Below are 72,089 nucleotides of genomic sequence, written 5' to 3' on the forward strand. Positions count from 1 at the left end.
TGTTGTTCTTCTGCATACGAATTGACAATGATATGCTGATTTCTGAGCACAACCGAAACCTGCTGGAAAGAAGTGTTGAGGAAAATATAGAATGCTTTTGTTGGTATTTAAGGCAAAGCCCCAAAGATAGCTGATGTTACAGAGCTTGGAGATGGGAATTTGGTCCCCCGAGAGGTAATGAGGGATATCAACCTAGATGACTTTAGCACACACTTAGACACATTCATGGAGAATAAGGTTGCCAATGGGAAGTAGCCTGTAGCCATGATGACTATGATCTGCCTCCACTGTGGGAAGCAGTAAGCCTCTGACTACCAGATGCTGGGAATCACAAGTGGGGAAAGTGTTGTTGCACTCATGTCCTGTTTGCAGGCTTCTCATGGGTGTCTAGTTGGCCACTGTGAGTATACGGTGTTGGACTAGTTGGGGCTTTGACTCTTTATGTTCCTATGAGATGCCACCCAGGGGCGCCTGAAGGTTCATGAGTCAATCACTTTGCTTAAGGTAAAACATATCTGTGTCTTGTCAATGCCTGGATGGGTGACCACCCATGAACCATAGGTTCCTTGGGTTCCATGATGGAAGACAGATGGACTATAAATATAAGAATTCCCTGTATGTTACCACAATTGTCAGGTGAATAATGTCAAAAGAATGTGGCAGGGGCGACTCAGCATTGAACCCATGAATTACCAAAAACAAGTGTTTACAAGTTAGAGTGGGGAGGAGCCATAGGAAAAGAGTGAGTCTTCACCAAAATTGAAACACAACTAAGAGCTGTCCACCTTCTCAAGCAACTGAGGACCAATGCAGGTTCTTTCCAGAGACTGGAGCTCTCGTCTGAAAAGTTCCTTCCTCAGATTAGTTTATGTGATGGATTATGGCCAATCTCAGCAGAGACATCACCTTGCCAACAAAGGTCCGTATAGTTAAAGCCATGGTTTTCCCAGTATGGAAGTGAGAGCTGGACCATAAAGAAGGCTGATCGCCGAAGAATTGATGCTTTTGAATTATGGTGCTGGAGGAGACTCTTGAGAGTCCCATGGACTGCAAGAAGATCAAACACATCCATTCTTAAGGAAATCAGCCCTGAGTGCTCACTGGAAGGACAGATCGTGAAGCTGAGGCTCCAATACTTTGGCCACCTCATGAGAAGAGAAGACTCCCTGGAAAAGACCCTGATGTTAGGAAAGATGGAGGGCACAAGGAGAAGGGGACGACAGAGGACGAGATGGTTGGACAGTGTTCTCGAAGCTACAAACATGAGTCTGACCAAACTGCGGGAGGCAGTGGAAGACAGGAGTGCCTGGCATGCTCTGGTCCATGGGGTCACGAAGAGTCGGACATGACTAAATGACTAAACAACAACATGGCCAATCTACTACATATGCTGGAAAGTAGTCTGTTCACTATGCACCTATTAAAGACACCTATTAAAATATCATAACCAAATTTTACATGATGGTTCCTGAGATCAAGGAGCAGGATTTCCTCTATGTTTGGATACAATTGGTTGCCATTTTGAATCATGGGGGTAGACCAAACCTTTAAAAACTGCCCTGATTTTCACAACTGTACTGATTGGGGGGAGGGGGCTTCTCATAATTCCAGGATATGAGGCCGTAAGTGTAAAAATAAAACTGAACTAAATATATGTTTTGTGCTCATTCGTACTTTGAAAATAAACTTCCCTCTAAAATTATTGATGCCCCATCTTTTGAGTACCAGGAGAATACTTGTTGCAATACTTAGCAAAAAAAATACATTGTATAATAAAACTTCATATAGAATAAAAATGTGTGTGATCTGGTGGACAGGCCGTAGTTATGAAGATATCATACACATCACTTGCAGCGATTGCACAGGCTGTAGCCTAGGCTGTGAGAGGAAATGGCTACAAGCAACCCAAACCAACCTCTGCTGTTTCACTACTGCCACCAAGTGCATAGCTTTGTTTTTCCCCTCTCTGGCTGCCTCCATGTATTAACCCTTTTGGTTTACGGACTTTACTTGGCCCAGCCTACTCCCTATAGTAGATAGAGTGACATGGTACAGCAACGGGTTGAATCACAAGGCTTCAAGCCATTGCCCCTCCCAAACAAACAATACTTTCACCAACAAGTTAAACAGTCTTTGAGAAAATGAATTCAGAAAAGCAAACTAATTTTAGTCTGAGTAGTTGCTCAGAAAAGCAGATCAAAAATATTCAGAGTTCGATAAGGACAATTGAGGTTTTAAGAAAGATTGGGACCTGTTTATGTTGTATTTAAAGAACTACAGTGGTACCTTGGGTTACATACACTTCAGGTTACATACGCTTCAGGTTACAGACTCCGCTAACCCAGAAATAGTGCTTCAGGTTAAGAACTTTCCTTCAGGATAAGAACAGAAATCAGGCTCCGGCGGCATGGCAGCAGCAGGAGGCCCCATGAGCTAAAGTGGTGCTTCAGGTTAAGAACAGTTTCAGGTTAAGTATGGACCTCTGGAACGAATTAAGTACTTAACCTGAGGTACCATTGTATTGTAAAGAAGTGGACTTACTAGTAGGGTTTGAGTAAACACTTACAATTAAGAAAGCAGGGGGAAAAACTTAAGATGTAATAATGGGAAGATAACGAAGGGTATGATGCAATATGGGAAAGATGAATTGAATCAAAATTGAAATGATTATAACAATATTTAATTGAAAGATTATAAAAGGAAACTAGAAGAAAATGGGCAGGAGAAGTAAATACTTAATGAACCAGAAGGGGAAGTTGGGGGGGGGCGGTTAGGGATTTATATACTATTTTGTTGATAACATTGATTGTGATGAATATAAAATTTGTAAAATTCGATTAAAACTATTTAAAAATAAATAAATAATAATAATAATCAGAGTTAAATACAAAATGTGCTCTTTAACACTTTCCAGTGTTGTAGCCCTTCCTCTCTCTTGCTGCTCTTCCATTCCAGCTCTTTAAATATCCAACTTCACAGCTGACTAACTCAGCTATTTTCTAGCTTACCGTAACTTACACAATATTTCCTCTCCTAGCAGCCTTTTAGCCAATCAGGTAGAGAGCAGAGTGTAAGTGGAGTTAATGTTTCCCCTTAATCACCAGGTTCCTTGGAAGAACTTTAACCCTCCTAAGCAAAATTTCCCCTTGTACTTTTAACCTTCCTGTGAAGCTTTGACCCTTCTATGTGGGAGAGCCTTTAAAGCCAAAAGGCAACCACTTTACAAGCCAAACCCCAATACAAAATAACTGTAAGTTCACACTTGTTTCTCTAACCCTTGGTAACTATCCTTACAAGGCTAGTAAGGATCTTTCTGTGCTGGTCCAGGGGGGAGGTTACCGTGGGGCGAAGTCCAGGACCTGAGTTGAGGGTCAGCAGACAGTCCTCCATGGGCGAAGCAGGGTCCACAGCGAGAAGCCGGGCAAGGACAGGAACTCTGGGGGAACAGGACTGGATGCTGGCCAAAACAGCTCTTCGACGATGTTGCTCCTGCAACCTGGGACTGAGCTGACTGGACTTTATCTTCTCTGAAGCCAGGGGCGGTCCTGGCCCCCAGGAGACCCGCCTCTCCTGGCCTTAAGGTGAGCACTCCTCCTGGGAGAAACCAGTTCCCTTCGCCTCTCTGCCCTGAGCCTCTGCAGTTCAGGAGAGGCTGAAGGGTTACTGGACCCAGGGGGAGACTCACCTGTAGGCACTGAGTCCTCAACCACCTCCGGAGCCAGAGTGGATTCACCTGGTGCCTGCTCCTGAGGATCCGGCACAGGTGTAGGCGCTTCAGAATCAAGGCCCTGCCCCAGCTCAGCTGGCCCTGGAGGCAGGGACTCCTGTGCAGGCTGGGATTCCTCTGGTTCAGCCTCTGAATCGGATTCCCAGGCCATCACACTTTCAATGCTTATTCTTATGTTTATTATATCCCCACCAATCCTGGCTCCTGCCCCCAAACATGCAAGCAGAAGCTCTTACTAGTAAATAAGAAAGAGACCTATATTCAGGCAAATAATGGTACAGGCTCTGCCACAGGCACAAGGTTCAAGAGTTATGGTTCAGTTCAAAGCCGATCAAGAAGTCCAGAACTAGACAGAAGCAATGAAGATGTCCCAATAAGTGCCCATGCCCTAGTCTCCAAGTTTTAAATATGAGATGTAGTGCAGACTTGCTTGTCTTGCTGGAATATTGCGATTGCAAACAAACACTCTTCCTGGGTAGGTGGGTCTGTCCCATCTGTGAAGGTGGCTACTGGTTCCAGTCAGGGCTCCTGTACAGTTGCTCCTGCCTCTGGTTTCACCTCCCCACTCAGCTGCTTTAAGCCCTCTGCAGCCTCCACTAGGCTCTTCGCTCCACAAGAAAGTCAGGAGGGAGAGCTGGCATCCCTCCTCCTCTTCCTGAAGTATCTGGTGTTGGGGTGGAAAGAGGAGATCCTCTTCCTCCAACCCAGGTTCCCACCGTTTAGGCCCTGCTCTGTTTCTTCCACCACTTTCAGCAGAGCCTGCTGATTCTGGCCCCAACCCAACAACCCTGCCAGACTCATGACCCCAACTCCTACACTCTATCCACCTCAACTGACCATAGGTCTTCTGCCCTCTTAACCAACCCTCCTCCTTTTCTGCATGATCTGTTGGTAACATGCCATGCACACTGATTGCACAGTGGTGATGATGTTGATGGTGACTGGGAACTGAATGCAAAATTTACTGAACTGAAAAGGTACTGCATCTGATGATATTTGGTGCTGGCGGATTTCTGATAGCATGCCATCACTGTATGCTTGTAAGCCATCACTTCACATGGTGGTCATTGTGTGATGTGATATGTGAAATAGACTAGCTCTAAGAGTGGCTTCTCACAGTACATTTCGTATTTGGGGCAAGGTTCCAAATACTTGAGGACAGCATTCGTCACAATAGATACACATATTGATGCAGGTAGCAGTGGGGAAAAGTCAGGTATCGATTTCCACGTATTTTACTACACTTGATCTTAGCCAAAAGGCCGAGAAGCGATTTTCACGTATTTTAAAGGGGATCATAGGGATGTGCACATGCATGTCCTGATCAAAACAGATACAATACTATATATATTTTACACTTGGGCGCCTAAGGTCTGTGAAGCCAAAAGGTGGTGTAAGACACAACCTCGGGAAACGCTGGGATTTGTACTCCACTGTACTTCCATTGACATGGAAAAAATGATTGAGCTCTCTATGCCTTTCTCTCTGGCTTGGGAACGTGGGGAAAATGAGAGCTATCCATCTTCAGACATTGCTTTTGAGATTTATAGATGAAAAGCACTAAATATTAACATGCATATCTGTTGTTTACTCTTCTCCTTATGGCCTGCTGTCCCCCTAAGGCTGGTCTCCTTCCCCTGTGCTTTCAACAGAAATAAATTAATTGTTCTTGGTCTTGGTTTTCAGGCTTTCCCCCTCCCTCGTGTGAACCACAAGGTGGCTGCATATACACCATACATTTAAAGCACATGGCTTCCCTCAAAGAATCCTGGGGACTGTAGTTTGTCAATGGTGCAGGGAATTGTAGCTCTGTGATGGATAACCTACAGTTTCCAGGATTCTTTGGGATGGAAGTCATGTGCTTTAAATGTGCTTTAAATATATGCAGCGGCGTAGCTAGCCGCTCGGGTGCCAGGTGCCGGGTGTGGCACGCACGTCCTGCAGCTGGGGGTGGGGGTGTGCTGCATGGAGCCTCTCTGCTGCCTCTCCCTCAGCTTTAGGGCAGCTGAGGGAGAGGCAGAGGGCAGACGCAAGTCCCACGCTGCTGTTTCAGGCAGTGCAGAGCCTGCAGGCGCCCAAGCCACCACATCACTCCCAGGAGAGATGCGTGGCTCAAGCACACTGCAGGACCCTTGGTAAGTGCCAGCCCTCATGGTGTGTTGTCTGTCAGGAGTTCAGCCTACACTCAAGTAGGACCTTAGCAGAGACACATGCCCGACTGGCATGTTCCCTCCCTCCTGATTGATCGTTTGGGAGCTTCAAAAGCTTTCTTCAGCCCGAACATCACAGCAACCGATTCCAACCGACACTGGCACACTTAGGGATCCACAGAGTTTGCGCACCCTGTGTGACAGACCTCAGCAACTCAGCATTTTGGTTAATCTACTTTATTTACATATAAACACACATGGAGCACTGCAACATGGCTCCCTCTCTCTCTAGTATCAGACAGCAAAGAGGAAAAAGAACAAAGGACAATAGTCCCACTTCATGGAACACAGTAACACAAACATCCTGTCTCCGTCACTTCCCACTCTGTGGAGTCAAAACATATACCGTCATGTGAAAGACAACAATCCCATGACTGCAGTCATGGAGCAGGAATTCTAACAGTGCCCAGTGCCAGCCATGTTTCATTACATTTGTTGACTGAACTAAAAAGTTTCATGAACCCATTTTTATATATAAAAAACCTCATATATAGATATTTATTTTGTCACCCCCCTCAGTGATGATACCCCGGGCAGCCAACAAAACCCCACACTCCCCTTCCTCCGCCACTGCCTTTATCATAATGAACATCCCTACATTATCAAAAATAATAACAATTAATTGATAAGCCTTGCTAGCATTAAACAAGTATCAGCAGCTTACATGACGGTGCCAGCCCTCAGCCCAGATCTGAAATCAGTATGAAGAAAAAGAGGATTAATCAAACATTAATGTGCATGAGGGAAGGGCAGAAGGAAGTGAAATCCAGTCAAAAACCTTGAGGTGTCTCATTGGACCACAGCACCATCAGTCAGCTTGGTGACAATAAGAGCCACACAGAGCCCAGACTAATCCACATATAAAAAGGATTAAATTAGAAGGGTCAGGGAGGAATCCATGCTTCCTATATCCTAACAACTATTTGAGATCTCCTCAAGGAATGACTACAAGGGACGCAGGTGGCGCTGTGGGTTAAACCACAAAGCCTAGGACTTGCCGATCAGAAGGTCGGCGGTTCAAATCCCCGTGACGGGGTGAGCTCCTGTTGCTCAGTCCCTGCTCCTGCCAACCTAGCAGTTCGAAAGCACGTCAAAGTGCAAGTAGATAAATAGGTACTGCTCTGGCGGGAAGGTAAATGGCGTTTCCGTGTGCTGCTCTGGTTCACCAGAAGAAGCTTAGTCATGCTGGCCACATGACCCAGAAGCTGTACCCGGAAGCACCCTCGGCCAATAGAGCGAGATGAGCACCGCAACCCACAACTGGACCTAATGGTCAGGGGTCCCCTTACCTTTACCAATGAATGACTACTGTAATGAACTCTACAATAGGGCATTGTAGGGCATTGGAGACCATTCAAAAGCTGTAATCAGTGTGCCCCCCCCCTAGAAAAATAAGTACCAGTACTCACCAAGAAGTTGTTACAGTAAGTGTCACACTTTCTAACAACAGCAGCAAAAGAGGTGCCGGTACTGTGTACCCTTGAGTACCCACCCCCCGGAAGAAAAAGAAGCACTGGCTGTAATCAAACTCACCTTTGGACACTATGTCTCCTCTTGTGTAGATGCTGCAGAATATTTGTTGCACACTTTGGGAAGTACCTACATAAACCACACATCCATCCTGGTTTCCATTGAGCAGAGACCACTTCCACAAGTCTGGTTTTTCAGAAATTTCTATGTATGTTGAACCCAAAACAGCATGCTGTCCAGCTACCTATTGCAGGGGTCATCAAACTTTTTCAGCAGGGAGCTGGTCCACTGTCTCTCAGACATTGTGGGGGGCCAGACTATTTTTTTTTAGGGGGTGAACAATTCCTATGCCCCACAAATAACCCAGAGATGTATTTTAAATAAAAGCACACATTCTACACTCTGATTCCCGGACCATCTGCGGGCCGGATTTAGAAGGTGATTGGGCCATTTCCAACCCATGGGCCTTAGTTTGCCTACCCATGGTCTATTGTGTATAAAAGTGGTGTGATGGGTCAGTGTGTCTGGCTGTTAACCAGAATGTTGGCAGTTCGAGCCCACCCAGGGATGGCTGCGGGCAGGATCCCACACAACTCTTTCCAACTCTACAATTCTATGATTCTATGATAATAAATAGTTAAAATAGCTTCATGTTGGGATAGTTTATCTGAACCACTCCTTTCCAGGAGAGCAGTAAATAATACATTGGGCGCATTTGTGCTGGTCTAATTTGAAGCCATGCCAGTTTTTTCTCATCCGAACATTATTTTTCTCTCTGAGGCAGGTGTAGCAAAATGTCAACTGGTTGTTAAAAATTGCTACACTTCATGGTCTCATAAGTGTACCATTTGTTCATCCCCCATTCCAAAGAACTAGATAAGGTATACTTTTGCCAGGAGGGCTGGTAGATGAAATTAGTTCCATATCAGTATCTTTTACCTGGAACGCTACCTCCCTCTGAAGACTACATTTAGCAAATATGTCCACAGCTTGCGAACAACAGATATGTTCTGCTATCTCCTAACTGAACCACTAGTTCCTTCTCCATTCGTGCAAAACTAGATACCATGTGTAAATCTGCCGGTCAGAATGAATGCTTCGTGTTATGATCAGCAGCCCTGGGGTATTAGCTCTCTTTCTGGTCCAGGTATAGCAAACCATGTTGACTGGTCATCAAAAGTTGCTATGCTTCAGCATCTCTTAACTCATGGGTAGGCAAACTAAGGCCCGGGTGCCAGATCTGGCCCAATCTCCTTCTAAATCTGGCCCGCGGACAGTCCTGGAATCAGCATGTTTTTACATGAGTAGAATGTGTGCTTTTATTTAAAATGCATCTCTGGATTATTTGTGGGGCATAGGAATTCGTTCATTCCCCCCCCCCCGAAAATATAGTCCAGCCCCCCACAAGGTCTGAGGGACAGTGGACTGGCCCCCTGCTGAAAATGTTTGCTGACCCCTGTCTTAACTCCTACCCTACTCTAGGGAGAACACCAAAACGTGGTGTGCATTTACATCAGACTTACTAGTTGCCAAAAATCACTGAATGCCTGACTCTCCTGCCTAAAACATTATTTTATTTTTATTTCATGTACGTAGGACCCTTGGTGTTCTTACTGGTGTGCTAATGGTATTTCTGATCCAGGTACAGTTGAAACTCTATGTGTTGTCCTGTGATGACTCACTCTGTCACGAGGGGGTGGACTCCTCTCTCTCATCAGCTTACTGAAGGTTAAGAGACGACACTAAAAAAAACACCAAAACCTTAGTCACTGATTGCTTTTTTTCTGCCATGGGAGATTACTCAGTGTGGGTGCCTTGAGTTATCGGAACCCAGCCAAGGAAAATTAAATGAGTCTGGCATTAATTCACCTGTGTAGAGTCAAGTGACAATAGGGCAGAAAGGAGATGTCCTTTTTGCCGTATGATTGAAATTCAAATTAGTTCTGAGAACATCCCATTTACAATGTGGCAAAACATCATCAGCAACCAGTGCCTGACATATCCCAGGCAGATAACCTTTAGTTTAGAGGCAAGACTAGGGAGTCAGGATAAGTGCTGAACAAAAGCAACTTGCTGAGCTAATATAAAGAGTTAATTACTGGTGTCAGGAAATAGATCACACAGCATGAAAAGTGTCTAATTTGAAGAAATTGACAAATTTTGATTTTTCTGGAAAACTTGCACATTTATACAGCTGTGCAGAATCTGATCAGGCTGAGGGCAGAACTGTCCCTACAGTTTTCAGTGAAATGAATTTTGTTAGACCCTGTACAATCCTGCAATTTTATTTTTATTTTTCAACTCCTTGTGTTTGAAATGTGCTCAGCAGACATAGCCAGGAGTATTCATAGACAGTGGTCCCCCCCCCCAGTTATTGTTAGCAAGATTCAATATAAGATCCAGCCTCTGTGCCTCTAATAGCAATATAAAAGGGGGAAATGTTCCCATCGCACTGCTGTTACACCAATCAGATTACTTTTTCCTGTATAACTGTTGAAACAAAAAATTTACTGTGCTATATAGTCATGGTTGTAAGATAGTGTTTTTTTTTAACTCCTTATTTTGTACGTGTACCAAACAGTCCTAGATTTCCGCAGACTTATATACATGCATCTGTTGCCCAGTTGAAATCTTAAGTGAACCAGCAAGGATAGTCATGTGTGGAAAAGCCATACCAATGAATATCATGTGCAACACTGGAAGACCATACAGAGGCTCTCCAACACACATTCAAAGCAAGCTTTACCATTAGACTTTGTGTATCATCAGCCAAAAACATTTGGTTGATGGGAATATGGGACAAACTTTCTGACCACATCCTGTGTACTTCTCTGATGGATTTGAGGAGGGAAGTAAAATAATATCTATTGAATGCCCCTTTTCATCTTAGTTTTAAGTCTTTGGATTTTTAACAGCAATCCTCCACCACCCTCACACCGAGTTGGAATGAGGGAAGGTGTCCCACCACCCAGCTTTCTAGCTAAAACAGCCTCCTGCTGGCCATCAGATGTGTGGAGTGAAGGAAGGCCACTGGTGGAATCCCTGCCCAATGGGAAGACCCAAAATTGGATGTTCCAAAGGCAGAGAAGGGGCACAAGCCAGTCTCATTTCTGTCAAGTGACAGCATCAGGTCCAGACCAGGCACAAACATCCTGTCCCCCATCTTCCTGCAACAACACCATGATTAGCACATCTGTAGATGCTGCAGTGGCCCTGTCGCTAAGGAAAGCCCACAGTGGGTGGCTGCAAGGTATTGGACAACAGAGCTGTGTGTGGATGCCTCCTGCCCCACATGCAATCCAGGATGCTGTCCTGTCACCATTGCTAGAGTGAGATTCACCTGAATGGGAGGGGAGGACCGCCCATCATTTCAAGCGGCAAAATATCTTGGGCCAACCGTAGTGATCTGCATTTTTTATCTGAGTGAGAAGAATTGAAAGTCATGAGAATCAGAGATCTGAGCAGTTGAGTGCCCACAAGAAGACCCATTGCCACACTTGACATCACTTGTATGACTCCATATGAGACAGAGTTTGCCACCTGCATACCAACCATACAAACACACCATGCAAATACTATAGAGAAGGACAAAATCCACCAGTTTCGCTTTCTCTTGCTTTCTCATTTTTTCTAGTATTAAGTTCAGTTTGGGGGGGGGGGGGGAAATAAAATAAAATAAAAATCTGCATGAGAATTCATATGCATTTTGAAGGACTTCCGGGTTGGCGCCATCGCCGAATGGCGGACTCCCTCCGAGCTCCGGAGGGAGCCTGCTCGGCAGGGGCTGGGTTCCACCGCGCCGGCGACGCGGGGACCCTCAAAAACCATGGGCGCTGAAACCCATGGGCATGGTGACTCGGCTGGCACCGTTTGCGCCCCCCGACCCGCGAAGGAGCCTTTTTAAAGGCTGCGGAGCGGGTGACGGGGGGGGTGCTGTGAGTCCTCCGCTTCCCCTGCCGAGCGAAGCCGCATGCCATTCGACGGAGAGTGCTGACTTCTTCCATTGAAAATTTGGACTTAAAAGAATAACCCGTGAGTAATTGGAACTTGGATTAAAAAGGGAGAATTTTTTTTAAAAAAAAAATTCGGAGCGAGCGGGGGAGGTGCAAAAAAGGAAGTCAGCCTCCCCCCTGTTGTAGAGGAGTTAAAGCAAAGGATTTGACAACTAAGATCGAGTGCAACCTTATTTTGATAAAGTTATTAAATTTCGCGATGGAAAATTATAAGACTGGGCTGGAGGAGAAAAGTGGAATGTGAACTAAAATGCAACCCCCCCCCCCCGGGAACCCCGGGAGCGATCCGTGAGAGCGTCGGGAGAGGAGAAAGAGAGGTTTTGACAGCTGTCAAAGGAGATGTTAAAGTGGAAGAACAAAAGAGAACTTTGTTACGAGGACTTTGCCGGTTACATTTGTTATAAATTGGATATAAATTGTTTAAAACAAGGAACAACAAGTTATTTTGACTGTTGGGTGTGATCTGGAAGGAAACAGTTACTATAATCCCTCTAGAGGAGCTGTGGGACACTACAAGTATTGTTGGCATGGAATTGGAATAGGACTTTTTATCTCCTGGGAAACTGCAGAAGTGGAACACTATTTTGTCTACAGAGGTCTATACACTAAAGGAGACAATAGATTTATCTATTGAAGAATGTTTTGTACCTGAATAACAAAGCCTCTGCAGAGGAATTAGAAGCTTTTGGAATTAGAACATTTGTGCAGGAGAGCAGGGGGGGGGGAAGGAGGAGAGAGATCAACAAGAACAACAAGAATAACAAGAATTGGACAAAGTTGAAAGCGGGAACATTTGGGACATCCAGATTTGAAAGGTCTAAAGAAATAAAAATGGAGTTTTTACTCTTAAATACAAAGATCTGGATGGAAAAAATGGACCTTTTTGAATCAGACTCCTTCCAAGATTGGACATTTGATATTAAAGATGACTTAAAAGACGGCAAAGACTATTAAAAAGACGGCAAAGTGGACTGGTGAAGAACTATGGTTTAGATGTGGGAGCTCCAGGACGACAGTAGACATTGATGGACATTGGGAACGCAACCGGGAAAGGGGGGGAGGGAAATTTGGAATCCAAAGGGTGTTAAATTACATTTTATTCTTTTTTCTATCTTTTTTGATTCTAATCTGTACTGTATATTAAAGAGGGGAACTCGTGGAAGGGATTAGGTCGATTTTAGGGGATGGGAATTTTTTTAAAAAAAAAATTGGGTCAATGATAATAATTTTAAAACTTGGGGTAAGAATTTGTTGAATTTATGTGAAAGAAGTGGAATACAAGAGGGGGAGGGGAGGGGAAGTCCTGGAAAGATGCTTATGAAAATAAGGTCTTAATTTTGGATGCTTTTCTTTTTCTTTTTCTGTTATATTTGAAAATCTTTAATAAATACTATAAAAAAAAGGATGAGCTCTTTGGATAGACATCAGTATTGCAGTGTAGCTATCGGGGACTGGGCAGAGGAGGAATAATGGAGATCGCCTCCCCTTCCTGACCCTTCCAGGGAGGAGGAAGAGAAGACAGTATAGATTTACAACAGGGGTTTGAGGGAGGTTGCAGCTCAGAGGCAGATGTGGGGGAAAGTTGGGAAATCATGGGAGAGCCAGAACAACACCTAGCTGACACGTTGTTATTAGAAAGCATTCCAGACCCTCCATCTCCCAGAACCCGGTGAGCCTTAGAAGTAGGAGAGCAAAGAGCTCAAGGACAGAGGGCACCTAGCACTCGTAGAAGAGATGATGAGAATGATGAATGAGGAAGTGGGAGAGACATTGGGTGGAGATTCACTTAGGACAACGCCATTATCCAAGAGGCAGGGTTCTATAGCCTCTCTCTGTAAATATTGAAATAAAAAAGGACTGTAAGAGACTGCATGCATTTCTCCTGACATACACATTTTCTCAAGCAATCTACCCCAGCATAATACATCTTTGCATGCTGTTATCGCTGATATGCACATTTGCCAGATATATGCTTTTCAATGCATTTTTGGGGTGGAGCACCGCATCACAGTGTTCGGTTTGGTTCACGTATTGGTCTGAGGAGAAGTGCTCTGTGAGCTGAATTAATTTCTCCCCATTTATTGGCCCATCCAATAAATGCCTTAACCAAATCCCAGTCTTTCTGAAATCCACTGCCATCCTGTTGCTATTTCTTTTCCCCTCTTGGCACTCAAGAAAAAAAAATTAACATATTCAGAGTATATATGACAGCAGCATTAATGGGGAGGGGGGAATGTTGTGGATAATTTTTGAGATGTTTTCATGTGTCCTGTGATCCTACACTAGGCAGGCTTGATGTATGGTAAACTGCAATAGAAAGGAGCCCTCAGAGGCTGTTGGCAAGTCCAGTCACTTCTAGAGGCACCCCTGCTCCGAAGATTATTTTTAAATGTCAATATATACATTTCCCTGCGTCAGTCCAGAACATTTGACTCTGTATATCTTTGAAGTTAGCCCAGTCGTGATCAAGAATATCCAGATGTCCCAAAACAGAGAGAAATATATATACTTTGGAGTCATAGGCTCTGGGGCTTAGAGTCTTTCTGCTTCAGCTGATATATTGTTTAAATCTAAAACTTATTTAAAAACCTGTCTGAATGCGACGGCTTTTAATTAATCTTCTCTTAGTTTTTATACCATATAGTACCTTGAAGACGCAAGATCAATCACAGCTGTATTGTAACATGGAGTTGGGAGACAGAAAGATAAATGAGCTATCAGGTTTAGCATTTTGATAGCTAAGTTTAATTTTAACTAGCTCATGAACATACTGTAGATCTGAGGATAAAGTCATGAAGCGGAACATTCATCTCTGCAGTCCATTCATAAAAATAAGGAAATGGCTTAGCCAGCCCCTACGTTAGGGACTCCAGTGAGCTGGGGGGAGAAATGTGGGGGTCTAGAAGCAAGGCTATGCCCTCCATCCATAGAAATGAATTTGGGGAAGGGCAAAAAGGTGCGAGAGCCACATGCCTACAGGGAGTAAAGCAGCTTGGGTAAGGCAATTTTGAACAGGCAAAAAGCAGCAGGAAGAACGGCCAACCAACCGCTCTCTCCTTGGGATAGATATATCAGTCTATTTTTGGTCTCTGTTTGTTCTGACTACGCTTCCCTTGAAGTATTACCTTATAAAGCATGCGTTCCTAAACACATACGTTACAAAATGAAGTACCGTATTTTTCGCTCTACAAGACGCACCAGACCACAAGACGCACCTAGTTTTTGGAGGAGGAAAACAAGGGGAAAAAATATTCTGAGTCTCAGAAGCCAGAACAGCAAGAGGGATCGCTGTGCAGTGAAAGCAGCAATCCCTCTTGCTGTTCCGGCTTCTGGGATAGCTGCGCAGCCTGCATTCGCTCCATAAGATGCACACACATTTCCCTTACTTTTTAGGAGGGAAAAAGTGAGTTTTATAGAGCAAAAAATACGGTACATCAGAGAATAGACATGGAAAACTGGAATGATAAAAATGCATATTCTAATCACACTTACATCCAGAATATGCAGATCTGGACAGTTCATTCTAGATTTGCAAAGAACTAATTCCTCAAGCATTGTGAGCCTTTGCTGATATTCCTTCACAGCATCTGGAAGTCATTGCTGCTTTTGGGCTTTTTAAGTGTTGGAGTACTATCTATACATCTCTTGCATTGCTGCCTAATGTAATCCTCAGCCTCATCTCTCCCCATATAAGATGAGGATAATAATACTATCCTACCTTGCAAGGATAATTGAACTGATGTAAACCAAATGCTTTGGGAGAGAGGGGAACACACTATGAACTAAGTATTGTTGCTATTAGGATTACATTACTGATTAGATTAGGGAATCAAATGTTCGTGGTAATTCTTCCTGATGCTCTATTACTGCAAATGTGTGCAGGCTTTGGAGTTATGCTGAACTCTTCATCACAGCATGAAAAGCTACTGAATTACAGCTAAGCAAAGAGCAAGGTTATATGCCGATGTAAATAGTTTAGTCACTTCCAATATATAGTGGCCTAAATAGAAAAAAAAAGTTTTAGCACTTCAAACACTTGCAATACAAACAAAGTTAATGGAAAGTAAATTTCAGGCCAACAGCTGAGAACCATTTATTATGAAACTAAATTAGTGCCTGGCAGAAGTAATTAACAAAGGCTTACTCATTCAGGCAGCAGTTTGAACATGGAGCCACTTTGGTGACCAATTTTACAGCAGGAACTTTGAATAGCCAATAATCATGATTCAAAGGAGCATTTAGCATCCAGGCATTTTCAAATTTGGCATGGTAAGCCCAAGTCAAGAAAGAGAAAGCAGATTTTTAAATAACGAACTGGAGAGAGAGAGAGAGTGAGATAGAGATAGAGAGAGATAGAGAGAGAGATAGAGAGAGAGAGAGAGAGAGAGAGAGAGAGAGAGAGAGAGAGAGAGAGAGAGAGAGAGAGAGAGAGAGAGAGAGAACCAAGTATATATCCGACATTTGTCGGAGCTGATTCGCACATGCATATATCACTCAATGTCTCATCAACTTAAAACTGTCACTTGATGATTTACAACTGGGTGTGTGAATTACCTCCACTGGAAAGGACTGTGTTTGAACTGATGAGAAGCCATTTGATACCTCTGTTTGTAGTGTCTCTCCAGTAATGGCTTTTTGACTCTGGCAAGTCATCATAGGATACTGCAGCTGTGATCTGATGAACAAGCATGTGTGAATCGCCCTGAGACACCTGATGAATCAATCTTAGGCAGCCGAGGAGGGGTGAGAGGCCAGAGGATTGCCTTCTATTGAGTCATCATATTGCTCCTTCTAGCTCAGGATTGTCAACGCCAGAGGTGTAATATATGCATCATCAACTAACTATCTGGCATACAGCCCCTATAAGAGAAACAGCTGTGACCCAGGAGGCCAGCTCCTGGAGACCTGATTCAGATGGGTGGCTTGGTTGGAGTAGTGAATATGCTGTACCTAATCCAGGCCTAATCCATACCCTCCAATAGGGGCATTTCTCACTCCCCCACCACCCAACTGACCCTCCTTGAGCCCCACCGAGCCACCACCTCTGCACCAATGAGACACAGCACACATGCCCTCCACTGTTTTGAGAAAACCCTTTAATCCTTATTTTATTTTATTTCATTCTTTGGTAGATATACAAAAAAGAAAAACATACACAAATAAATAAATTTCAGAAAGGGGCAAGAAAGGTGAACAAAGCATTATTATTATTATTATTATTATTATTATTATTATTATTATTTTAAGAAGACTCTTTGCGCTCCTCTCCCCCTTTCTTCCCATCCATGGGAGCCCTGCCTTCTCCCTGCCTCTCAGAGCCAGCACATCATGTGGGTTTGGACCTCGGCGGCAGCAGCCTCTCTTCCTCCTCACCAGAAGAAGAAGTGTTTGGATTTGATATCCCGCTTTATCACTACCCTAAGGAGTCTCAAAGCGGCTCACAATCTCCTTTCCATTCCTCCTCCACAACAAGCACTCTGTGAGGTGAGTGGGGCTGAAAGACTTCAGAGAAGTGTGACTAGCCCAAGGTCACTCAGCAGCTGCATGTGGAGGAGCGGAGATGCGAATCCGGTTCCCCAGATTACAAGTCTACCGCTCTTAACCACTACACCACAAGCTGTCCAAGGGTGAGGAGGCCGGCAGCAGCAGCCATGGAAAGGTCATGGGATGCTCCCTCACTTCCACCTCTCGGGCCAAGCACTGGCTTATCCTCCTCCCCAGGCTTGGTGGCGGAAATAGAGATCAAATCACAGAAGCTGGGGCAGCTTTTGTCATTCCAGGACCATCCCTGGAAAATCAGGACACTTGGAGGATATGCTAATCAAGAATAAAAGCTTTGTTTACCATTGTCTCATCCAAGTAATAAGGAATCTCAGGCCCAGGGCTTCTTGGGGCTGAATCCAGCCAATATCCCTGCTCCAAGGAACACCCCTTATTTCCAGGCATCTCCCCACAGTGTCCCTGCTCCGCATCCTTCTTTTCTGCTTTTGTCTGCCTGGAAGCCTCCTTGAACAGGCTATAAAAGGTTCCCCACCGATGGTCAAACTGATGGGCATCGGTTCAGTCTTTCCTAGACCTAGTTGGTGATTGAACCAGGGACTTTTTGCATGCAGCACATGTGCTCTACCACCGTAACAGTTAAATAGCGGCATTGTAAATGAATAACTTGCAAACAGCGGTTAAGTGCTATATTTACCATTCATTGCATGCCTCACCTCAAGTGTAGCACAATGAACGGAACCTGAAGGGTGGAAAGAAACAGCAGGCATAAGATTGAATAAAAGCTGCGAGGAAGATAAGAATGTTAAAAATATGCAGCCCAATAGCCCAATACTTTAAGTATGTCAAAGAGAAGGGATTTCTCCCCTTATAATTCAGGAGTAAGCAGCAGAATGCAGCAGCCCTACTGCTTGCTAGAGCAGGATGCTGGCAACATGTTATCCCTCTGCTGACACAGGTGCTCTAGCTGCCAGTTTGCTAAAAGTTAGTTCACAAACCCTAAGCAAATTGGGTCCCGAGTATCTTAAGGACCACATAGTTCCTTAGGCTTCACCTTGATCATGCGGATCCTCTGATGGGGCACCTCTAATGGTCCCCAGTGCCCCTGAGGTTTGGTTGGTCATCACCAGGGACTATGCCTTCAGGACGGCAAACCCTGCCCTATGGGACTCTCCTAGCTGGGAGAGATCCAGCAGGAAGCATCCCTGCCTCCTCTTAGACCTCTTTTCAAAACTGTAGTATTCAAAAGAGGCTTTGAAATGTGAATTTCTTTTTACCAACCAGTGTTTATTGTTGTTTATATTGGTCCTTTTATTGATCTTGGTCAGCATGGCCAAAGGTCAGGGATGATGGAAGTTGTACTCCAGCAACAACTGGGGGCAACAGCTTCTGCATCCTGGGACTAGGAAAGGTTGTGGCATCTGCATGATCTGATGGAGGAGGTTAAGGACCAGATGCCTCCAGGAAGCCAAGTTGTGGAGCTGGTGATTAACTTCCCCCTCCCTCCTTCATCTAATGCACTGGTTCCCAAATGTATTCCCTCATGGACCACTTGACAATGACAATTGTAGTCTTGGTGGACCACTTAATGTTGTTGTTTTCCTGATTGTAGCATAGATGCTATATGATTTTTAACTGTCTTTATACTGCTTCTTTTATTCCTTAGATTTGTATTACAATTTGAATCCCAGATTCTATTACATTAAAAATCAATCTAAGAAATAAAAAAGCAATAATAATAATAATAATTTTATTTATAAGCTGTCCATCTGGCTGTGTTTCCAGCAGAGTGAATGCTAGATAGTGAATGTGATTGATGTGCCTTCTCTCATCTTCAGCCACAAATCCACAAATATGCTGTATTCTTCCAGGAACCACAGAATGGGGGCCCTTGTCCTAGTGCATTTTCAACTATTTCCATTGCAACTTGTGGCCAGACATAGGTACTTGGGTTATTTGAATGAGCCTCCCAAAGTATAGCAGAAATAATACACTGAGCTTCTTTCAGTTCAGAACGGAAGGAGGGCAAAATCACTACTGACTGTTTCTGAGCAATTCCTGATAGATTAGATTAAGCATTAAGGGCAAAAATGAAGTGGGAAATAGCCATGTTGTCATCCTACTGTTATGCATCACGACAGGAAGGTCAGCAGCAGAGGCAGAAATAGGAGGAAGAGCATGAGATTGCCATAGAATATAGTAATTTACATACTGGATCAAAGCAATAATCTATCTAGAGCAATAACCCATCTCTGACAGTAGCGTCTAGCAGATGCATCAGTGGAAGACATAAAACACCCATAACAGACAATTATGTGCTAATAAGCTTGCAGTGGAAGTTTCTATCCAACTTCAGTCAGTCAGCGCTTAGATTTATGCTCTCAGACACACGGGCTGCTATAGTTTATACATTTTTAAACCCACTTAATGAATGTTCAGAAGTGCCACACAACTGTCCAGAATTTCTTAAAGTTGTGAAAAGTATTTGGCCTCCATATTTGGCTTTACCCTGCATTGAAGAGTTCCATAAGTTTAACTAATGACCCTGCAGCCTGGAAGACTCCCAGCTCCCACTTTGAAACTCTGCTCCCTAGTTTGTATGCAATATATTGTGGTTATTGAGTAGTCTGAGACAGGTACTCTGTGCATGCTCATTGTCTTTCAGACAGGAGCCACTTGAGACACAGCCATAATATTAACACCTCAGCAGCAGTGTCAATGCCGCTTACCAGGAGGGAGAGGGTGAGGACCAAGGTGGCAGGGAGCTCAGAACTGTGCAGGTATCAGGGACTGGGTACAGGAGGAATGGTGGAGACCGCCTCCCCTTCCTGACCCTTCCAGGAAGGAGAAAGAGGAAGACAATGTAGATTTACAACAGTGGTTTGAGGGAGGTCACAGCTCAGAGGCAGATGAGGGGGAAAGTTGGGAAATCATGGGAGAGCCAGAGCAACACCTGGCTGACACGTTGTCATTAGAAAGTATTCCAGACCCTCCATCTCCCAGAACCCGGCGAGCCTTAAAAGTAGGAGAGCAAAGAGCTCAAAGACAGAGGACACTAGCAGCACCTGTGGGAGAGATGATGAGAATGACGAATGAGGAAGTGGGAGAGACGGGTGGGGGGTGGAAATTCAATTGGGACACTGCCATTATCCAAGAGGCTGGGTTCTATAGCCTCTCTCTGTAAATAGAAAAGGACTGTAAGAAACTTTTCCTTGTCTTATACTTTCCTGGGCAACCGGCCGGGAGCCGCCAACAGCATCCTAACAGCAGGTGAACCAGTGGATCCAATCCAGTGCTCCGAACATTTAGACTAGGCAGCCATGACCTCCCCATCCCCTGACCCTTTCCCCTCTCCTTCCCAGTAAGCAACAGTGACACCACTGCCAAGAATTTGCATTTAGAACAGCACAGACGGTTCTGGTCAAAGAGCATATTGTAGAGTTGGAAAAGATCCAGAACAGGGCAACCAAAACGGTCAAGGGGATAGATCAACATCCCTATGTGGAAAAGGGTCTTTTTAGGTTAGAGAAAAAGCAAGTCAGAGGTGACATGATGGAAGTTAATGCATGGTATGAAGAAAGCAGATAGAGAAAGGTTTTTCTCCATCCCTCATAACACTTCATCAATATCCAATGAAGGGGAATGTTGAAAGATTCAGGACAAATAAAAGAAGCTACTTCTTCAGGCAGCACATGGTTAAACTTGGGAACTACCTCCCCCAGGAGGCAGCAATGGCCACCAACTGGGATGGCGTTAAAAGAGGATTGGACAAATCCATGGAGAGCTGAGGCACCATCTTCTCAAGTTGATAGAGGGGGGCCCAACGCAACATGGTGAGGAGCCAGGGGCAGAGCCGAATGCCTTCTAACATTGAGGGGGCCTGGCACCCTCAAAAATACCATCGGGGTGGCTAAAAGTGCCTCACCCCCTAGGAGCTGGCACCTATGTTGGAGAGCAAGGCGATGAATGGCTGCTAGCCATAATGACAATGGTCAGGGGTCATATGCCTCGGAATACCAGTTGCTGGGAATCATGGGTAGGCAGAGTGCTCTTGCCCTCATGTGCTGCTTGCCAGTTCCCCACAGGAATCTCCTTGGTCGCTGTGAGAAAGGATGCTGAGCTAGAGGGACCACTGGCCTGATCAAGCAGACTTATATTACATTTACAGATAGGTAGCCGTGTTGGTCTGCCATAGTCAAAACAAAAAAAATTCCTTCCAGTAGCACCTTAAAGACCAACTAAGTTAGTTCTTGGTATGAGCTTTCGTGTGCATGTCCTCAGATTTCCAACACCCTAATGAAGACTTTGTTATTAGCTACTTAATTCTGACCCACCTGGTTTCTGGTAGCAGTTCCCTGTGAACATGAGCAACTGGCAGGCAAAATTTCTAGACTCCTGCTTCTCCTCTGTTTCCATTGGCTGCTACAGCACAAAGATATTGTGTGTGTGTGTGTGTGTTATGCAACGTTGTTGTTTTTTTAGAAATGCACAGGTCTAGTACTTCTGGTGTTCCTTCTGTCTCTCGTGAAAGCTCTGATCTTCTTGTCTTCATGCATGTTTGCTGGCCAGCTGCCCTATTGGGATTGTAATTCAAATAGCAACACACACACACCTTTGTGTGACACAGCGCCTACCTCATAGTGAGGGGATGTTTTAAAACCTTTCAAGCTATTTCATAAACGCTGCCTTGTAATCTCCTCATTAACTTTAATGTCCTGATTGAGTTAATTTCTATAGCTGTTATAAAATGACAACCACGGGGAAAAAAGAATAACTAGCTCTTTGGGGTGAATTATCTGGACGGCACACCTGTGTTTGGTCCATGGGTATCACCAACGTGGAAGATATATGGGTTATGTCGGGTGACAAATGCTAAACTATTCCAGTTGCTATAACATCCTATCTGGACAAGAGATTAGCTCAGTTTACAAAAAAGAAAAATAAATACGGAACAGAATTGCAGGATAATGCAGAGAAAGGCTTCATTTTATTGCTGCAGGTGCGTCATCTTCAGGTATTTCTGAATTAGCAGGGGAAAACCACGAGCTGTTTTGTTGAAGCCGTCATGTGCTGCACAACATCTTAATTCATCTGCTGTTGGTGGGGGCGGGGAGCGTTGGTTGTTCTGTTTTTTTATGGCATGTGCGGGTTGTTGTTTTTTAATCCAGTCAGCCATTTGCTGGATCTTCAATTCCCCGGCGTACACGTTTCTTCTTTGCAACGCTATCTCCTGCTTTCCACAGATAAACACCTCACACCTAGGAGACAGGAGCTTCTAATTAGTATTAAAACCTGAAGTTTTCCTGTCTTGCTTTGAAGCTTTCCAGGGTGCTTTTTTGTGAATAATAATGTCCTCAACTCTACATTATATAGTGTTCAATCAAACGTTGGTTTAGACTTAGGGAAGGGGGAGTGCTGTGGTCTTCCAGGTACTGTTTGACCTATCACCCCCAGCCAGCATGGCCCATAGCCAGGGACGGTGGTAGATGCAGCCCAACAACATCTGAATGCCTTGGGGTTCTCCAATCTCGGTCTAGAACATGAATTCCTGCAAGAGAATCCGTTACTCTTCTGCTCTGTGTTGGGTTGAGGGAAACACACCAGAGATGACATGGTCCATCAGAAGAATCTCCTGCACATGTTCTATTTAAGTAAACAGAAGGTTAACAAAAGCACAGGTGTCTATTCTTAGGGTTGCAAGAGTTACTAAGCCCTATGCAATATTGACCCCCATACTACGTTTCCCCCCCCCAAAAGGTCATATGTGGCATGATGCTAAAACCTCTCTATCTATCATTTAAGAATATAGGGGAAGGGATGCAGCTCAGTTACAGAGCATCTGCTTTCCATGCAAATGACCCAGCACATCCTCAACCCTCTGGAGAAGATTTGGAGGATGCAGGGAGGAACGAGGAGAGGAGAGGATGGGGGAGTTGCATTACACAGCTAATGCTAATTGTACGAACTGCTCTGGGGCAAAAAAAAAGAGTGCTTGGGCACGGATGGGTGGGGCTGTGCAGCCACATTGGCAGAAATGATATGGCATTCCTCCAATGCATCAATGTCTCCCACCCTCATTGTCACCTTGTCTGCCGCAGCCACATTCAGGTGGGCCATAGCAATCCCGGTGCCAGGAAGATGTCTCTGCCACACCACTACTGCTGTTCACCCAAGCCCCCACTTTCCTGCCCATCTTTATCCTTACTTATTATTTACAATATGTATATACTGCCCTTCATAGGGCAGTTCTAGGATTTCCCCTAGATAAACATTTCAGGGGCCCAGTTGGAAAGGATGATGGCGATGATGTGGGTGCTCAATTCCAACATTTCCTTCTAGCACATGAATCAGATCGCTGGCTCAGTGAATGTGTGAGCTAGGAATAAGGGTTTGTGAATTTTCATTCCACATAGTGGACCATAGTCACAAATACTGGTGGGTGGGTGTGCATGTTAAGATGGTCATGCTTATTCTAAGTGGTGGGATAGTGGCAGAGGGTGGAACGGAGCAATTTTTTTTTAAAAGCCCTTTCATTAGTCGAGAGCAGGTGTCTATGGAAGCATTGCTGTCTCAAGTTGGGTTGAATAGGGTTCTGATATGCCACAGAGCCACCATTTATCCAAGCACAATACTGGTGCCTCCTCCAGAGGCCTCTCATTCCTACAACTGGAATATGTCTCTGGGCATACTTTGATGATATACATATTGCTGTTGATTTTGTCAAGGCAAATTAATGGCTGTATTTGCATTATACATTGAGTATTCTGCTCAAATGTTTAACTCCAGAGTAACGATTGTATTGCAATTAAGAATGATAAACATTTCCTTCAGCTCCACATAATCAATATTCATACACTTGTTTAAATAGCCATTCTCCAAACGGGACTGACCAGCGGCCTCTTTCAGCAATTAAATTAACATTTATTTTATAGAATGCATATGCTGTGTTGGATCCCACATACCTCTCTCTCTCTCCACTCCTCAGTGGAGAGAGAGAGAGGTATGTTCTATCCTCAGAGGTAGAAATATCCCAAGGAGATAGAAGTCTTCATTCTAATTTTCCCTGTAATATATCAGCATACTTGAGGATATTTTTCAAATGTGTCACTGAACATGCCAACAACTAATGAATTTAAAGCAATCAATAATATGGATTATCACATCCAGACTCTTTCTCTGAACAATAAAAAAAATAGAAATCTCAAGGGACTGCTCTATACATTATGGATGCCAAGTGAAGGTCATGTTAAATCATTCCCTGGTTGCTGTTGCCATGCGGCCAAGAGTACCTGAGCACACTATCTGGATAACACTGCCTCTATCCCTTTTGGGTGGAGGGGAAATGGATGGAATGATGAAAATTGCAGAAGATTGCACACCATTCAGTAGTTACTCCAAAGTGTAGCACTGGTTGTTTTGTGTAAATCCATACATAAGGCTACATTTTTCACCAACAAGACTTTCCTCTATGGTCTGAAAACCCATGAGGGTCATGCTCTAGCTGAAGCTAAGCAATTTGATGTCTGAGTCTAGTCAGTTCCTTGGGAACAACCACTTGTTTGCTGCCTTGGTTCTGTGATGGAAGAAAGTTGGGATATAAATGTAAATAACATCAATATCATGGTTTATTAACTGGTTCACCCCAGTCTTCTGTTGCAGCTGGTCACATGGTTGCAGCGATGTCACATGGTCACATCGAATGAGGTGGTGGGTGCTGTTTTCCTTTGGCTTATTTGTGAATCTCCACTAGTTCATAGCCCAGGAACTCTGTTCTTTTGTTCTTTGCAGTTTATGCATCCAATTATATGTCTAGGAAAAAAGGTAAAGGACCCCTGGACGGTTAAGTCCAGTCAAAGGCAACTATGGGGTTGCGACGCTTTCAGGCTGAGGGAGCCAGCATTTGTCCACAGACAGCCTTCCGGGTCATGTGGCCAGCATGACTAAACCGCTTCTGGTGCAACGGAACACTGTGACGGAAACCAGAGTGAACAGAAATGCAGTTTACCTTCCCGCAGCAGTGGTACCTATTTATCTATTTGCACTGGTGTGCTTTCGAACTGCTAGGTTGGCAGGAGCTGGGACAGAGCAACGGGAGCTCACCCTGTCGTAGGGATTCAAACCACTGACCTTCCAATTGGCAAGCCACTGACCTTCTGATCGGCAAGCCCAAGAGGCTCAGTGGTTTAGACCATAGCGCCACCAGCAGCCCTATGTCTAGGAAGAACTGGACAAGTCACTACTTCCCATACCTAGTAGCACTAAACAGAAGGAAGGCAGATAATCCCCCTATTTGGGTTTCTGTGCCTGTGGTTTTATGTCTGTAAGGTGGGATTCTGATGTAGAAGGAACTGTTGAAGTGGGTCTCTTTGATAAGTTGATGACCCTAGTCTGTTATGTTTATCTTTACTTGACTAAGGAGTCCAGGTGACCAGTCACAACAGAAAATACTAGCGAGTGATGCTTCTAGAAGAGGGCAGGCATTGCAGGTGATTTGGGTCATTTCCAGCTCTACAGTTCTATTATTCCCTCTTCCCCTGGCTGGAGGTGATGTCACTGGAGTATAAGAAGAAAAAATGGAAAGGGCTCGAATTCTCTGGAGCTGGGAAAACAAAGAGGCCTGATCTACTCTCAGTGCTGAGTCCATGGCTATGGCTTTTGAAGAAGATTTCTAGAAACCCAATGCAGGAGCAAGATCTGCTGGAGTGTTGTGCTGTAACCCTTCTATCTTATCCTGAATCTGTACACTGTGGGATGTAATCCATTGGTACAGTCAAATGCAACATTATTTATTTCCCCAGAGTGGGCACAGGCAGGAGGACATCCAGTCAGTGCAACTTCCTGTTCCACTGATTGAATCATCCTCCCCCTGCATGTGACCTGCAAGATGGGTGTGGTCCTGGCTCACTCTATAAAAGTTGGACAATTTTAAGTTAGCCATAGCCAAATTGCTACTATCAGTGTTGCTGTGTTTCTGACTGCGTTCCACTCTATGTCTTAGACTTGCAGCTTAAAAAAACAACAACTGTGATTTTCTTCCTTCTTATTTTTCGTCTTATTATAAATGTGTAAATCCATACTTAAGGCTACAATGAGTTTTCACCTACAGTAGGATTAAAATCCCTCTGTTTTGTAATTTAATGACTGACTGACATTTCTAAATTTAGTCTGATAATTCTTCCAAGGACAATTGGATTTCCTCTGCAATTGTTTCCCTGTGATATGCAGCCCTCTGCTATTACTGTTTCTGAATAGCAACAAAAATTGCAATATGATCTGCTTTGGAATGCAAACATGTTTACTTTTTAACATTTGCTAGGAAAAGTTCAGTTTAAATTTGAGGATTGCGGAAGTAGGCTTCAAATGTCAGTAAGTAGCTTGGGTTTACATTATTACAAACTGAGGACATGACTTGGGAGTGAAAGAGCTCAGAGCGGAGGTTACAGGTGGGGCACAGTTCAGGACTGGGGAATTCATCAAGAATCCCAGGTATGTCTTAAACCTATCAAAGTGCAGAAAATAAGGTGTGTGGCAGCAATGCAAAGTAGCAGCGTATGGCTTAGGGGGAACAGGATTCAGAAACGGACCTGAGTCTCCTAGCATGACCAGTGTTCTGAATGGATTGTGATGCATCAACAGCATTTTTCAAGGGATGAACCTGGAAGCATCTAGTACAATCCACATTACTGCCTTGTTACTGCCACCTCTGCCGTGTGGCTCAAAATCCTTCAGTACTAAGAGCTCTAGAGAAACAACCAGTCAGAGATCAGGTTGATCCGGATAACAAGGAAGCCCCCCTCCAGCAAGAAATACCTCAGTAGCAAGGTCTTGACTCTGTAGCAAGGCTGTTTTCTAGCCATTTCTTCACTGTCAACAGGGCCTTGATCCAGGGCATGCTGGACACATGTCAGACTCTGAGATGATTGACCTCCTGCTAGCAGTGGACATGCCACTGCCTCTGCTCCTGGAGTGATCTTGGTGGGTCTGGAGCAGAGGAGATGCACTGATTTGTCCAAACTTATAGCATCTTTGACTAGGCCAGGCTTCCTCAACCTCGCCCCTCCAGATATTTTGAAACTACAATTCCCATCATCCCTGACCCCTGGTCCTGCTAGCTAGGGATCATGGGAGTTGTAGGCCAAAAACATCTGGAGGGCTGAGGTTGAGGAAGCCTGGACTAGGCTATCTTCAAGGGTTGTGGTCCTTGTCACCTAGATTATCATGGTAGTCACAGACAACTGCAAGGTTCATGTGCAAAGAGAAAGACTCTGGCCATGGCTAGCCAATATATGACATATGATGCAATATGATGTAGAAGTCCATGTCCTAAGTGTGTTTTGGGAGAGTCTGAGGCTCTATGGGAGTAGCAAAGAAAAGAAAAAGCAAAAAAAATTGAAATGTAATTGATAAACATAAAGGTGCACATTGGCAGCTGAGAGGATGTTCACGGAAGGATAAGCACCAGTCAGCCGATTGCAGAATGAGTGAAACCCCAATCAAGAAGTGCTGTTGGGAAGATAAAATGCTGATCAGGGCATGTACTTAGGGACTATAGTTAGACAGCTTGAACACATGGCTGTACAGCTGAAATAGTAATAATTAATAATAAGGAAATGATACTTACCCCGTGCTGGTCACCTTATTAAAAGAAGGATATTGGGGAAATGGAAAAATCACAGCTGGACTCTACCTGGAATGATAGATGGATGAGATGCAATTAAAAAGAGCTCACTGCATTTCAGAAGACAGATTTTTTGAAAGGAGGAGCTGTCAAAATATCCCCAAGATCCATGAGACATAAACTATATGTGTAATTTTTTCTGTCTCTCTAGCATTTTCATTCTTTTTCTTCTAACTTAAAATATAGAGGCAATATCCAGGGGAGAGGAGAGAGGATTCTTAACCCTTTGGCATCTAGTGTTTTCTGCCTCTTGAACTCTGACACCAATACTGCCTTTTGCTCCTCTCCCCTACCCTTGTCTTCTGCTCCAGATAGCAAGTGTATGTTTCAGGTTTTTAACAAGGAAATATAGTACAAATATATACCGTACTTTTCTGTGTATAAGACTAGGGGGGGGGTTACTTTAAAAGAAGGTTAAAAATATGGGGGCGTCTTTTTTAACCTTCTTTTAAAGTAAAAAAAAACCAACCTAGTCTTATACACAGAAAAGTACGGTATATAACTGAATGACATATGGAATATGGGCCTCACCCACTACAAATTATTCGACATGTTATTCAGCATTGTCTCAGCTGCTTATTAACTCCAGGCTAGCCAAAAGTAATTCTACCTCACCAGGTGTCACATGCAGTTCCCAAAGTCTCCTCAGAGGAGGATAGGTACTCCATCAATTGGATTCTGAGGAAAGATTTACAGGTCCAACCAACAAGCTTTGGAAATTTTCAATGAAAGGGCCACCCTCACCCCAAAGTTATGTTGATGTCACATGGCCCTGGGCTCCCCTCAGTCATGGTGTGATATATGCTGACAGGTTCTCACTCCTGCAACATGGTGTACAGCTCCCAGGTCAAGTGAAGCCCCACATATTATGTAGTAAGCCAGTCTTGAACCAACCAGTGAAATGACAAATATAAATATGATAAGAGAGGCCTGGGGGCTGTGCAACTTTCCCAACTCAGCACAGGCAAGTTAGCAGAGGAGCTGCAGCTGCCATTTCCACCAGCATCACCACCATCACTACTAATAAGCTGTGGTAGTGGAGAGGCATTTCAAATTCAGGGGAGCGGGAGGCTGATCAGCTCTGGCAGAAGGAGGGAGGTCAGTCGTAATGAGCAACTGTGAAGAAGAATGCAAATTGCACAAGGATTTATGAAGCCGTTTCTGCTCTGTGAGCATATTCCAGATAAGTCGAGTGTTAATAAGGCAGGCAAGTTTTTCAGCTGTGCCAGCTGTTATGAAGATGCTGGCACACTTTCCGAGTGGTACTTAGCGAAGGTTAGGCTTACCATGTCATAGCGCATAAATGAACATAGGCATGTCCTGCCTCGATACACACGCATGCAGCCGGTTACAGAGCATGCTCAAATCACCATGCCATGTGAAGACAGGCAGATAGATAGATAGATAGATCTTACACTTAAACATTTCAAAGCAAATTGGAGGGAAACAAGAAGGTACTAGGGGAAATGATGGGTGGCAAGATGGAGAGAAGGGGTGGGAATAGAAAACATAAATAAATCATATCCAGGACATTTTGCTGCCTACAGCGGAATCCAGATGCTGCCTGAGACAGAGCTAATGCTTTTTTTAAAGTATTGCTAGACAAGTCAGACACACAACTTCTTTAATCTCTCCTCATGGTCATGGTGCCCCCTGAGGCAGGTTCCTTCAGGACATGGCAGGTCCAGGTCCTGAAAAATGCATTCCATAGCAACCATTAGCCAGTGTGGTGCCCTCTAGAGGCTATACATGTAACCACTGTGCTTTGCACAATTCTGGTGGTCCATAAGAGGATGGTTTCCATTACGGTTTGGGATGAGACATCAAACTGCTTTCAGTTGCTACAAGAGAAATTGGAGTCCGCAAGGGAGTTGCTGACAATAAGTTCATACATGGTTCTTATCCCCCAAAAACCAGTTGCATAATATAAATCGCTTTAATATATATTTTTGTGTTGTATTTTAATGTTGGAACCCTCCCAGGGATGTTAGGGTGGAGGGCAGGTGATTAATGTTAACAGCAATAAAAACAACAACAACATTAATCACTTTCCATTCCAGCTTGAATAACAGATCTCCAACTTCTCCCTAGTTTCAAGCACAGAAACTATTTCAAGTGCAGTAACTTGCAGGTATCTTCCCCTACCAGTAAGAAGTGGTGATTTCATTTGCCCTTTCAATGAGAAAAAGCTTTCTTGTTAGTTACACTGAATGGGTTGTATGGGCAGATCAGGAATTGCATGAAGAGTCTGTGTCAATAGCTATTAAGCCAGTTACCAGCACCAAATACAATGATCTCTTCACACTAGCAGCTTGAATTTAGTTCTGAAGATAATTGGCATCCAATGTGGTTTCCACATTGACAATTGCTGGGTAATGTTCCGTCTCTCTGCTTCATTCAGAGATTGGGCTGCAGAAATGCAGCTGCAACCCTTACAGTCTCTGGGCGCTGTCTAAAAATCACCACCACTGCCATTTTTGAACCATTAACACTGTAGCTGTAACAATAGTGCTAAAGCTGAAAGGATAGCAAGATGGTTTTGCGCATTGTATACCCCAAAGCACAACCAGATCAACATTGTGTCCCAGTTACCTAGATATGCATGATTGGATCTGGATCAGAGATTATGGTAACATGTTCCCTCTTCACCTCATTTGAACAATTCTGGACTCATTTACAAAGGAGTGTTCAGTAATCACAGGGTGGGGTGGTTGTTTATGGAAGAGTCGGACACGACTAAACAACAACAAATCCCCAGTCTTTATTTATATTAAATGTGTGCAGCAAACACAAGATTCACCTTGTATCTGTGGCATTTGAAAACAACCCACTCTGTTTCAGATTTTCTCTGTGTTGTTCCAATTCAATTCATTTTTTGTGTCTGAATCTGACCTGGTAAATCTGAAGGACTGTTTTGCTTCCATTGAGTATAAACGAGTATAAAAGTTTTTTTCCACATAAATTTCAGGCAGATTCATCAATGGGTTTCTGTGCACTTTTTTTTTGTTTTCTGTGATGAAAAAAATTTAGAGATGTATGATTTAAAAAAAACACCCCTCTTCTCGCCAGCCCTCTGGGCATTTTCCCAGTCAGCTTGGTTTTGTTTCTCAGAAAAGAAGAGGAGGGAAATTTGTGTATCTAACATTTTGGAAAAACCAAGTCCAAAAATAAACTCAGACCTTGACTACCAAGTGACCCAAATATGCCTTGAGGCACCTTGCTTGCTAACAGTGTGATCCAACTTAGGAATGTGAGATCATGATCTGAAAAACTTCCAATTTATCCTTGTTGTTTGGGTATGCAGAGAGCTAATGCACACCCATATTCAAAATTAATGTATAGCAGACCTGTACTGCTTTTGATTCACTTGCGTAAAAATCACCCATATTATACAGGTATAGAGAGAGATACTGGAAGCTCAACTTCCTTCTCTTTTCTTATTTCCTTTATATGATCCTTTCTCTTATTTCTGCTGCCATTCTTCCTTTCAGCCAATGAGAACATACTGAGTTCTCAGCATGTGCCTGTTTGATGGGCCCATCTTCATGTTCACTGGAATACTACAATGAAATGATGTGCTTGGGGGTGGTGTGGGGCGAGTCTCCAGGTTCATTCAATCCTTCTTTGGAGTAACTCAGCAAATGCCTGTGGAATAATAGCAGGTTCTGGAACTGATCCAATAAATTGTCCTAACAAACAAACCAATTAATTAGAAACTATCTACCCAGGAGATCTCGGCAGCCAAGTGTGTGAGAAACATGCAGATTCAAAGGATGGGGTTTCTGAGACTGTCACCGTCATTATATGCTAAAAGATAGTGTCTAATTATAATGAAGGCAAACATTAGATCCAAATTCCTCTACATGCTGTGTACATAGCACAAAACTGACAAAATGAATCAGAGCTCTGTATCATCCTAATCCATGAACTTCAGAGATTTAAGCAGGTGCATTCGAATCACAGGCTCAATGTAGTCATATTTATAATCTACACTGAGTTGTGCTATCCTCAAAGGAAGAGTATGCCCTCGTATGCACCCACATGGGGTAGGAGGGGCTGTTGCTCAGTGGTAGAGCTTTGAATGCAAAAGATCCCTGGCAACTCTGGTTGAAAGGACTGAATGATGGGGAGGGGGCTGCCTGAGTCTCTGAAAAACACAGGCACTCAGAATGGATAATATTGGGCTAGACAGACAGTTCTCACCAAATAGGAGGCCCCTTCCTTTGTTCGTATGAATAAAGCAGTATAATGGGTTGAAATCACTTCAGGTGAGGGAATCCATTTTTAAATCCACTACTGTATATGTATGCATAACAAGTTGAAAACTAGTACAGTGGGGAACAGGCTGGATTAAAGCCTTTCTCTAAGACTTGTTCAGGTTTCTTGCCATTGCTGTGATATAAACGGCCATCTGTCCTACTTCAAGGGGGCTGTCAGAAGACAATCCTCAATTTGAAGGAGCCCTCTGTTTGAAAGCCTGTCAGGTTCTAGCGTTCTATCTGCACCATACATTTAAAACAGTTTCATACCGCTTTAACTGCCATGGCTTCCCCCAGAGAATCATGGGAAGTGCTGAGTTGTTACCAGGCCCCTATTTCTCTCACAGAATGGTGTAATCCCTCTTCCCAGAGGATTCTGGGAATTGTAGCTTTGTGAGGGGAGCTGGTGTGTTCTCACAACTCTCAGCAGCCTTAAATTACATTTCCCATGATTCTTTGGGGGAAGCCATGACTGTTTAAAGTGGTATCATACTGCTTTCAATGTAGAACACAGATGGGGCTTGATTTGAAGATACAGAATAGAAGTTTTGGAATTGCCTATCAGTCACACGGGTCAGCTTATCATTCTTCATGGTGAGATGCATCTAATTTTTATTTAAATGGTAACAATTTAAAATATTTTTAGCTGTACATATGAATTATCAAATGGAAATATGTGACTTTTTTGGAAATACATTGTCTTTGTGGGGTGAGACTATGTGACCACCCTATTTTACTTGATGGGGGAGCAGTCAAAGTAGCACTTCCAAGCTTCAGCCTTCTTAAAAAATTGAGTCTACCATGTCCGTTCAGAAATCTGCTGCCAAGCCCTTGTTTATGCAGTGGGGCAGAGCTGCCCCAACGCCAGCACTGGTGTTGCAGGAGTGCAGGATTAGGGCATGACAAGGTGACAGTGAGGTTAAGGTTGCATGGGTGCCCCAGAAGGAATGCTGGATTGGCTCTGCTGCTATACCTACACAACCGGATCTCACCAATATCCAATCCCTTCCCAGACCTGTCCATGTAAATGGCAGTGATGCTGATCAGGAGGATAGCCCTGCAGTTCCACTCCACCACATGGCCTTCTACTGCCCTTTTCTTCTGCATGGACCAGGACTCTCCTGTGGGATGTAGAGTCAGGCCAAAATAGGACATCCCATTTCTGAAGTGTTATGGGGAAGCATTCAACATAGTGCTAAGGAGATCAGTCCATCAGCATTTCAGCTTGCCAGATGGAATGATCTCTCCTCTTCTGCTCCTGCATGCTGTTCTGGGGTCCTCCCAACACCCCCATAATCAATTTGGGGGTTGTGGGGAGCACATGGGGGAAGAGGGGGCAAAAAGCCCCACTGCCCTAGCAGAAGACATTTCACTGGCTTCTCCTAGTGGGACTCCTTAGTTAAAACTTGGACTCTACCATCAAGCAGTCCTCCAGTTTGGAACCTCTTTGCCTCTGTGTTTATTTATTGATTAGAAAGAATTTCTGGAATCCCTTCGTAGCCCAGTGAATCCATTCAACTTAATTTAGGATTCTAAAGATTGGATTTTGTTCCATCAATGTATTTTTCTCTACATACATTCTTATTGCTTTAAGGACTTGCTCAACACTTGACGCTTCCTCCAGAGCTGCAGCCCTGCCACTCACCTTACTTGAAGGATGAATATGGCCCTTGGGGAACAGCTAAAGCTCCTGCTATTTAAATATAACTGAACACAGGCTTCATGACAGGGGAAGAGGAGAAAGGCAGGGGCCCTCCAAATGCAGAAATAGGAAGAATATGGCTGGGAGTTTGCACTCATCACAGACATAATAAGTCTGAGTGCAACATGTAGCCTTTGAAATGCACAGGGCCCGCTTTTGCACAATGTGCTTTTTCACAAAGTGGATTGCAATTGTACACACATTCAGGTAAGAGCATCATCTGAAGTGGCAGCTACTATCTGTGCTGTCTGTACACATGGGCGGGCATGTTTTCAAACTAGTGCGCAATGGTGTTTTCTATTCCTCTCCCTTCAATTAGTGTTTTCATTGTCTAAATTTATCACAGACTTTCAAAGGAGAGGGGCTGGAAACTGGTGTGTCGACGTACTGATGTATAGTAGGATACAGAGGCAGCTAAGTTACTGATTTTGCCTATTTCATTCATAGGCAAGTTAAACATGGTGAGGGGTGTGTGGCACAGCTCTGCTGATAGGTCTGCCCCAAAAGGAGGTGACCCGATAAAGCTCTCTCTGTGTGTGAAGGCAGCAAGTGTTGGCACAAAGCAAATCACCACTGTTCCAGCAGAAGGCACTTTAGGTGGACAAATAGCACATCCCACAAGTGTCCCAGAAAAAAAGGGTCATCCCGCTTTTTCACACAAGAACACAGAAGCCATTGGGGGCCGCGTGCTCTCACATGATTTTGCGCTGAGATCTCGCAACAAAGCAAGCCTTTTTGGGCAGGGTGTGATCTCACGCAGCACCCCAAACACATGTTTTTGGGCATTGTGAGAGCATGGCCCCCCAAAAAGCAGGTCTTTTGGGTTATGTGATCTCATGCGTGTCACATAGCTTGTGCAAGAGCACAGGCAGGAAGACATACATTCTGGATTGGGGACTCAACACGCTGGAGGTATGAAATAGTGTGGCACAGGGACGACATGGGGATGGTGTTGTGTGTGCAGCACTCCAAAATGGGGTTGTACACAACAGGTGCACACTCTAAAGCTACAGACATTCCTTGGAAGTTGAACGGAATCCATTCCGGAAGTCCGTTCGACTTCCAAAATGTTCGGAAACCAAGGAAGCTCCTGCAGCCAATCAGAGGCCCCTTCGGACATTCAGCTTCCAAAAATAGTTGGCAAACTGGAACAGTCACTTCCGGGTTTGTGGCATTCTGGAGCCAAAACATTTGAGAACTAAGCTGTTTGAAAACCAAGGTACGACTGTACGGTGGTACCTTAATTCATTCTGGAGGTCCATTCTTAACCCGAAACCGTTCTTAACATGAGGTGTGCTTTTGCTAATGGAGCTGCCGCGCCACGAGCACGTGACTTCTGCTCGCATCCCGGGGCAAAGTTCGCAACCAGGAGCATCTATTTCTTGGTTGGCAGAGCTCATTACCTAAAACGTTCTTAGGGAGGACGGCACGTAACCCAAGGTTGCACTGTACTTAGAAAAGTGCTTCTAAGGCAAAGTTCATGCCTACATGGAACCTTTAAGCAATACCATTTCCTCAAGAGTAACTGTAGGTGCAAGGGGGCTGGTGGGGAGGGGTGCCACCATGGACCTGGCTTTCAGCAGCAGCATCACTTTCAAATACCAGGACGGTGGGGCAGTGAGGTTGCAAGGCCAAGGAAGCTATGTCTGCAGTGCTGCTCCTTCTTGCCACCACTCCTTTGTGGTGTTGGGAGGTGAGTATTGACTTTCTTTCCTCTTGATGAGTTCCCCAGAGGCACCTGGTTGGCCCCTGTGAGAAAGAGGATAACTGGACTCATTACACCTTAGATCCAGCCCATTAAGGCTCTTCTTCTGCTTTCCCATAGTTTCTCTTCTTCATTCTATTTTTTTATAGAAAAAAAATACATTATTGAATTTATTTGGGGAGGTTAAATACGGAGGTCACCATTTGCCTTGCAGAAATAGCTACCTTGGCAAGATGACAAAGCAACCAGAATGACAATTCAATCTGAGGTTTTATTTTTAGCTGTAATGTGCCGTCAGCTTGGATTCACAGTTTTAAATCTATAGTGTATTTTCATTTTGAAAAGCACTTTTAAATGATAGATTGTTGTTAGGAATGAATAACATTTCCTGTTAATCAAACTGCTTTGAAACTTAAGTCATTTTAAAATGCATATTTATTTATTATCCTTAAATTATGATCTGCCTATGAGAAGGCTCAAGGTGCTTTGCAAAAAGTTCCCAGTGGTCTGCTACATGTGTGGCTCCCATTATCCAAATGCTCGTTATATGAAAATATCCAAATGTGAGGAGAGATTGTACAAACAAGTGACCATTTCCCCTTTTGCAAGGTTTCAGAGATTTTTACTGGGTTTTCTTATCATTTTGGTGTCAAAATTCCATGGTTAGGAATGCATTAGAACTTTCCCCATAGGAATCAATGAAAAACGGCATGCAAATGCTTGCCTAACAAATGATTTCCTGAGAGCTCATTGTGTTCAGATAGCAAGACACTTGTGTAGTTCAACAGAGCAGGCATCCTTAACATTTGAAGGCAAACATGTTTAGGGAAGTTTTTAATGTTCGACGTTTTATCGTGCTTTTAATATATTGTTGGGAGCCTCCCAGAGTGGCTGGGGAAACCCAGCGAGAGGGGTGGGGTAATAATAATAATAATAATAATAATAATAATAATAATACACACAGAGAGAGAATTCTATAACCTCATTCAAGTACATTTAACTTCTCAAAATTATGGGTATTAACAGCGTCTGGGTCTGAGGATGCAACTGGAAGACATGATGGATGTGTGGTACCAACCAAATCTTGCTGATGCCTCTACTAAATATTTTGGAAATCTGCCTGATATGCATTTGGATACTATTAACAACATTGTAGCCAAATTTTGCATGATGTTTCCTGAGATCAAGGAGCAGGTTTTTGTCTATGTCAGTCGGGTGACATTTGGAGTCAAGATGGTGGACTGGACTCTTCAAAACTGCGCTGTTTTTTGACCACTAATTTCAAAACTGCACTGAGCACAAATCTTCTAGTTCCCTATAGAGCAGGATGAAGATAATGTCTTAAAACATACTATGGGTGGTTTTGAGCATGGAGCTGATGCCTCTCCCTGCCTCACACTTTCCCACAATATATATGATTGAATCTAGCCAAGGTTAGTTGAATCTGAGTCCCAGTGAAATCAATGGCGAAAGCAAACGAGATGACTCTTGGTTCCTTTCCAACTCTAAGATTATATGATTCCATGATTTCAATAAGAACCAAGTTCTACTAACTTATTCTGCATCCAGCCCATTTCCGACCTCACCCCTGAGGGCAATTGCTTTCAGTCACAGAGTCCCAACTTTCAAAAACAAAACAAAACAGGGGACTTGACTGGACCATATTGCAACTCAGCCCCATTCTGTCCCTTGTCAGGAGTTCAGCAGAAGACCACCACTGTAGCACCAATAAGTTGCTGTCATGCCTGGTTTACTATTTTTATTATTTATATAGCACCTTACAGAGTATAAGAGGACATAGCCTTGTGCCAAGGAGCTTACAATCTAAAATTCAATGTGGGGAAAACAATCAAAGAAAGATAGAGAAGTGGGGGCGGTTTGGGGAGTTATATGGTATTGTTTCCATTGCATGTGCTTAGGGCTTAGTTACAGGCTGAGTTACAGTAGGGCAGCTGTTCTCAACCTGGTACCCTCCAAATATTTCAAACTACAGCTCCCATCAGCCCCAGACAGCTTAGCTCATGGTCCGGGATGATGAAAGTGATAGTTCAAAACATGTCAAGTGTATTAGCATGGGGAAGGGTTGCAGTAAGACATGGGCACTAGTGGAGTTGACCTGCCTTAGGTGCATCTCTGTAGAAAAGCAAGGTGGGTGGAGGGAATAAAGAGATGGGGACTTGCTGAGTTTCTAGATCTGTTCACAAATAAGCAGGGTTGTTGTTTTTTCAGTGGGAACAATGTGGAAAACAGAAGAAATCAGGGAAACTAATAGTTGATTCAACAGACATCAGTTAGGCAGCATGCACAGTTCATATCTAATACAAATAATCTTATTGTCAAGATGCTGAAGAGGTCCCCATGTAATTCAGGCCATGTGATAAGTCCACAAGATGCGAAGAAACACTCTATTGCCCATTTCCAGCAAAGCAACAGTAATATTGCTTTGCCAATAAAGAAGACTTGGAAAACTCATTTTCCTCAAGTGGCAACTAGAATGATCAGAGGTATATTTGTTCAAAGCATGACTTGGATAGATATTTGGCCATATGCCTGAGCTGCCCCAGGGATCAATCCAAATTTCTTGTCTCTGTGCTCAGAGGTTAATGGTGATGCAACTGAAGAATGAGATATGGTGCCAAACCTGTGAGCGGTTCGGGATTAGATTACTGGCACAGGGATAATGCTGCTGAACTGCATCCTCCAAGAACATCTACTCTTGGTAAAACAGGCACATAATTTTTGCATATAAATCTACAAACAGGGTGGTTAGGGGAGTTCTGAACCAAACCAAGAGCTCTCCCTGAATGAGAGTATGAGTATGAATAGGCATTTCATTACAGCATTACCTTGAATCCCAAACGCCTTGCAAGTCAAACATTCTTGCTCCCAAATGTCGCAAACCCACAAGTGAGTGTTCCAGTTTGCGAACATTCTTTGGAACCCGAACATCCAACGGGGCTTCCGATTGGCTGCAGAAGCTTCCACAGATGCAGCAATATACATTGCAACTGTGTAATAAAGGATACAGGAATCAAGGTGCAGTAATGGCAGATTTACGCATGGTTTTGTCCCTCTAGTGCAGAAAGCAACTGAAGCACATACATTTCCTTTAGCTTAATGTGTAAAACAGAGCTAAGGAAATGGGGCAGAGAATGGGCAAGCAGAATGTCCCTAGATTGCCTCAAATTGCTAGGCAGGGGTAGAAGTAAAAGGCAAGGAACGCTCTTAACAGGCTCCGCGATACACAAACCAAGATCTGTGGCATGGAAGGTTTTCAAAATGTAAATGTGTGTTTTCAAAATGAATTTGAGGCTGTTCTTTAAGTAGCTTCCGATACAGGCTACAAAACACTTGGCTTTGCGGCTTCCTGAGGAAGGAGTGCTTAACCAGAGAGAACTCCCAGAGACTGGGCCTGGCCAAGCGTGGGGCAGAATCTGCTCTTTCCAATTATCCGCCAGCCTAATCATAAAAACATCAAGCTGCATGCTCCGTATGTCATTTTTTAAATATTGAATTCATTCAGGAGTTTCTTGATTAATCCTTTATTATTCCTCTCCAAATCCCAAGATTCCCCTAACCCTGTGCGTGTGCTTGATTATCTGAAGCAATTCTAATACAGAAGCAACTGCTGGAATCGTTTTAGAACTGACTCCCTCATTTTCCCCCCTCACACATACTAATTCTCAACAGAACACAAGTACAGCATAGGCTACAATGCCTCTGGCAGGGACAAGATGGAACCCAAAACTCCCAAAACCACATATCTTTGCATTCCTCCCTCACACCCAACCTGAGACTCATGCTGATAAGGACTTAAAGGACTACTTACATATTCAAAGGTTCAAAAAAGGCAGATAATACAATTCACCCTGTGTGACGAACCAGGAAGAGCTCTTGAGGCAAATGTGTCCTTTAATAATTGGCCATTGCCACTGCCTCGTATTTTTTTCCTGGCTGTGAAGCTGGAGGCACTTCAGACTTATGGGATTCCCAGTGAGAAAGGGAATAATGCTGCACAAACCTATTGATTACTGCAGCTGATTTAACCGTACTAATCCCACACACCCTTCCTTGCAAGTTTATTGCATGGTATATGCTGAGTAAGGTCACAATCACACCATACATTTAAAGCATCGTGATGCCATTTGGGCAGTCATGGCTTAACCCAAAGAATTCTGGGAGCTGTGGTTTGTTAAGGTGCTGGGAGTTGTTAGGAAGCCCCTGTTCCCTCTCAGAAAGCTACAATTCCCAGTGTTCCCTGTGAGGAGGGTTTGATTGTTAAACCACTACGACAATTAGACCCTCTCTGCAGAATCTCTTATTGGTGGCTGAGCTCACAGGTAGAAGACATCTAGAACCTTCTGTCCACACATTATGTCATGGAGAGCAACCCCAGGAGAGATGTCCAGCTGATTAAGGTGAGGCAGTTTAAATGGCTGATGAGCACACATGGAGCAGCAACCCAAGCAGGTGGAAGAATTTAGATGATCTCGTTGCATGTTGCATTCAGCTGTCTATGTGGAGAGGAGGCTCCAGATGTTTTCTTCCTGGGAACATTCTTAGAAGAGGAAGCAGCCAAGCTAGCAAAAGAACACCAGAGGGTGTTAAGCCCCTTTCAGGCATTCGCCCAAAAGCATGTGGGCTAAAAGTCGGAAGTGAGCGGGGGCATGCATGCAAGCCCAAGAATCACCATATGTGCTGGCATCTGAATAGGGCTTTATTCAAACATCAGAGTGAATGTAGGACTGTGTTGCATCGTGAGAGACTTCAGATCACTAGCTGGTCCTGCAGTCACCTCTCCACATGGCAACCAGTGTGGTGTAGTGTTGGACTAGGACCTGGAAGACCAGGGTTCAAATCCCCACTCAACCATGAAACTTACTGGGTGACCTTGGGCCAGCCATTCACTCTCAGCCTAACCTACCTCACAGGGTTGTTATGAGGATAAAATTGGAAAGAGTGGAACTATGTATGTCACCTTGAGCTCCTTGGAGGAAAGGTGGATATAAATGTAATGAACAAACAAACAAATAATAAAGAGCTGCCACAAGGTTGCCTGATTCCACCTTGAGTGGCAGTGATTGTGCCATTCTCTTAAAACGCCACAGTAATTTTTGGAGTGATTCTTTATATAGATAGACAACAAAGCTGCTACTCCAGCCCTGTTTCCTTCAATCAACGTACCTTGAGCAGGTGGCGAGGCTGTAACATATATTCAGATATAGGGAAAGTATCATGAATCCATTTCCCAAGGCACTGATTTTTGTGGTACAAAAAAATACAAAATACAAGAGAAACACAATATATCTAAGAGGAAGACAATATATTATCTCCCAGAAAGGCTTGTCCTGCCCCAGTAACCCCTTTGGCATTTTCCTCTGTGTAATGTCTTCACCTCATTAAAGCTTTAGTTGATGAATTAAATATTTAATGCATTAAATGGGCTTCCTTTGTACAGGAGAGCTCCGTTCTTGTTCCTGGTGTGTGTGATGCTGTGTATCCTCGTGGGAAGCTCCAATTTGCCACACTAATTGTGCACAGATTCTTCACAACCTGCCTAATTTCCTTAGCAGCCAAAGGAAAGCAAGCAGAAAGGCAGCCTGGCTGATTAAAGGCAATTGGCTCCACTGAATGTCACCCAGTCAGCTAAAGAGCCATCCGTTCCTGTTAAGGTTGCAACCCAGCACCATACATCTCAGGGCAGTGATTTGAAGCTACTCTGGCTCAGCCACTCAGCACAGGGGCCGATTTAACAGGGCATCGTGAGGTACACAGCGGATAACATAGCACAGCAAGCTTGGAGTTAAACCAAAAATAAAATAAAACAAAATAATGGAAACTTAATGAAGCTAATTCATACTCGAACGGCTTCCCCCTATTTGTAAAGTAGGTGTTTTGTGCATGAGTGTCCCAGGCATCAATATGGAGAAAGAGGTAAAAGGGGTCTTGCAATGCTAGATGAACTTCCTTCGGGAGATAATTTCCACTTGTGCAGTCAAATTTATCCTACCTCTCTTCCCACATGCACCTATTCACCCCTCCAAGTCTGCTCTAGACAGTTGTGAGAACCCCCTCAGAACAGATATATGGGGTGGAGGGGGCACATAGAGAGGAGAGGAAGGATAAGTTCTGTTGTGCAGCTGGAACAAAATTATTTCACCAGATCATGGGAGCCAACTCCTAGGGACTAAAGTTCCTTCGGCCCCCAATAACATATTTGAGGGGTCCACATCCCCTAAAGTTGATGGGGACTTCAATTCAAATGGTGATGAATTATGTGGGGTGGGCCTTAATTCCCTCCCCCCATATTTTATTTAAGTTGGCACCCCTGTACCAGATACTGACAAAAGTTAGGATGTCACCAACAAAAAGATCATCTCTCTCTGGTCCCCACATGTCTTACTGCTGAGGCATATTCTTAATGCAAGTCGATGTGGTTGAAGGGAGTCCATGGGGTATCTGTGTTCGAAGGATTTTAGGAATTCAAAGATTGCCACCAGCTCTTTGAGTTGTGTTCGGAATTGTTCTCAAAGCCAATGTAGATGGTTTCAAAGTTAGTGAGGTACGTAGGTGATGTTTACCTGGTCCCAGTCAGTAATTGAGCTTCTGTGTTTCATAGCAACTGTAGTAAGGATGGGGCACTAGTTTGAAGGTGCTTTAACAAACAAACCCTCCATTCTAATTATGCTGATCCCCTTTTGAGGTGGACCCAGTCACCCTTCATTATGCCCACATCAAATGATATTCACTCCTTGGAGAAGGCAGATATTATGGCAAGAGAACTCCAATGATCCCAGAAGAGATCTGTATTTTAAAGTTTTATTATGTCAACCACTCTGGAATTCTTGTATAAAAAAGCAATATGTATGTTGAAAGAATGATGGGTGCATAAATGAATGAATAACATGCTCTTAGTGTTTTCCCCCACTGTGTAATCATGAGGATCAACTCCAGTACTCAGGAATCATGGCAAGTATCTGCTGGGTACTTAGGGAGAGGCTGTAGCAAAATCTCCCTCAAATTTGCCACCCCATGAGTGTGGAGGTGGGGGAGAGATGGAGGAATGAATCCAACAAACTGATTTAAACTATCTCGGTGCAGCAATGTTCCCGGGGAAGACTAATGGCCACCAGCCACTGCAATCCTCTAATGTCCATGCTTCCAGCTTTCCAAAGGAAGGAAGGAAGGAAGGAAGGAAGGAAGGAAGGAAGGAAGGAAGGAAGGAAGGAAGGAAGGAAGGAAGGAAGGAAGGAAGGAAGGAAGGAACCATAAAGGAAGCAGCGAAGAATGATACCCAAATGGTTTGCAAAATTCACAGCTTTTCAAAAATCTTCATCCCAGTTTACGGCTGCATATAGAAGAATCCTCAGAAAGCTACATTTCCCAGCACCCTTCACAAGCTCACAGCTTCTAGGATTTGGCAGAATCATGGAATTTTAGAGTTGGAAGGGACCATGAGGGTCATCTATTCCAACCCCCTGCAATGCAGGAATCATTTGCCCAAGGTAGGACTCGAACCCACAACCCTGAGATTAAGAGCCTCATGCTCTACCGACTGAGCTATCTTGCTGAGTTTGTGCTTTAAACGTATAGTATGTACACAGACTCAAGCACCCATTTTGGCACCCTTAAATTCTCAAACCGAAGTCAAAGGTGCAGCCTTGACCCTTTTTGAAGCTCCATCCTATTCCACAAATTAATAAATGCGTTCCCACCATTCCAATCTGGAAATAGTGGGTCATGTTCTCCTGTCTTGCCCCCTTTATAAAGACCTGAGGAATGAGATCATCACCCCACTCCTACTTACCATCCCAGGCCGCCCATCTGAGGCCACATTGTTCTTCCTGTTGTCAGATCAGAATGATCAGACAACAGCAAAGGTTGCTAGGTTTATCGAGGGTGCAATGAGATTAAGGGCCACTATTTGAATGATGGTCTTGGTCATTTGATGGTCCTTTTTATCCATTGTTGTGGTTTTTTAATTGTATATATTGCTTGTTTTATGTTGCTACGGCCGTTGGCTAATGCAGATAAAGTTTATCTATCTCACACCACCCCATTCCATCTGAAGCCAGGAATGCAGAGCTAGAAGCTGAATTCCAAATCAAGCCTGGTCAGCAGGAATGGCTGAAAGTCAGTGCTAGAGCATCTGCTTGAGATGCAGCAGCTCCCAGGTTCTCTCCCCAGCATCTCCAGGTAAACCTGGGAGGGACAACAGTCTGAAACCCTGGAGAGCCACAGTCTGTGTAGTGACAGCTCTGAGCTAGCTGGGCCGATGGGCTGAATCAGCATAAGGTATCTTCCTATGTTCCTGCTTCAGCAAAAGTGTTAATCTGGACCAACTCAGGGGAAGTTTGATTGTAAAGAGAAATCAACTGCTTTGGATTTGGAGAGGGATGGGGACTCACATGCTCTTCCTTCACTATTTCATTCCATCACACTTTATTTTATTTCCTGACTGAATGAAAGAAGTATATAAAATATAAAATGGCAAGAGATAGGTAAAATATTAGAAACTGCTCAAGCGGCAAAGGAAGAGCTCATTCTCTGCTGGGACCAGGAAACCACCGAGCGGAACTCTATTTTACTTTAACCAGGAAGAAAGGACAGAGGGTTGCTATCCGGGACTGAAAGCTGAACTTCCTTCTTGTCACCGTTTAAGTAATGAGCGCATTCCAGGATCAGGTCTTGTATATTTTGTGCCTAGAAATTAGGAGGAAAATCTGCCCTGAAACAAAATGTCATTGCTGGTAGTGCAAGAGACACAAGAGGTTGTTACAGAGCCATTGCTACAGAGGTTTCAGACTGAGGTTCAAATTCTGTTCTGGGCCACTTTCTGGGGGGCTGCATGCCAGTGGTGGGAGGGGCCAGAGGCAAAAGTGGGTGGAGCAACACATGCAAATGTTGCCTATGCAAAGCAGGCTACTGTCTACACACAAACACACACACACACCCCTCTTTATCTTTCCTCCAGGCAAATAAGCAAAAGACATGATTAGAGTTCAAACCAGGCAAAAACATCCAAAAGAGGTCTGCTGAGGTATGTGCCTGAGGAGAGGGGAGGTTCACACGAGATCTCACCACTGCCACCTCTTCTCCTCACTTTTCACATGGTGGGGACCACCTCCCAACACACTGCTTCTGGACAAGCACAAAAAAGTGTCTGTGGCTTCCATGCTCTATTGAGATCTCATAGACCTCTTGAGAGATCTTGCCAGAACCCAGAAGCTGCAGCTGTGCATAACCAAGGCATAACCAAGGCTTTTTTGTGGGGCAGTGACGGGGCAGCAGCTTCCCATTTTGCCTGAGGTGACAAAAGGGGACAGCCTCCCCCCGCCCCCCAGTAAGGTTGTTTCTTCTCAGAAGCATCTGGTTGCTGTATCGGTGATCCTGAAGGGTTTTTCTTATGCTCTAATAATGAGAAGATGTCTTTTGCTGTCTCTGCCTAGGAACTACTTGAGGCTTATCTAGTGGGTTAACTGTTGGCACTGATGCCCTTGGCAACTGTAAAAGCGTACAAAATCACCCTGGCGCAGACCCAGCAACAGACACACAAGCCAGACTGGAATCTGGCAACATTCTCTGATGCTGCTATTGACATTGAAGCAGTTACTAACATTTACTTTAGTAACTTCGGTTTAAAAAAACAAACAAAACACCTGTCCTATGTTTAATCAAATACCTTTGATTTGATCCTATTTATGGGGGGGAAACATGCTGCTAAAGAAATTTGCCAACTGTCTCCATCCCTCCTAGGAAGCATCAAAAGCCCCATGATCTGATCACCTTTAAATTGGACGCAACCCTATTCATTAATTACATGGAACCCTATCAGGAAAATGAAAGATGCAACATATGTCTCAGGATGACCACTTATACGTTGGCAATAATAACCAGAATATGGCAAGAAATAGCAGAATTTGAATACAATGCAACACCTAAAGAGTACATACAGCCTTGGATGGGCAGGTACACGGAGAGCGAAAGGAGGGAGAAATGAGTCGGTAAGTAAGGTGTTTGGATAGTACGCTTGCAACGTAGAAGACTCCATTTGCAGGAAAATCAGTAAAGTCGATTTCTGGAAGCTGGTTCTCTGCTGGCAATGAAAATGAAGCATCTGCAGCCTCCCCATGCCCAGTGGTGAGATCTCCCTTCATGGATTTCAATCAGAGTGAAATTGAGTGACTTCAGTAATTTCATGCCGGGTTACAGGAGTGAGGTAAGGAGGAAGGGTGACTTCCCTAATACCTAATCGGTCTCTAACAGCTTCATAATTGGCCTATCCCATGGGCGATTAAGGATGAAAATAACTAATTTCCGCTCATCCTACAGATTAATCAGATCACCTTTCTCTGTCCCATCTCCCGATTGCTTGGCTGCTGAAAGAAACACCCTCTTTCTCATTCTGCTTAAGAGAACAGTGAGATGTGATCAATTAGGCAGCAATTCTGATTTACAAAGAATCAGGCTAGGACAGAATGATGTGGTCTAAGGAGGTTGTCCCTGTGTGGTGCAATCATTCCCCCCCCCTAAAGTAGGTGGAGGAGGAGGAGGAGGAGGAGGAGGAGGAGGAGAGGGGGAGAATGTTCTGTTGCACAAGGAGAAACCCTTATGATGATGGAAAGTTTGCATTAGCACCACATTGAATTCTACCCATGGCATCTGGTTTGAATTCTTAAAGCTGCTGAAATGAGCTTTGCTGCTATCACTAAGGGTTAGGGTTGGTATCAGGAGTTGGTATGGTGGGGCACCCAAATGGCCCTCTGCCACCCTTTCCACCCACCCTGGGGCTCCTCCATACCATTGTTGCTGCACCCTGTTGTCCCCACCAGTCATGTCTCCTCCTTTCTTGACTGTATTCTCGGGGGGTGGTGCCTTGGGACCGGAGCAGAGCCTGTACTCAGCTTCAATCTACGTTGGCCAGCTACCATCTAACATGATCAAAAACACAATGTTCAACATTGATGTCTGGCATTGCATTTGGGGCAATCTAAAGTGGCAGATAATGGCCATAGACTAGCCCATTGTTAACGCAGCTCCCATTCCAACATCACCACCACCATCAGGTGGACTTGTCCAGGGTGAGAAGGGGAGCAGCACACCACCACAGCAGAAGCAACAGAAGAGTCGGCTGTCCAATAGGGATTGCCAGCAGTGCTGGAAAGGGGCCAGACTGACTGAAGTCTGGTGCTGACTCTGCTACATGGAAGGCAGTGCCAGGAGGAAGGGCCAAAGTGAGACAGGGGTAAACACACAAAAGAATACAGATGTGAGTAATGAATGTTCATAACAATAGATGGATAGATAACAAATCAACTGTCTGTGGGGTTTTTAAATTCACAATGAAAGAAATGATACCAGAAGCAACTAGAGTGAGAAAAGGTGGTGAAATCACTCTTGCTGACTCCATATGGATTCAATCGCTGTCTACACCATTTTGGATCTCAAGTAGAGAACATGCCCAGTTGTAGGAAAGAACACCAAGACAGATGAACCAGGGACTCAGAACACCTCACCATAATATTTTCATGTGATTAGGGCTGACATGAAACATTCTGGAATATCTCAGTTTCACTCTATAAATCAGGGGATATCTGGAGGTGGCAGAAGGAAGTTACAGTCACTTCAGTGACTCACACCGAAGCAAACAGGGTGAGCTCCTCTGGTGGCAGATCGTTTTTACACTTTAATGTTTCAAATGTAAGCCTTTTTCAGTTGCCAAGAGGGGTGTGCGCCTTCAATTTCCATTCAGAATGCACATCGGCAGCTCTCAAAATTTAAGGAGCCTTGTATTGTTCCCTCTGCGTTCAGAAAATCCTGTGGCATGTGAACACGTGGGAGTAATTTATGTTCCAGATAATTCATTCTCTTTTCATTTTATTTTCCTAAGATCTGCAACAGGCCTCCACCGGAGATCCGGGATTGCCTCGGTTTCCTGGGGCATGTAATCTGCTGTAGCAGCAGAAGAAAAAAACAGCATGTTTGCCTAGCTTAACAGAACATGCCCCACTGGAATTGCTACCAGGGAACAAACAAGTCAATAAGCATTCTTTTGCATTCAGCTGCACCAGAATGGCATTCACCAGAAATACAGAGGTGTAGCATCCGGGATGTGTGTCAGCAAGGACTGTCATTGCCATATGGCTTTGGCATTTGATTTAGCACAGGAAAGCTTGATGGGCTGACTGTGCATTAATGTATTTTTGATGTACACCTTGCTGGCACCATCTGCATGAGACACAGCCATGCTTCAGCCCAAGAACCACTAATGCTTCTATGTCACACGCATCTATTCCTGGAACAAGCCATTCAGACTCAATAGGTTAAGGTTACCTTGATTCTTTCCTTGCTCTCTCTTAGTTGGCAAAGAGAGGCATCCTAGAGTAACATGCCCTAAACCCCAGTGGGCTCAGATATAGAGACGGTCTAGTATCCCAATGGTAGCAAGCATAGTGCTCTCTGTGTGTGTTTTTGATGACAACTCCCATCAGCACCAGTCATTAGGGGTGGTGGACGCTGTAGTCAACAACATCTGGAGGGCATCATGTTGGCTTCTCCTGCAAATAGGGAACTCATTTACTGAGTGTGCATATTTACATAGCGAAACATCCATTGATACACAAGAAGCAGGTTTCAAAATGCTTGCAGAAATCCTAAGGTTTGTAGAAGTTTATATTTAAAAACCAACCAATGGGAATACTCCCCAAATAAACTCAGGGACAACTGAAAAGGCTAGGTGGGCAAAGAATGTTAGCAAACTTTTGAGGGGGAAATGGGGGGAAAGTGTGGAACAGGACATGGAATGGGGTATCCTGGAAGGGAATGTGGCTGGCTGGAACCATGAACTTCATGCTGAATTGTTTTGTTGTAGGCCCAATTTTCCTAGAAAAGCAGCATTCATTTCCATAGTATGATTTCCAAAAAGGTCGACCTCCTCATGAATCAACCCTCATGAATCAAGTTAAGTGAATGCTACCTGGCCACTGAAAAGAGACAAGACATTGGCTTTGCATGGGGCAGGGAAATAAAAGCAAAAGTCATTTTTTTCCACATTTGCTTCCAAAGGAATACAGGTCAGCAAACAAGAAGGTAATAAAACAATACAATTAAAAATAAAAATAAAAAACACCTGTATAGCATTTAAAAACAATTAAGAATACCTAAAAATGCTTAAAAAACCTTCTAAAACATTTAAGAATGTCTAAGACTTTAAGAAGATCTGAAAGATCCTTGCCCATTCTTGTGATCCAAATCCACCTATGGGAGAAGAGAAAAAGAAACCCAGCAGGAGGGAAGCAGAGAAAATAAGGAAGATAAGGTGAGGCAAGTCTCAAAGGATTCCCAGTGGAAGATTACTTCAAGTGATCAGCCATGAAAATTAAACATCTCACCCTTGAAAACTGAATGCCATTGGCACCACTGCACACTGAAACCTCAACAGACAACTTGGCCCTGACAGCCAAATATTATTTAGTAGGCTTGATGTCAACCCTAAATTCTACAGGGTGGTATTTTCCTAACAAGTCCCATTAGGTCAAGGATTTCCACTTGCATGAAGGGACTTACCCCTTACTCCTCACTGTTCATAACCCAGGCTCTTCTCAAATCTACTCCAGTGACTTTGGGGAAACCCCTAGAATAGATTTAGGGAAAGGAAGGAGGGGGAAGGATAAATCATTGCACTGATGGAACATTTACCTTAGTACTATGTTCAATTCTACTTATGGTACATGGGTTGAATTCTTAAAGCTGCTCGTTTCTTATTGGTATGTGACTCCATATTAAGGTGAAATGTACACTCCATTTTCATTGTCCCATTCCTGGGTGGGTGGGAAATGAGGGAGGTGATTTCAGCAATTTTTGATGGGAATGGAAGTGAAAGAAGGAATTTACAGGTGGCAGCATCAGCAGGGATCGTTTCTACTACTGCTAACAACCAATTGTTTCCCAGAATGCCCCAGTGAGTGACACTACATCATCACATGCCATCCTTGCCAAAAGGAATTCTCGGGTTCTAAATGGTGTCCATCAGTTAGCGTCCACTGGGAGGACAGCTTCTGCTGCCACCACAAAACTGATGACGGTGGTAAAAGGAGGAAACCTGGCAAGCAAGGCAAGTCAGTTCTGCATCCCCTACTGCTCCCCCGAACGACAACAACAATTCTAGTGGTAAGCTCTCCATTAGTCCTGCTCGGAATCTGTATTCATTTTCTCCTTCCGCTGTGCTATTTACATTTTTTGAAGTGGAGCGAGCAAAACGAGACAAAACACTTAGGATATGAACATACTTGTGCTATAGAATGACATTGTGCCAGCCTAATATCTCCTGTGCTATTTTCTATCCTTTTCTTAATGGTCCCTAGCATTCTGTTTACCTTCTTCGAGTTTGACAGCTGCAATGCATTAAGCTGCTTTCAGTGTTTTCGGCAACGATGACTTAAGGTTTTCTTTCCTGAGCAGTACCAGCTAATTTAGAAACCCACCCATTGTGTGCAAGCAAGATTATTTTTCCTGTGCACATTAATTTGTACTTATCCACACTGAACTTTGACTGCCATTTTATTGCCCAACCATCTTATTATGTGAAATCTTTCCGTGCTTTCTTATACTGTCATTGGCACGGCTGTCTTGAATGCATTTGGGGGATGGGGAGGGTCTCCAGATTTTTCTATCTCATCCATACTCCCAGATCAATGGGAGACAATGGCCAGCAAGCCTGAGAGCAGATGCTGGGCATGTGAGAGACACCAGTTGAGGACTTGTTCATTTAGATGTGTGGACAGACGTAAGCGGAGTCACAACTTGCCCACATGGTGTACTCCAGAGGCCACACTGCCTGTCAATTCTCCCTGCTTTCCCACCCCAACATGGAGCACTCAAGATGATTTAATATATGGATGTAACAGGCAATGACAACACACTGCCACTTATTTCACAGCAGGGATGGTGATGACATAATCTCCCAGGTCACTGGCTGCCAGTCCTTTTCATGACAAATAAATAATGGTTTCTCAGACAGGAAACTTGCCAAATAAACAAAGCAGGAGTAGGATTTGGGTTGGGTGCATTAGCTGCTATTTAAATTCCAAAGCCCCCTTATTAAAACCATTCAAAATACCACCCAACAGTGAGCAAGCTTCTGAGTCCACCAGAACTCTTCATCAGTCTGGGTGCTAAGCACAGTTGGAGGGGGTGAAGGGGGGAAATGCTCTCGGACCCATGGGAATTGATTGGTACACGATAAGATCAAAACACTGGTCAAGTGGGAAATGTGGATGAACCTTCAGTCTGAAAAACAGCTCAAAACCCAGATTTAAGTGGATTTATTAATTTTATTTTAAATGGCAACTGCCAGGACACCACCTTGAATATCTGGCATCTCACATTGTCCCTGGGCAACTCCAAACCCAAGAAGTTAGTAAACCGAGAATGCTGTGCATATTTATGGTGAACATGTTCATGACGCAAGGCAATCTGCCGGTGTTTTGTCTCCAGACTGGGCTCATGTATTCCCTTAAAAGCATTAGACAGCCCATCAACAATGATGATGGAACACTAGTTATTTTCAAGCCATTGAATGTTGGATCGAGCTGTTTCAAGAATGTAGCACATATTACAATACATAACAATAATGTTTTGTGGCGACCCTCTGGGGCAATTGTTTTGAGGACTCAAATATAAGCACAGAGCTGAATCTCAGTGACACTTTGAATGGGGCGGAAAAATACAAGGGAATGTTTTAAAATTCTCATTTGAAATGCAGAGCAATTTATCTTAAAACCACAGAACTGAGATATGTGGAAATGGTCTCTGGTGTTTTCTGAGGGGTTGTTAGTGGCAGCAATAAAAGAGACAGCAGCCTCAACTATTTCATTCTCAAGCAAAACATATGGAATTATGAAGGTGCTTTTGGCTCTCCAGTACGATTGGGGTTGTCATCTTATGCCCTGGTCCTCTGTGATTCTATGTCTAAGGAGCAGGGGAAGAGCTTGGCAATCTCTAGCTCATTCCTTACTGCCTAGCTGTTTCTATACCATCACTCTTGTCCATTGTTGTCCTGGAAATAATCTTTGTGCATTTTCATATACATGTGCTGCCTCCTTCTGGAACTGTGTGTGCTTGAGTTTGTCATTTTTCTGTTCCATAGATGCTGAATTTGCACAAACACACCCACTTCCCCAACTAAATGCATTTGATACAGAATGCTGAAAATCAGGCTGGATCTAGACACATCAAAGACGCATTTCACTTAAACACGTTTTATACTTTGTATGAGAAATTGTGTTGGTAAAAACATAACTCTATAGTGTCATCTGGTGTCACAGTGTTAGAATGCATAAACAACACATATAAAGTGCTTTTTCTTTGCCAATGTAGCTGCATCCTCAGACTCTTGAGATAAGCTTGTGAAACAGTTTTGGAGGACAGGAAGCAGCTAGTTATTGTTCTTTAGCTTCTATTAAACATGGGGAGCCTGTATCTCTTCAGATGTTGCTGGACTCCCACTCCCATCAGCCTCAGCCACTCAGCCAGTTTAGACAGTAGTCAGGGATGATGGGAATTGTAGTTCCTCAACATCTGGTGGTCATAGCTACCCCATACCTATATAAGCAGACAAAATTAGCTAGATGTCTAGATGTCACTGGGGCAAAATGTCACATATCAGTAAATTAAACACTGAGGGAGGAGCGGCAAGGAAGGGAAAATGTGAACCTAGAATTTGGTCAGCTGTAGCAAAATCTTGTGCTTTATTAAGAACATTAAAGGATCCACTCATAACTAATAGCTATGTGGTTGCCTTCTTGAAGGTGGGGACAACATTTGCCCACCTCCAATCTGAAGGGACCTCACTTGTTCTCCAAGAATTATCAAAGATTCTAGACAGAGGCTATGAGATTACATCTGCAAGCACCTTTAGTACCCTTGGAAGCAGCTCATCAGGCCCTGTAGATTTGAATTCATTTAAGTAACTAGGTGTTTCCTTACCACCTCTTTTCCTTTCTTGGGCTGCAGCTCCCTCCTTACATCATTTATTCTGGTACCACCAGGTCAGGCACTGCTTTCCTTTGGGTGAAGACAGAGACCAAGTAGGAGCTGAGCAACTCTGCCTTCTCTCTATCACCCAATAGCATTTCTCAGTCTTCTCCATACAGATGTCCTACTACTTGCTTGTTCTTCCTCTTACTTTGAACACAACCAAAGAAATATTTTTTAAAATCATTTTTAACCTCTCTTGCAAGCCTGAGCTCATTCTGAGCTTTGGTCCACCAGTCTGTGCAGCAAGTAGTTTACTTCCAGTATGTCCCCCTCATTTCATGGGCCATGATATTCAATGATGAAAAAAACACCTGTGCCGCAAGGCCCTTCACCTTCCTGCCCAGGGTCTCATAGTCATTTGCTATGAAGTTGAAGGCAGTGTCCACCAGTATCTTTTGTACCTACATGAATCAGAAGGAAGGGGTTGTGGTCACTGGGCTATATAAGACTTGACAACCTATCTGTCACATTGTAAAACTTTGAACCTGGAAGTCAGCACACCTTCCAGGACATCCTGTTACCTTGGCACACTGGTGCTGTTCTCTTCAGTAGGGAGTCACGTATTACCACTACGCATCTCTTCCTCCTCTGGAGAGTGGCAGGAATCTTTCTGTACACATTACCTTCCACAACTGCCTCAGGGTATCCTGAGGTCTGCAGCTGCTGTCCTTGTTTCTCTGGCCCAAAAACCGTGTCTGAGGTGAGGGCATGGAATTGATTTTGCAGTTCCAGTGACACAGCATGGCTCCTGGCAGTCCTGCTTCTGTGTGCCATGTTCCTTCCAGTACTGGTCTCCTGCAATCTTCCTCCTCCCTAGGGGCACCCTGCCTGTGCCACCGTTCCAGGACAGTCCACTCTGCTCTATCGAGAAATTCCTCATATTGGCAGTAACTGAGGTGTGATTTAGGACTCATCCTATGAAAAGATGAAATATCAAAAGGCAGGCTTTAGCTCTGCTAAAACATGTAAATATTTGGGGCAGAAATTTGAATCATTCCACTTTAGTTTCTTTCTGTAAGTTTAAGCCCCTCATCCGCATAAAACAACAGTACTTGTAGGAATTTGATGAATTGGTCAAACGGTTGCTTGAAAGTTTCATCAATCTTTTCCCACATTTGGCCCAAATCCCAAGTAAAGAAGCTCAGCACATAATTCATAAAAGATGCTACTCAGTGAGTTTTGGCTCTAATAATTTTGAGTACATGGCAGGGGTTATGCGCCTGTGTGTGTGTGTCTTTTTTCAAACAGGCAGGTCTTTGAACATATTGTGCAGATCTTTTTTTCAACATTGATTCTGAGCTGTGAAGTTGAACATTCAAAATCCAAAGAGAGCTCTTAACCGGGCTTCATTTCTGTCTGGTCTCAGCTGTAGAACCTATTTTCAGCATGTGAGAAATAACACAGAAGAGAGTGCCTTTGAGTAGGCGCAGAGTGCCTTTTATCCATTGCTATGTAACTGGTTGTTATGTACTGAGTTGAATAGGATCCAAACTGCAGCAGTCTGATTGGTCCTAGAACAATAGGATTCAGAATGCAGCAGTCTGATTGGTCCTAGAACAATGCAGCAGTATGATTGGTTGGCAGGAACCACCCAATCATTCTCCAGATAGAAGCGAATCCACAACCTAATTGGCTTACAGTAGAATTCCGGAATTAGCCAATCATGTGCAGCCCACTGTGTAAATAATGTATATAAAGCAGATACTTTGAGGGGACATTCATTCATTCCTCCTCACCACTATGAGCTGAATAAAGAGCATGAAATCACTTTGCGACTCTGAGTATATTTCACTGGTACTTTCTGGTTTTTCCAAAATCTTGATTAGAAGATCCCATGACAGATGATGACAGATTCCAGAACCTTCTTCAGCCTTGTTTGGGTATTCTCTTCATTATGACTAATCACGTGCAGGAGGAAAATGCCCGACTGTCTTTTTTTTGCCAGATCTGCCCCACCACATATTTTGGGTGGTGAGCGGTAAAGGGAAGCTTGCAATATATACACACAGGTTCCCCCTGTGATTGGAAGTCTACACAATCAAGGTTCCTAATCCTGTGGCATACCTGTACAAGCACAGCAAGTTCCCATTTACAGATTTCCCCTTCCTGCAAAAAATAAAAGTTTTTTAAAGAATTAATGTGTGTGTTTTGCAATGTTCTAATTACAACTGCATGGAGAAAAATGCCTGAGGGGGCTATTTCTGTGGGGCATACATCAAAAGGCCATTTGGCACATCATGAAGAAACAGCAATAGATGATGTATTGAGTGACTAGCACATTTTCTTTCCTCACTTCTAAGCATCATATGAAAGAAAAATGCACCCATCAACCCTCTGGGGAAATGTGTGCGGTCCTGAGATAGGTACAGATCATACCACCCTGTGTGAGTGATGTACCACATTCTCCTTTGTGTATAACTAGGAAATGTGGGACAAGGATGCCCAAGTCAATCAGACATCTTCTATTGCTGCTTCCTAGTAAAGCGTAATATGTCTCTGAATGAGAGTGGGTGGAAGTCTATACACCCAGTAAAATCAAGTAGCAGAGCTTTTCCTAGACTGTACTAGTTCAAAACTTCAGGGGAGTGTTTTCATGTTCAAATATTTCTTTAATGACAAACAAACAACAGCGATGAGATAATAATCACTGCATATAGAAGTGTAGCATGCCAGGAGACAAATTCCAAGTAGCCTTCTCCTTGCCTTCCCATTTTATGTTCAGAGAGATTTTCTGAGGAAGAAATCAACCATGCAGCCTCATATTTGCAACCTGAAATGGTACAGGCCAGTAAATTTCACTGAGAAAAAGCTCGATTCTGCTGAATGTAGTAACTGGCCCTTAGTTCTCAGCACAGAGATTCCAACGGGAGCTGTCCAGATGAAGGGGCAACTTGAAGGAGGTATTTCATATTTTAGAATGGTGACATTGGAAGCAGCACTCAGATTCATCAGCAGAATCAGGTTTGTACTCCTATTTCAAACATTCCCTCAGCCACTTGCAGGATTGATTTTCCTTGAAATCCACTTTTGTCATATTTCTAAAAGCTCTGGCATAAAAATGGATATTCTCTTGACTTTGGCTACATAATATATGTCATATTTCTTTCCCGAGATTGACTTCAGAATGACATTACTTCAAATGCAGTTATAAGCTGTGACTCTTTACCAGCTGAAACTCTTCCATCACTCACTCTGTACTCAAGAAATGAATGCTTCCTGCTTTGCATACCTCTGTGCTTGCTATCCATAAGCAGAGCCCTCGTTCTATCACAAAACTCAGTTTGGGGCCTGTAGCAAATGGAGTACTGAGCAGCATGGATTCTGCAATAAACTCTGATGAGGCCCTGGAGTTAGCAAGGGACTTTTTTGTTTTAGGCAAGACCTAAACTCAGGGTCAAATTAGCAGGATGACTTATTTTGGGGGTAGTGAAGCACCTCTACAGGGTATGTAGCCTTTGGGGTGTTCCTTAGGAAAGTAAGTGAGGGCAAGGTCTGCTGGTTTTTCCTTGGGTATGTAGCAAGAGAGGAGATATTGGGGGGGGTTCATATCATCTCTCATGCCAATGGCCAGTTGTTCTTCAGGCTCCCACCTGATATGTGCTGAGATGGTTCAATCTCCATAACATTGTAGCATACCCATCAACTGACAACCGGTACATCTCTTCTTCTTTTTTTCATGCGAGAACACGGCGACCATTTTGGGCCCTGTGATCTTGCCCTGCAAAAGCAGTTTTAGGAGGTCACATGGGCAAAGTGACTTGCCCTGGAGCACAGCCTAGAAGACATCCCGGTTTTCAGGTTTTGGCCTGGACACGTGTTATAGCAATATTTCCTAACTATAGCATATTCCAATTATGCATGCAAGAAGCTTACAACATTACAGTGTTACCTTGGTTCTCAAACTTAATCCATTCCAGGAGTCCGTTCCAAAACCAAAGCGTTCCAAAACAAAGGCACGCTTTCCCATAGAAAGTAATGCAAAATGGATTAATCTGTTCCAGACTTTTAAAAACAACCCCTAAAACAGCGATTTAACATGAGTTTTACTATCTAACGAGACTGTTGATCCATAAAATGAAAGCAATAATCAATGTTCTGTACTATAAAATAAACATGACAGTATTGTAGATGATAAAAAAAATTAAAAAAATTCTTTCCTGCACTGATGATAGTCATTGTTTGGATGGGGGGCTTTTATCCATTTCTGCAGTCACAATCAATCAGTCAGTCAGTAGCTGAACTGGGTTCCACATAGCCACAAAAACAAATTAACCGAAAAAGCCTCAAAAACAAAAACGCAAAATAAATAGCAAAAACAAAAAGTGCCAAACTTAATCCGTTCTGGAAGCCCAACTGACTTCCGAAATGTTCAAAAACCAAGGCACAGCTTCTGATTGCTGCACGTGCCCCAGAAACAATAGTCAAGAGTTGTATCTGACATTCGGCTTCCAAAAAAGTTTGAAAACCGGAACACTTACTTCCGGGTTTTCGGCGTTTGAGTACCAAGGTACCACTGTATAATAGCAAAATGGACCTTTTTCAACCCTACTAAAATCGTAACTTTTTTCATTCACTTAGCCATTTACTTCATCTGATTAACAGCTGAAGGAGGATGGCTGCTAATCCATCACCAAACACTTCCTATAACTCCTTCCCCAATGCCTTCTCCCCCCTATTTCTTCTCAGCATTTTTAGAGTTAATGAGGAGGGTCAAGAAGGGGAAATAGGCCTCCCAACAGACACTTGTGGCATCAGTTATGTTTTTTCTGGGCTGTAAGAGTAGCTCAACCAGTGAGCCATTTGTCATGCAGCTTAATTCTGCCATAAAATACTAATCAGCCTGTGCAGCCTGGTCCCCTTTGCACTGCTTCCTTTTTACAAGCACATTCATATCATCAGTGAGGAGGAGGGGACTCATATGGACACAAACACACTTAGGATTTTTCCTCCCTTTGAGTCCATCCCTGGAGACTCTGTTCCTGGGAAGTAGTTCTTGTCTTCTTGGTTGGTGGGCTGGTATCAAAAGAAAGGAAAAGGGGCTGCCACCAGTGTCATAAAGCCATGGCCTATTTTTGAGCACATCATGTTGACATCTCACCATAACATAGACAAAACATATGCAATTGGGAGTCAGAGGGGGTAAATATTTCTCTGAGATGGGCTGTCATTGCATGGATGTGCAAACTAATCTCGATGACATCTAGAGTAACTACATTCACAGAGAGCAGTAAAGTCATAGCACACAGACAACACATTTCATTGTGATATCATGGATATCACAGAGAGTTTGAGGACGCAAGGGAGAAACGTGCTAGGAGGAAGGCACGCTTGGCAAATCCACACTGTGATCAGCTCTTGCCCGGAAACCAATATCCCCACTGTGGAAAGACGTGTGGATCCAGAATTGGCCTCCACAGTCACTTATGGACTCATTGTTAAAACCGTGCTTATGGAAGACAATCTTACTCGGCTACGAGTGATCGCCAAAGAAGAAGAAGAAGAAGATCACAGAGAGGCATTCGTGGGTCATGCAAAAAACTCATTGCATGTGCCATGGCTTCTTTTGTATCTGTGATAGCATGAGGTTGCCCTTCTCAAGCCTCAGCAGTGCTGTGTGCATCCCTCCACGAAGGCCATTATGAGAGAGGGACCTCATGTTTCAGCTACACATTATGGAGTTAGTCTCTACCCAAGAGCCTGCCCTCTTGGGAGCAACATATCTGTAAGATCCAGACATACAAGCAACTATCTCATTGTGAGACAAGCTAACAGCAGTAGCCATTAAAGCGTTTTTCATGTCGAAAATGGCAATTGGATCCCCAGCAATGGTGACAGTGCTCCTTATAATAACTCTTATAATAGAAAGCGGCAAGTAATTACTCCCTGGGGAGTTGTCATTCTGCACAACACTGTTAGCAACAGCCATATGGGTGGAACAGGAATAACACAGCACCATATAGATGATCTTTTCTAATTCTTTATTTTCCCCCATCCATGAACTGTGCCCTTCCCTATTTCCTATCAGTGCTCCATCTCATTGTATGCAAACCACAACCCCCTCTTTTTTCTCCATACAGCTTTATTTTCCTGAACATTCATTAACTGCTCACAAAGGACCATGCATGGCAGAATGGAGTAGCAATTATCTGCTGGTTCTGACCCGTGTTTAACAGTCAGAGATTAGCATCAGCAGTAATAATGGAGTGTGGGATGCAGGTTGTTCAGTGCTAAGGATCTGACAAGTATCCAACCAACAGTTCTAAGATGAGAGAAAGTAAGGTCTTTGCCGTGAAATGCAAAATGACATGTTCATAGGATGTGGGGAAGAAGCACACATTGTTGTCCAGTAGATTAAATTACTTATTAAATTTCTATAAATGCCCTTCATCCGAGGATCACTAGGTGGATTACAATATCGAAACACAAAAATGCATAACATAGTAACAAACAACAACACTCCCAGTAACTAACCCCCAGCTTTCAATCACTGACATATCCCTGTATCCCCATCAGAAATTCAATGTACACCTTCTTGGGAACAGGCCCCACTGAGCTAATTAGTACATCCTTCTATCTAAAGAAACTGTGAGGCAGGGATGGGGAAGCTGGTCAGGGATGATGGAAGTTATAGTCCAATAACATCTGCAAAACCACAGATTCCACATCTCTGCGATATGTCATGAGTAGGATAAACAAGGGAATCTGACAACTTGGTGGCGGGAAGAGCAGGTGGCCTGATTCTGGCAGCTCTGCAGCACCACCCTGAAACAATTTGAAGGTGTACTTCTGCTTGTTGAGTCAACCAGGTAATGTGAGTAGCCAACTGGGCCATGCAGGCATTGCATTATTGCTAAATCAGACTTAGTTCCCTAATCTGATGCCTGCTTGTTGGCTGGAGAAGTTTCTCTACAGCAAGGATGGCTAATCTGTGGCCCTCCAGATGTTGTTGGACTTCAGTCAGAGGCAGAATGCTTCTGAATACCAGGAATGGGGAGTGCTCTTATGCTTGGGTCCTGTTTGTAGGTTTCCCACATGCATCTGGGTGGCTACTATGTGAACAGAATCCTGGGCTAGAAGGTCCATCAATCTGATCCAGCAGAATCCTCTTATGGTCTCACAACTCCCATCATCCCTGACCGCGGGTCATGTTGGTGGGGCAAATGGAGTCCAGGAATATTGGGAAAGTCAGGTGTTAGCTACTGGCTTCCTCTAGTTATTTTATTGTTGTTGATTAAAATCACTATTGTTCCACTGCTTTCCCTTGGAAAACCCACTGTTTGGTGCTGAATCAGAACAAACATCCATCCACAGAAAACCCAGTAGATATTTTGTTCCGATTCAGTAGTAAAGAGTGAGTTTTCCTGGGGAAATCAGCAGGGCAAAAGAAAAACCTTCCAGACCCAACACAGCTTTTTTGGGTGGCTTTAGCATGGCGAAGAAGCTTGCTTCTATACCTGTATTATATGCCAAAAATATGACTTATTTACTACATTTTAGCTCAACTCACTTTTCATAGAGGCTGGCGAGTTGTGAACTACATGAACAACACTTCCTGTTTAAATCCTGCATATGTTCCACAGGTGGCAATTTAACCTTAGAACAAAAAATGTGTTAATCATGGATGGGGAATCTGTGGCACTCAGTGAGAACCCCCCCTGAGCCCAAGCCAGCATGGCCAATGGTCATGGATTGGTGTTCACCATCAAAGAATGTGTAGGTGTGTATCTCAAAGGCACATATTGCAGGAGAAAGGATCATTAGTCTGTCTAGGGAAAATATCATTTCTTGAGCTCAACTGTATTTCCTGTGAACATGAACAAAAACAATCTACCAAATTTTCCCAGGGGAAATATACAGCTCTCTGAGAAAACTTGGCCAAACAACAGAGTGCCCTTATCTCCACTATGGTGTTTAGAATTCCCATTCGGTCTATAGACACAAAGGACATCACTCTGTGGCTATGGGAAACTGAAGACCAAATTATTTTTCAATGAAAGCAGAGAATAGAAATGGAAGTTCCAGGGCACCCTAATGATAGAGCAAATCTGGGGCCAATGGACCCTAGGGAACCCACAAGACTGATGTTATTCTTTATGAAATAAAGAAAATGCACAACCCTCCTTTGCTGAGCATCACCACCGATCCCAACCGCTGGTGGTCACCTGGCCTTGAGGGTGTGGGGAAGGCCATGGCATTTAGCAAAGTAGAAAAGTACTGAGTGAACTAGCTGGAGCAGCAGCTACTCACTTAATTTTCCAGAGAGTTGATGCGGGCAGTGCAGAGGGCATTTTACACAGGGACTCCTCACCCCTGGTAAGTACAGACAAACTAGCAAGGGAGAAGGCAAAGTAGCCTAATATGTTTGTTACTGGTTAAAGGTAAAGGAACCCCTGACCATTAGGTCCAGTCGTGGCCGACTCTGGGGTTGCGGCGCTCATCTCGCTTTACTGTCCGAGGGAGCCAGCGTACAGCTTTCGGGTCATGTGGCCAGCATGACTAAGCCACTTCTGGCGAACCAGAGCACCGCATGGAAATGCTGTTTACCTTCCCGCCGGAGCGGTACCTATTTATCTACTTTCACTTTGATGTGCTTTCAAACTGCTAGGTGGGCAGGAGAAGGGACCGAGCAACGGGAGCTCACCCTGTCATGGGGATTCGAACCGCCGACCTTCTGATCGGCAAGTCCTAGGCTCTGTGGTTTAACCCACAGCGCCACCCGCGTCCCTTGTTACTGGTTAGGCTGCTATTATTCTTTCTTGCTTGTGCTTTACCAGCTATTTCATGCCCAAACTGGAAGGCTTCTGAGACCAGGAACTCCGTGAAATGTGTTCTGTGATCTGAGTAATCACAGGGCTTTGAGTAGCATGAAGTCTAAAGGCAGCAAAACTAGATGCAAGGGGGCATCTGAGTGGCATTTAAAAAATAACTCTGATCTTTGTGCTTTCGAATTACACTAGACCCATGGCAGTGGTTATAAGTCCCCATGCATCTATTGTAACAGTGCTATCAAATATAGAACATAGGTGAAAAAAGGTATTTTCAGCTGGTGTGAGACACTAATGAAGGAGAGCCCCGCTGACTTCCATGATTCTGTCATGATAGACATCTTGATGAACTCTCCTCCTTGTTCATTCCCTGTATTGATCTGCACCCCTTGCCCCTTGTAATATAGTCATCTCTTGCTTCACATGCAGGTGAAGAGGTAGGAGGGTGAAAGTAAATGGCATTGGTCATATTAATCAGCATGGAAGCTGGAGAGCCAGAGATAACTACCAAATATGTCTTGTGTCCAATGGCCTCAATAATAAAAAGTGTTGCCACTTGATGGCCTTTCAGAGATCAAATTGGAATTAGTTTTGGAGCTGTGATCTGAAAGGCTGCCCAAAGGATTTATGGGACAATGAGGAGCCAGCCAGCAAGGTCTAAAGTATGAACTATGGATTATGCTTGTGCGACTGTAGTGCTTTTTATTACGCCTTCAGCCTCTCTAGCCTAGGTCAAGAGGGCAGCATTTGTGCGGCAAGAATCAGAGGGGAGAAGCTTCTTCTTCACATCACCTCCTTGGTGCAGCATTGATCAGGAAGGCTGGCCTATTGCTAGGAATTTCCAAAGATGGGTCAATTAATTAAGCTCAGTCATAGCAGCAGGAGGAAAGTTTGAGATGCCCTGGAGACACAAGTGTAAGATACATGAGCAGGCTAATCAGGCCTAACTTGGATGAAAGACTTTTGAGTACCTTTTACAAAGCAATAACTAATTGCCACCTGAGGAAGAGGGGCAGCACTTGTACTCTGTGGGGTGTAATCCACTGGGAGCAGTCAAGTACAACATTCCTTGTTTTGCTAGAGTGGACATGCAAGGGAATGTTTGGTCTAGCCAGTTGAACTTCCTGTTACACCTGGCCTGGAGTATCCTTCCTTGCATGCGACTGGGAGGTGGGTGTGACCTTTCCAGACCTGGTAAAGGGCCAAGTCATGTAGCCACCTCTTTCTCTTCGATCTTCTTTTTCATTCTGCAAACTTCTTGATTCACCTGGACTGTACTGCTACCAGCCAGCAGTCCCCCAGGTTATCTCCCATATGGGGTAAACCTGTTTGTACATGTTTGTAACTTTAAGTCTAAAGCCTGCTTTCAGGGATCACACTGTGCTCTGCCTGATCGTGAGTAAAACTACTTTTTGTTACTTATGAATAAGACTGTTTTGTCTTTATTCTTTTAGGAGGGATCAAAGGGGTCTTCCCTGGAAAAATAGAACATATCTCAGTCTGGGCAAGCCAGGTTGAATTGTTTATTGTCTTAAGAGACTCTCACGAGTTTGCAACCAGCTTTCTGCTGAGCAAGAAGGGGATTGTAACTCTGCTAAGTGAAGAAACTTGCTAGAGCAAGTAAGGAAAGATATTAATAATCAATATAGCCTCTCCTGCCACCCTCAACATTCATCCAGATTCTCTGTCAGAAAGTCACCAAAATATTTCTTGGACTACCTGTGTAACCAGTGCGACATGAATGTCAGAGTTACTGTATTTTTTGCCCCATAGGACGCACTTTTTCCCCTCCAAAAATGAAGGGGAAATGTATGTGCGTCCTATGGGGCGAATGCAGGCTTTCGCTGAAGCCTGGAGAGCGAGAGGCATCGGTGCGCACCGACCCCTCTTGCTCTCCAGGCTTCAGGAAGCTATCTGCAAGCCTTGCAAGCCCGGCGGGAGTTCCCGTGGGCTCACAAGGCTTGCGGGCAGCAGCCTGCAGCCCCGGCAAGTGAAGTGTCCGCAAGCGTTGTGCGCCCGGCGGAAGGTCCTGCCGAGCGTGCGAGGCTTGGGGTGGCAGCCTGTCGCCTGAAGCACGGGGAGCCCTCCAGAGGGCTCCCTGTACTTCGGGCAAGTGTCCGCAAGCCTTGCGCGCCCGGCAGGAGGTCCTGCCGGGCGCACGAGCCTTGGGGCGGCAGCCTGCAGCCCGAAGCACGCAGAGCCCTCTGGAGGGTGCCCCGTGCTTCGGGCAGGTGTGTGCAAGGCTTAGAGCGGCAGCCGCGGCTGGGGGAAAATAATTTTTTTAATTCATTCCCCCCCCAAAAAAAACGAGGTGCGTCCTAGGGGCCGGTGCGCCCTATAGGACGAAAAATACGGTATATACCAGAAGCTTACCTCAGGACAGTCTAAAAGGCTGGTAGGCTGGTTACATAGCTATTGGATTAGAAGGGAAGCAAATGTCCACTTAGTCATTTGAGGATGCATGTTATGAGGAGGAATATGTGGAGGAGGAAGAGCCCCAGGCCCCAGGAACCCCAGGTTCTAAGGGTACATAAAACTGATTACCCATTTCGATGTTTTGCTGAGGGTGAACAAATGAAGCTGTTCTGTACCAAAGCTCACCATTTAATAGGAACATAGGAAGTTGTCTAATACTGAATCAGACCATTAGTCCATCAGGCTCAGTATTGTCTACACTGATTGTCTCCACTGTTTCAGAGAGCAGCTGTTCCTATCCCTACCTGGAGATGCTGAGAATTGAGCCTGGGACCTTCCACCAGCAACATGCATGTTCTACCACTGAGCTTCAGCCCTTCCCCAGAACAGAAATCTAATTCTATCTGTGCTTCCCAGCAACAACCCTTTAGGGCCAAAGTCTTTCCAAAACCAATAAATAACAACAACAACAACAACAACAACAACAACAACAACAACAACAACTTATTATTTATACCCCACCCATCTGGCTGGGTTTCCCCAGCCACTCTGGGCAGCTTCCAACTAAGTATTAAAATACAGTAGTCTGTTAAACATTAAAAGCTTCCCTAAAAAGGACTGCCTTCAGATGTCTTCTGAAAGTCTGGTAGTTGTTCTTCTCTTTGACATCTGATGGGAGGGCGTTTCACAGGGCGGGTGCCACTACCGAGAAGGCCCTCTGCCTGGTTCCCTGTAACTTGGCTTCTCACAGTGAGGGAACTGCCAGAATGCCCTCGGCGCTAGACCTCAATGTCCAGGCAGAACGATGGGGGTGGAGACACTCCTTCAGGTATACTGAAGCTACTGAAGGTATACTGAAGGTATACTGAACCTACTACTCAAGATCTGTCAACCAGAGCTTCTAGGGATTGAACTGGGATCTTGTGCATTTCAGTGAGTCATGTGATGTAGATCTGCCACTATGCCCCTAGCAGCCATCCATAAAGGCTACTGCCTCTGAATGCCTGTTGCTGGTAATCACATATGGGGAGAGCAGTCTTGTACTCAGGACCTGCTTGCTGTCTTCCAATAAGCATCTGGTTGGCTCCTGTCAGAACAAGATTCTTTGGACTGATTCAGCAGAGTGGTTCTTATGTTCCAGAGTAGTCTGAAGCTGGAACTAACTTCAGGATAACATACCATATCAATATCACCTAAATAACACGTTTGCTAAGGATGTTATTAAGAGCTGCAATTTCCCAGCATTTTGGAGCTTGAGTGAACATGGAAAGCCCTCAATGCAGCATGTTAAACTTCTGTCATGTGAATATGTATATGTTTATATAATGATCTACACATCTTTAGAGCTATAATATATTATCACAAGAGTATATTAAAATGTGACTATATAGGATGTGTTAAATTATAAATCAGCATGTTTTAATGGTTATATCAACCAGTGAGAATATATTTCTTCTTTTAAAATGGTCCAAATACAAATGGATCTGTTAATTAAAAGCAATGATTTAAATCAAGTCTTTCTGCTTGATGATTTAAATAATTTTGATTTAAATCAATCTTCCATGCTCTCTCTCTCTTTGACAGTGTATGTGTGTGCATGCTGTTTTTCTTTGTGTTATGGTTTGAGTTCATTTCCAACAAAATATACACTACCAGCAATATTGTAATGCACATTTCTCTTACAGGACAACCTGGTCGGTTGCAATTTTTCTTTAAAAAGTCATGAGGGACAGGCCTTGCAAGTATTCAGTGTTCTCTGACTTCCAGCGCAAGGGCAGAAGGTGAAAATAATGGTTGTGTGATATAAAATCCACTGCAACAATTGCACTAGCATAAGCTTGTTGCGGGACACGGGTGGCGCTGTGGGTAAAACCTCAGCGCCTAGGACTTGCTGATCGCATGGTCGGTGGTTCGAATCCCCGTGGCGGGGTGCGCTCCCGTCGTTCGGTCCCAGCGCCTGCCAACCTAGCAATTCGAAAGCACCCCCGGGTGCAAGTAGATAAATAGGGACCGCTTACCAGCGGGATGGTAAATGGCGTTTCCGTGTGCTGCGCTGGCTCGCCAGATGCAGTTTGTCACGCAGGCCACGTGACCTGGAAGTGTCTGTGGACAGCGCTGGCTCCCGGCCTCTAGAGTGCGATGAGCGCACAACCCTAGAGTCTGTCAAGACTGGCCCGTACGGGCAGGGGTACCTTTACCTTTACCTTTAAGCTTGTTGCATGTCTGCAACAAGTTATGGAAGAAGTAGTACTGGGTCTACAGCAATCTTCCTCACAACCAGCCATGAGAACCATGGTGGCTTCCTGAACCTTCTCTTGCATTAGTTTTTCCACTAGTACATCACTAAGGGGCTTTAAGGGAGCACTACACTGAATTACTCCCAAGGATTTGAGCGGTAGAAAATTGACCAGGATGGTAGGAAACTGGAGGTAGGCAGGCTTTCTTCACAACTCATGTGCATATTATCAGCTAAATGAAAACTATTTTAAAGGAGTGGTTCAATTAACTACTCAGGACCGTCCATTCTGATGCTGGAAACCATGGAGAGCAGCTTTGCCCCAATCCCGTGCCCTCCAGGTATCATTGGACTCCAACTTCTATCAGCCTCAATCAGCATGGTCAATAGTCAGGGATGATGCAAGCCATAATTCAAAATATCTGGAGGCTACTGTGTTGGGGGAAGCTGATGCATAGAGTACAAGTGTAGATGTCCTGTTATTGGGGATCCCACAAACTTGCTTATCCTGTTGAACTGGTAAAGTGTGAATCAGTCCTATACAAATATATTTGTAAGATACAGCGCCCTTTAGAGAGGTGTCATGTTTCTAGAACCTAGCCAAATTTGCACATGCAAGGATCAAGATGTTAGGGCCAAAGCTATTTAACAGCCCCAAACCAACAACGTGAATTGTGTCTTTTAGGCAACAGGGAATCAGTGCAGACTCTGGCACATCGGGGGTAAACAGGAAAAAGAAATCCAGAGTTCATCATAACAATTTCTATCAGCACTTTTATTCAAGGTGAGTTTGTTCTCCTCCATAAGCATTCCACACACATTTTCCTAGTTCTGTTTAAACGGAGGCAACAGACTCCCTGACATTCTTCAGCTACATTTACATTGATTTAGAGCAGGGATTCTTTTATGTTTGCTTTAATTATTTGGATTGTGTATTGTCTCGAAGCCATAAATACAGGGGTATAAGGGCTTTTTCTATAAGGTTAAGCATATAACCAACCAAAAAGGCAGTTCCTCCTCTGATGCCGCAACAGAATTTAAGGGTAGCACATTAAACAGACCCCTGATGGCTACAGCATACTCCTTAGGTCATATACTGACAAAGGGGCCACAGATATGTACGGCACAGTTGGAAAAGGAATAAGATTGACTTAAAAGAACTTCACAAACTTCTTTATGTGTCTCATTTAAGGAAATTGGCAATTCGCGACCTACGACCCATCAGCCTCATCTCTTGCAGGGGTGCCATATATCGGAACTCTCTTTCATTGCCCAACCTCTTGCAGGCATCATTTGACTCCAGAAATCACACACACACACATTCACTCTAAAAGAGACAGAGAAAAGAATATTCACCATACCATTGCTTAGCTATCCAGCAAGCAGGATCGAGAGCAATCCCCTTTTGATACTTTGGTAAGGTAGGAGCGAATTTCACACTACCTATTTAAGTATCTCCCAGCTGCCCTGAAGAATGGCACAGCTTGTGCGTTTGCTAATTAGAACCTGCCCAGACTGACATTATAAAGCAAAGCAGAATTGCCTGTGTGTGCATGTATGGCAGATAGTCTTCCTCCTCCTTCCATATTTTATTTGGGAAGCTTGTTGTTTCACAAGCGGCGATACTGTTTTTTAAAGGATCCAAAAGTGAGACATAGCCCCAGCTGATCCCAACAAACAGAGGTTTCCCTCTTCTTCAGAAATTGGCTTTGGAAAAACTCATTGTTTCATGTGCTGCAACCCTCTGTTTTACAAATGATCAAAAAGTGAGACATGGCCCTAATTGATCCTTAACAAAATTCCCCCACATATTGATTTCCGTTTTGTACCGAGCAACGTGCATTCCCGCTATTACAGACACAGCAGATATGTTTTGCTGGTTTCTCCATTTAATGAACCACATCACAGCAATCTCTCTCAAAAGCAGCACAGAATGAACTAACAACTCATCCCATTTGCCTTTTGCTGCCCAGCGTAACTGCATCTTACAGCAGCCAGGCAAATAATTGCAAAATGGTATTTACAATGTTTTCCCCAGTAAGATTCCCCCCCCCCATTTTATTCACAGACTTTTTCTTCTTCTTTGTCTCATGTTATTCCTGAATAGATCCCAATGTGAACGGACTGCTTTTATTAACCTGCCTTCCTCAAATAAGTCCCAGGTAGTATATAGAAGGCTGCAACTCCACAAAGTTAGGCTAATTTAAACCCACTGGATTTAATGTGCATAAGCACAAACAATGTCAGATCGTGGGCCATGATGCCTCCATCCCAATTATATTGTCATGGGTCTAGGGATGGGGAAGAAATCCCATTGATTTTACATTTAAAGGCAAAAAAATTGCCCTTTCTGAAACAATATGTGAAACAGAGCACCAGCATTCTTCAAACATTGCACTTTTACAAATATTGTAATGCAATTCTCCAGCCAAATAATATTTACAAAAATGAACATATCATGGCATAATGTGCATAATAATGCACATATTGGTGAAAAATAACATACAGAAATGCATTACAGGAGGAAAAATTGCATTGCAAAAATGTTTACAACAGGAAAGATCACATACAAACAAATCCATTAAAACAAATCCACACTAAAATGCTGATGAATTTTCATGAGAACTTAAAACAAAATTCCACAAAGTGATATGAAAATGTGAATTGAACTTAATGCTGGAAAAATAAGGAATTGGAGAAACCATGTTTGACAGATTTGCCCATCCACACCTACATGAGTCTGTAGACTTGTGTAGACAGTACTTGGCTCCACAGAACAATGGTCTGACTCAATACAAAATGGCTTCATATCTTCTCAGCATCAGAGGTTTCTGTAAGTCTCAGAACCAATTATCCTCTTAGCACCCAAGTCAAGGACATTAACAGTATTTATTACCTTAGACTTCCCTGGCACACACAACACTTTAGACACAACGAGGCTGAAAACCTAGGTTTTCCAGGACAGTGGCCAAAATGGCCTCTGCGATCTCACACAATTTTGGGCTGCACTTTTTTCCAGGCACAGTGCCCCAAAACGCACATTTTGGGGCACTCTGCCTGAAATAGTGCTTTTTTGGAGGCCGTGATCTCACACAAGTCACGTGACACATGCGGGAGCGCAGCCCTGGAAGATGGTGTCCCAGTTTGGGCCTCTTCATATTGGAAGGTATGTGTGGAAGGCACTAATCCACCCCTTTAACAGCCAAGGAATCCTGGGAACTGTAATTTGTTAAGAGATGTTAGGGGTGCCACATATGGCTACATTGCCTAGTACAAGTCATGTGGCACCTGCGATCTCTGCTGAGGACGCAGCTGGCGGTTGGTGGGGGATGGCGGGCCAAGTCAGTCTGGCCGGACATCATGCATGCACAAACGCCCCATTCCCAATGTTGGCACACCTGTGAAGGATTTCCCCCCTATAGCTCAGTCCTGATCAGAGTTGCAAGCCCCAGTCCGCTATTTGGGGGGTTTTTAAAGGAAAAAAATAAACCACACAAGGCCAACACATCGTGTCTATTATGGTTCTAAACTGCATCACATCAAGGTACCTGCAGAACAGATGACTGAAAAATGAGCCTTCAGATTATGGACCAAAATGTTCCCCATGCCCTTTAGAGCAACATTTAAAATGTTTTCAGAGCCAATTACCATTATCTACCCTCTAACCATTTTTCTAAGTTTAACATGTCTATTTTTCTTGTGATCCAGACACTTTTCCCCTTCTGAAGTGTTCCTATATGACTCATCCAACTTCTATAGCGATCCTGCTTGAAATATAGTAGAGACAACAGTTTTGCTCAGGTCTGTAACCACACAGCACTCTTGTACTATTATTTCTTATAACTCAGATTTAAAATGATGCTTTTGCAAATAAAGCATGTAAAAATGATTGGGGGCTACAGAGTTTGGGGCTTTATAGTTGACGCGGGAGCCAGAGAAGTGACTAAAGGGGAAATGATAGAGGTTTATAGAAATACTGAATGGACATCTGAAGGCAGCCCTGTTTAGGGAAGCTTTAAATGTTTAATAGCTTATTGTATTTTAGTGTTTTGTTGGAAGCCGCCCAGAGTGGCTGGGGAAACCCAGCCAGATGGGCGGGGTATAAATACAGTGGTACCTCAGGTTACATACCCCTCGGGTTACATACGCTTCAGGTTACAGACTCTGCTAACCCAGAAATAGTGCTTCAGGTTAAGAAATTTGCTTCAGGATAAGAACAGAAATCGGGCTCCGGCGGCACGGCGGCAGCAGGAGGCCCCATTAGCTAAATAATAATAATAATAATTTTATTATTATTATTATTATTATTATTATTATTATTATTATTATTATCATCATCATCATCATCATCATTATGTGAAGAAAGTGGATAGAAGGAAGTTTTTCTTCCTCTCTCATATTAGAACTTAAGAGGCACCCAATGGCAGGAAGTTCAGGTCAGTCAAAAGGTATTTCTTCACACAGCACATAGTCAGTTTATGAAATTTGTCTCCACAGCGATGGGCACTAGCTTACATGGCTTTAAAGAGGAATTAGACAAATTCATGGATGGTAAGGATATCAATGGCTATACAGTGGTGCCCCGCAAGACGAATGCCTCGCAAGACGGAAAACCCGCAAGACGAAAGGGTTTTCCGTTTGCGAGTTGCTTCGCAAGACGAATTTTCCTATGGGCTTGCTTCGCAAGAAGAAAGCCCATAGGGAAATCTCCGGGGACCTCTTTTAAATGCTGGCGGTGGGGAGCAAAGCCTTCCCTCCCCCCTCCAGCCTTCAGAAGAGGTCCAGGAAGGCCGGCGGGGGCTGAAAGGCTTTGCTCCCCACCGCCAGCATTTTAAAAGCGGTCCGGGATAGCAGGGAAGCGCTTCCCGCTATCCCGGACGGCTTTTGAAGGCAGGCGGGGGGGAGCAAAAACTTTTGCCCCCCGCCGGCCTTCAGAAGAGGTCCTGGACCTCTTCTGAAGGCCGGCAGGGGGCAAAAGTCTTTGCTCCCCCCGCCTGCCTTCCCGGGAGAGCGAAGAAACGCAGTGCGTTTCTCCGCTATCCCGGACAGCTTTTGAAGGCAGGCGGGGGGGAGCAAAGACTGGACCTCTTCTGAAGGCTGGCGGGGGGCGAAAGTCTTTGCTCCCCCCCCCGCCTGTCTTCCTGGGGGCTTTAAAATCGCCCCGGGACAGCGGAGTCCTTCGCTGCCGCCCGCCAGCATTTTAAAAAACCCCGGGACAGCGGAGAAGTCTTCTGCTGTCCCGGGGTTTTTTAAAATGCTGGGGGTGGGAAGAAAAGCCCTTCCCCCCCCAGCCTTCAGAAGAGGTCGGGGGCAGACTGTCCCTGGACCTGGTCTGAAGGCGGTTTCCATAGGAACGCATTGATTGATTTTCAATGCATTCCTATGGGAAACCGTGCTTCGCAAGACGAAAAACTCGCAAGACGAAACAACTTGCGGAACGAATTAATTTCGTCTTGCGAGGCACCACTGTATATTATTGATAACCTTATCAGAAGCAGCATACTTTTGAATATTGGTTACTAGGGAGCATGACAGAGATGGTGCTGTTGTTCTTATGCCCTATTTGTGGCCCTACGAACCAGAGGCATCTGGTTAGCCACTGTGGGAAAGAATCCTCTGGTCTGAACAGGCAGGTCTTGTGTTCACATATTCAAATATGCAACCACCACCCAACATAATTTCCCCTTGAAATAAGGTGGAACTTTAGAATACGCTTCAGGTTTTGCTTTAAACAATGTATTGGAGGGGTGTGTGGAGCAACTCCACACATACACACATCTCCAAGAAATTGTATTTGTTTCTTTTTTTATAATTATATTTTATTAATTTTCCATACAATCGTACCACATTACAATTTCTGTTGAACTTTTCAGTTTTTTGACTTCCTTCGGCTTTTCTGCCAATCATTCGAATTTAATTTCTTTAAATACACATTTCCAAATTTTGATATTGCCTTTGTGCCTCCCCCCTCTTATATTTTACTTTTTTACAATATTTCTTATTTTATCACGGAGCTTCTCTAAATGCCACTAACGTTATTTCGCTATCACTTATACATTCCCAGTAATCTGTTAATTTTCCCCAGTCCTTGATGAATTTTTGATCTTGTTGATATCTAATCTTCCCAGTCAGTTTATCAAGTTCTGCATAGTCCATCAGCTTCGTTCTCCATTCCTCCAACGTTGGTAATTGTTCTTGTTTCCATTTCTGAGCCAGTAATATTCTTGCCACTGTTAGAAATTGTATTTGTTTCAGGGAAATAATTTTGGCTTTGTCCTCAAAGATATTCTGCCTGAATGGTGGCGTGGGGTGTGAAAATTCATTTCAAGTTCCATTTTGCGTGAAATTTCAGTCACAATACACTTTACCTTTC

General features: G+C 44.0%; 2 long non-coding RNA genes across 3 annotated transcripts; both read right to left on the reverse strand.

Annotated features, from left to right (window-relative positions):
* Positions 1-8,970: 8,970 nt before the first annotated feature.
* On the reverse strand, positions 8,971-21,345 carry LOC309368507. The gene is made up of 2 exons (XR_014167800.1): positions 21,254-21,345; positions 8,971-9,149 (listed from the first exon to the last, which is right to left on the reverse strand). It is a non-coding gene; the product is annotated as an uncharacterized lncRNA (long non-coding RNA).
* A 542-nt stretch (positions 21,346-21,887) lies between these two features.
* On the reverse strand, positions 21,888-32,364 carry LOC309368515. Of its 2 annotated transcripts, none has more exons than XR_014167807.1 (4): positions 32,127-32,364; positions 27,541-27,606; positions 23,882-23,982; positions 21,888-22,177 (listed from the first exon to the last, which is right to left on the reverse strand). It is a non-coding gene; the product is annotated as an uncharacterized lncRNA (long non-coding RNA). The 2 variants fall into 2 exon arrangements; XR_014167808.1 differs by lacking the exon at positions 32,127-32,364 and adding an exon at positions 31,801-32,120.
* Between the last annotated feature and the right edge of the window lie 39,725 nt (positions 32,365-72,089).

The sequence above is a fragment of the Podarcis melisellensis genome (genome assembly GCF_964234715.1).
Source record: "Podarcis melisellensis genome assembly, chromosome: 4".
In the NCBI taxonomy this organism is placed as follows: domain Eukaryota; kingdom Metazoa; phylum Chordata; class Lepidosauria; order Squamata; family Lacertidae; genus Podarcis; species Podarcis melisellensis.